Genomic DNA, 72,089 nt, shown 5'->3' with positions numbered 1-72,089 from the left:
AACAAAGCAAGCTGCCTAAGACTTGTATGCCTTTGTTTAGAAGTCTAACAATGCTTTGGTAAACCTCTGGAAGTGCTTAATTGTACCATTTCTGTAGTGCTAGGTTATTAACGTGCTAATGGTGGGGTGATCTATTGGAATATATGCAGAGTGCTCTGGAAGTTACACCGTTGCTGTTGGGAGGCTTCATTCATGTCTTGCACACTGTTGATTTTGTTTAAGAAGGATATTTAAGAGATGATAATTGGAGGTTAGGTTTGGCCAGGATTCTCCATTCTTATTGTAAGGAAAATTATTATTATGGGACCCCATTGCTCCCACTGCTGGTAAGAATTGATTCCAAGATTGATACAAAACTGCCTTTGAATGAACTTAGTACTTTTTGCGTAGAATACCGTGAGCTCTACTGTTTTTGGAGAGTTCACATTTTCTCATTTTATCTTTCAGATGTATCTCATATTTCAATAAAACCCAGAATCTTTATTACCAAAAACTGGATTTGTTGATGTTCCAACAGAAGCTGCTCAAAAGTATCGTGGAAATCACTAGATAGTGGAGAACAGAGAAAGCCATCTTGCATAGTTTTGGAAACATTTCTTGATAGCTTCTAATTTCTGTTGTTTGCAGTTATAGTACTGATTGTACTGTATCACAAAGACTGGGAGAACAGGCTGGTACATTTTAGTTCAGCAACATAATTCAAACTTGATAGTTCAAACTGTACACAAACTCTCTCCCTGATCCAAGTTCTGTAACCACTGAACACAAATGTTGTTGTTAAGGGAAAAAAAAAGGCTCCAATCATATAGTTCATAAATTTACCTAACATTGAAAGTTTGAACTCAAGGAAGGAACCTGTGAGAGAATTTGAGTATTTGGACTACAAGAATTAACCTGGTAGAAATCTAAGATCTACAGGGGAATACAGGTATTTGTCTTGGTCCCGCTAGGTGGGGAAGATTTTTCTTTAGATGTGTGTTGTATTTGTTTTAACTTTTGTAATGATTTTATAGTGTTCAATGTGGAGATTTTCAATTGTTTTTCCATTTGGTTGTAAACATTATTTAATTTGGTATTTCTAGAAGCAGCCTTGAGTCTCACTCTAGGAGAAAGGTGGCATATAAATGAAATAAATTTTAAAAAATAGGCTGGGATGTACAGAATAGCAGGCCTAAATTTAGAACCACTATGTGCTGCTGAAGCCAGCATGACTTACAGTAATTTCTGAGAAAAGGAATACTACAAGTCTGCTTCTGAAGTTTTCTTCAAATACTAATACAAATACAAATGTCTAAAGGAGACACAAGGTTGTACCTTATGGTGCAGTTCTCTGCACTCTTAGCTGGGAATACCTCTTTTAGTTTTTTAAAGCTGTTTTGTTTTATCTGTTACCTGCCCTGAGATCTCATGATAAAAACAGGAGGGGATAAAATATTTTGATGAATGCATAAGCCAGAAACAAGTGGATCTAATGCAGGGGTAGGCAACCTGTGGCCCACGGGCCGGATGTGGCCCGGCGAGGCCTTGGGACCGGCCCCAGCCCAGTCCTGCCGCCGATTGCCGCCGGGGCCTTTGGCCTCTCGCGATCTGGGGCAATTGTCTGTAGACGCCTCAGAAACATAAATTTATATTAACATTTTTTTAAAAATCAGCAATTTTTTTTGTGTGTCCTCCACTTTTTTAAAAAAGTGTCCACCATTTGAAAATTTTGTCCTACATTTGTCCCGGTTTATTTATTTATTTATTTATTTTAAAAAAATATTTATTTATTTATTTTTTGGCTTCGGCCCCCCCAGTTGTCTGAGGGACAGCAACCTGGCCCCCGGCTCAAAAAGGTTGCCTACCCCTGGTCTGAGGGGGAAAAAACATGCATGGAATTGTGCTGTTAGCAGTTGTGTTGTGTGACTGATATAATGAAGTCTTGATCATGTAAATCCTTAAACCATGAAAGAACAGAACAGTGGAATATTACTGCCTTTCAGTTCTCCCGTTATAGATTGAGCTAAATATTAAATTATCTTGCACTGTTTGGTTTTTACTATGGCTTACATTTCTTCTGCTGCTGCTGCCACTGCTAGGAAGAGAAACTCCTTATGGCTTTGAGTTTCTCTACCATATCTTTTGAAATCCATAAAACTCTCTCTGCACATAAAGGAATTTCTCTCTCCGTTTGCTTTTACTCTCTTGCTTAGGCAATGACTTTACTTAATAGATCAAAAGATGTAGGATTTGAGAGAGCCTTTGTATAAGCCTTGCTTTCAAGGTTGGCTTTAACCATAACTTCTGAAAACTCTCTTGCTTATGACTGGAATATGAACATAAATGTTTTACTGAGGCAAGAGCATCTGTGTCTGATGATCTAATCTCAGAATGTCTGAAGTCCATGGTGTGAAGTCAACCAGGTCTATAGTAGGTAGACTTGCACACTTGTGAAAACTAGTTCCAGGTAACGAGCAAACAATAAGCTATAGTACATGATCATTTGTTACCATCTACTGCAATATAGACCAGAGATTCTGAATCAAGGATGCAAATACTACACAGGCTTTTGTTTTGCTGTAGGTTTAACACTGCCTCCTTTTTATTGGGTTAGTGAAAGAAAAATCTCTGTATCATTAATTCATTAAATAATAATCAACATTCTACTTGGTGTGTGCTAGTTGAAAAACATAAAACATTTGTCATGCCTGTTTGCAATTAAAAGTCTAGTGTGGCTAGAACATTTTCTGCATGCATTCCCAACTGGCTTCATAAAACATTCACAGAGAATCCTGATTTCATGCTTTATCCAATAAACATTTAGAACTACAGAACCAGAAAGCATGGCCTGTTCCACAACAATGCTCACGTTTCATAAACTTGATGAGCTTGTTCTTGTTTCCTCTTTTATGTACTGATCTCGAACTTCATAAGATAAATGAGTAACAGGAGTCTTCTGTTGATCTGAAGAACCTTTTCCTTCAAGATTTTGCTTGCGTTTTTATGATACATAAAATAGGTCACTTTCTTTTTATTTTAAAACGTTTTCACTAAAAGTACAATCCAGTCATAACATATTTTTTCCTACTTATTTCAGAGCAAGATCTAAGCATGTTGTTAATTTTTCCATCAGTTTCATAGAGCTAAGAAGTCCTTAACTTTGGTTGGATTGTGTCCTGTGATGAGTTGTTTTTCACATCGTTTCACAAATACATTAAAACATGAAGCTGTGTCCATATTTGGCAAGATTTCCTTCTCGAGAAGTAATAATCTATTAACTTAATGGCTAATGCAGGCAGAAACACTGGAGAAAGCCATGGTCTAATTAAAGGAAGGAGGTGTGAATCACTGGGAATTTTTCTCATGGAATCATTCATGTAAAGACTGTTTTTGCCACAAGTTGCAAGAAAAAACAAGTACAGCCTATTTAGGACTAATTTTGGCTGCTTTTTCAGAAAGAAATCGTTCATTAAAATGATAGGGAACGAACACCAAATTTAAATTTATTGTTGCATTTTCTTTTATCATAGCATTTTCCTTTGTTCAAACCCCCCCCCCTTTTTTTTCTTTTTTTCTTTTTTTTGCTGTGTAGCCATTTCTTTGTATAAATTCTGGTTTGGTGAAGTATCCCTAAGTGACTGGAGAACGAAAGTTGTAAAGAATGAGGAAATGTATGGAAGGACAAAAGAGAGCAGTTTGTGTGGATAAAACAGATACTAAACATAGTTTTCAAGTCTGACGCCATAATATTCTGCTCGAGAAAGAATAAATGTTGTGTAGCTTTTTCCAGATAAACAAAGCAGTCCAGAGTTAAATTATACCTCTAATTAATTTGCAAAATATATTGCCATGGCCTATGATTCTGGAGACCAGGGTTTGATTCCCAGATTGACCATGGAAACCCACTGGGTGACCTTAGGCAAGTCACACTCTCTCAGCCTCAGAGGAAGGCAATGGCAAGCCTCCTTTGGACAAATCTTGCCAGGAAAACCCCATGATCTATCGACTGTGATCAAACTTTTTTAAAAAGCTGTAAATATAATAACTTTTATGCATGGGTTCCCTGAGACAAGGAAATTATTTAAAGGTTGACATCAGAGTAAAAAGTTTGAGAAAGGCTGCCCTAAATACTGCAGACAGATATCTGGGGAAGTTTGCTCTGCTCCCAGTCCATTCTTCCTACCCCTAATGCTTTACATACTTCCTCAAAATCCACCTTACCTGTGAATACTTAAGATAACCATACTGCAACTAAATCTGGGATTAAGTACATGTAACAGAGGATCCTTTCACATTACACAGTTAAATTTGTGTAGTAATTCGACTTTAACTGCCACAGCAACAATCAATGGAATCTTGAGATTTGCAGTTTAGAGAAGGCTATACAGAATTCTCCACCAGAGAATTCCTCATCAAACTGCAAATCCCAGCATTTCATAGGATGTAGCCATGGCACTTAAAGTGGGATCATAACTCTACAGTTGTGCATTGTGAAAGGGTCCTGAAACACTTTGTTATTTTCCCCACTTTAACCCCTGTATCTTTCTCTCCCTCCATTATATTCTTTTTATTGAATTTTAGACTGTAAACTCCTAGACTAGTAAACCCCAACAGTATAAAGTACAGTTAGCCCTCTTTATTGATGGATTTTTTTTATCCATGGAGTCCACCATCCACAGCTTGAAAATATTAAAAAAAAAATATAAATTCCAAAAAGCAAAGCTTGATTTTGCCATTTTATATAAGGGCACCATTTTACTACACCATTGTATTTAATGGGACTTGAGCATCCACAGATCCACAGTGTCCCAAGTCATATAAGGTAAAAAAGAATTTAATATCCAGTACTTTGAATTGTGCCCAGAAATAGAATATCACCTCATCACTTGCTCCCCATAACTGACCATGGTGAGTAATTAGATTGTAGCATTTTGGGACAGATGAAGTTTCCAAGCATTCTTCTAGTGAAATCTCACATTCAGATAGTGCTTCACCTAGTGTAGTACTGTTCTCCATACAAGGCACAACTAAAATATGTATTGCTATGGCCAAAACCAGTTTTCCAAGGAACAGATGTACTGGATGTGGTGTGCTAGCCTTAGTTGTGAAACAGTGCCACCACTGAAACTTGGGCACTCAAGGTCCAGGTTGAGTCCATACCAAATTTAAGGTCCACCTAAATTGCAGACTTGGGTCTTCAGAGGGAATGCAAGCTTAGCCAAGACAGGATGAACTCCATCAGACTTGTCAGTAGCACCTCTGTTTTGTTAGGTTTTAAGCTTCAGTTTGTTCACTTTCAGTAAGTCAGTTATTCCCTCCAGACACATTCAGAACTTGAATAGCTCCTTGGATTTGGATGAAGGGGATAGATACAGGAAATGCCAACACCGTCTCATATTTGTATTGTGTTGCTGAACCAGCAAACCTTGCATGATCTTCCTCAGCACTTTCATGTTTTATTTATTAGTTATATTTATAGCTTCCATCCATAGAACTAAGGCCAGTGCACATGCTCCGTTCTTCCTATGTTTTCTTCACAACAAGGTAGATTGGACAGAGAAAATGGCTGGCCCAAGGTCACTCAGAGAATTTTATGGCTTTCCCAAGTGCCATTCCAGCATTAACCATTATGCTACACTGGGTTTGTGCTGTTAAGAGCTTGGGTAAGAAGATGGAGTGCTGAGAATTATCATACACCAAGGCATCAAGCCAGTACCATTGTGAATGTCATGGTATGGCAGAACCAATAAGATATAGTGGTTTCAATCTTGGACTAAGAATCCAGGACACTAGGGTTCAAAATCCTGCTCAGTCATGGAAACCAACTGGGTATCCTTAGACAATCATTCTCTCTCAGAGTGAGAGGAAGGCAGTGGCAAACATCCTCTGAATACATCTTGCTAAGAAATCTTTAAATAGGAATCAGCTTGAAGGCACACAACAATAAGAAGAATATATTATCATGGGATGGCATTAATATAATACGGGGTGGTTTCATCTCTGTTCTCTCCCTGCTCCCCAAATCTGCATCCGTGGTCAGGAAACCAACTGATTTCACCTGGCAGGCTGCTGCTTTTAAGTGCTTATTTTATTTAAAAAATCCTCACAAAGTGCTTTATTCTTGACAAGTTAAACTCTATGTATTCCTGTATAATGCATAATTGGCCAGTATTTCACACAAGTTCGTTTATTTTGAATCCAGTTGACTGGAGAATGACATTTACAAGGACTATTTATCTAATGGGATGACTTGCAATAAAAAGGTTTTGAATAGCAAAAGCCTGAATTGCTATTTTAATAAACTCCTTTGCATTTCTGTGCCTGCACAGCAGGATGTAGTACATGGGAAACTATCTTCTGGTTATCTCTCACATTACATCAGAAAGTTTGTAGCAGGAGTGGAGGAAGGTGAGGCCTGTAGATTGTATGTCTTCCCATTTTTGTGCTCCCAAAATGACTCAGGACACCCCCAAAGCGCCCCCCCCATTTAAATAATAATTTTTTTTTTGGTTGCCTGAAACCAATTATGAAAACATTTAAAAGCATGATGTACCTTAAGAGGTCCCAAACTATGAAAAATGGCCTGTTTTCAACCAAAATTTAAACTGGGGGGTGATGTTGCATCCCCTTTCACTCAAAATATTTCAGTGTGGCTTGCTCAGGGGCATGAGGGAGAAAATTGGCCCTGCCCTAAGCATCATTGCCCATCTCTGGTTTGTAGGAGAGGGCTTTCTTTAATATACAGCTTAGGCCTAGCATACAGTGGTCATCTTGAACATGCAGATGTTGCTCTCCCTTTGGCAACCATCTGTTTCCAAAAAACTGGCTTCAGGAAAGTTTCCTCGCTCTCCAGGGTCAGTTTTAGGCTGCATTCACACTCATGTTTTTGTGCCAAGTAGATCCGGGGAGATTCGATGATGCAATACTGAATCAAAGTTCCCACTACGTTTACCCCGATTGAATCTGTGGCAATTTAACTCTGTTGACTTCTCATTACCATTTGTATCAATTTAAAATGGAGCTGCCTTTTCGATTGTTCTCAGGTTTTTTAATGTCAATCAAATGTTAAGGTGCATTAATGCAAGATTAACCCAGCTAGAAAGTAGACAAAATACAATTCTTTTTACTTCGGGAAAATCCCAAAAGTAAAAAGAATCACGTTTTATCAACCTTCTAGCCAGTTTAATGTTGTGTTAACCCTGAAAATCAATTGTGCTTTTGTGTGTCTTCTTAGGTTATTTCCCAGTTCTAAATACCGTTTATGCATGGGATACCTCCCATGTGATAAACTCCTAAAACAAAACTAGATTTCAGCTGCACTTGGATATTCTAATTTGCATTTAGCCAACCTATCTTAGCAGAAAATGGGTGATGCAGTATTACAAAACCATGCTGAAAATGGAGGGATAATCATTCAGCTATCAGGAATCAAAACCACAAGTTTGCTTTACAACCAAAAGAGCATGTAAGAACTCTTCATGGAAGTCATGTTGACCCTGAAAAAATATGAAATGCTGATGTTGCACCTAAACTGAGAGGAATTACAGCATTCGCTGACACTCACAGCAAGATAAATGTGAAGTCACAGACATTACATAAGAACCAGTCTACTTATATCTCTGTTGGTTAAAGAAAAATGAATCTTGACAGCTTCAGCCTCACCAAAACCGGGTGGGGAAAAACAAATGACAAGGGAGAAATGAGGGAAGGCATCAAAAGTAGGCCGATCCCTTTGTGAAAGTATGAATACAAATCTTAATTTATCAGTTCTGGAAAAGTTATCTTAAGTGCAGAGAAAAATTCCCTCCAGAAAGTTAACAAAATTATAGAATGAACTTTCCTTAGTCAAAGATTGGGCGAGAAAAGAAGAGAAGAAGTAAGGTAAAGAGGTGGAATATATTAAAGAAGGTTTAAGAAATTGATTAAGGGGATATAAAGTTATCAGAATATGAAGTATGTAAATGAAATGGTTGAAAAGGATGTTTTATTACTGCTTAATCTCTCTCTCTCTCTCTCTCTCTCTCTATATATATATATATATATATATATATATATATAATTGAATAGATCAGATTTGTGGGTATTAGATTAATTGTATGTCTGTATAAAACACTATGATTTTTTCAATACCATGATTTTGTCAATTACTTTTGGAATAAAGTGCTATTGGGATAAAGTTCTCAAGAGCAGTAAAATTTGTCTTGACTACAGCAGAGGCTTACTTGATGAAATGGTCCTCTACGCAAAATAATCCCCTTCACTTAGAAAATCAGTGTTTTCACCTTTGAGGAGAAGGTTACTCTTAGAATAATTCTGCCTGAGATTTAGTTTTCTGTATACAGAAATTTTTTAATATGGAAGTGAATTCAAGCAGGTAAGCCCTCTCCAACAATTTGGTCCAGTCTATACCTAGGTTTGAAGCGTGCAGTATTTATTTATTTATCCTAACCTTTTCCCCTGACACCGGACCCCAGGTGATTTACAACAATTTAAAACAAAGTCCAGCTAAAATCTTATTTTACAAAAGCTTTTTTAAAAAAAACCAACCAAACAATTCTATTTTTAAAAATAGTTAAAAATAGATAAAGCATATTTAAAACATAATGAAAAAAATTATGGGCACAGCAAACTACATTAAAAACACCCTTCTGTCATACGATTTCAAAACCAAAGGCCTGCATAAATAAAAAGGTCTTTGCTTCCTGGCAGAAAGAGAGAAGAAAGGGGCCTGGCTGGACCTCCTATAGAGGAGAGTTCCACAGCCTAGGAGAAGGCTTTTTCCTGTGCCTTCATCAAATGCGCCTGTGATGATTTTAGGACTGAAAGAAAGTCTTTCCCTGAAGATCTTAAAATTCAGGCAGGCTTATGTAGCTATTTACAGACTTTCAGATATAGTCTGGACCCAAGTGTGTAGGGCTTTTAAGGCTACAGTGTGAATTCTGTACCGTGAATTCTGTCCTGGAGTAGATTGCTGTCCAGTGAAGCTGTTTCAACTGGGGAGGCATATGTTCCCAGTAACAAGATTATGGGCCCATACAGATAGGCCAAAATTAAAGCTGCTTCAGGTCACTTTGGAGGTATGCTGTTTAAATGACGCATGCATCTTAAGAATCCAGAAGCTGTGCCAAAGCCGCATTGTAGAGAAGAGGAGAGTAGAGGTCGGGTTGAGCAGGCAAGAGAGGGGCTTGAGGACCCAGGAGGGGAAAAGGGGCCAGGAAGAAGTCAGCTGGAACCAGGGAAGCAATCAGGGGCGGGCCCGGTGGGGAGAGGAGGGGCCCCAGGGAGCCCGATAAGAAGGAAGGGAGAGGCGAAAGGGGGGAGGAGAAAGACTGGAAGATTGGGACGGGAGGAGGTTTTCGGGAGAGGGAGAGAGAAGGAGCGGCAGGAGTTTGGGGAAGGCCGCCGGACCCAAAGAGACCCCTCCCTGGGAAGAAGAGTCCGGGTCATTTTAACAGCATACCCCCAAAGTGACCTGAAGCAGCTTTATTTTGGCCTGTCTGTTTGGGCCCTATGTCCATAGCCTGGCCACAGCATTTTGAACCCTCTGAAGTATCCAGTTTCTAAAGGCAGTCCCTCAGAAGAAGCATTGCAGTAATTTAAACAGGATATAGTCAGGGCATGTGTCACCATAGCCAGATCTGACATCTGAAGGAATAGGCACAGTTTGCACACAGTTTGCATACTCTTAACCAGCACTGAAACTGGGCATCCAAGTTCAGATATGAGTTCACAGTACACTGAAGCTGCAGTTTCAGAGATTGTAACCCCCTACAGTGTAGGCTGAATCTCTGTTCCATGGTCTGCCTTATGGCTGACAAGCATTAAGCTTCAGTTTGTTAACATTCATCCAGTCCATTACTGAGAGCAGACAGTGGTTTCATGCTGCAACAGCTTCCTTCAAGTTAGATGGAAAAGACAGAGACAGAGTTGGATGTCATCACCATACTGGTACAGTTTGGTAAATATCAAATGACAATCATATAGCAGAAATGGTTTACTTCTACTTTGAAAAGTTTGCAAAAGGAAACGGAGGAGGAGGATATATGGACGGAGATATCCTATAACTGAATATGGTGAGAGACATAATGGGGAGAAATCTTATATGTTGTACTTTAAAGAGAAATGGGCATGGCGACAATGTTCTGTTACCTGCTGATTCACTTCTTATTTGCATTAGATTATTTTACAAATATAGATATAACATGGCAAATCTTCTCTCTTAACCTCCTGGAAAGCCATTTGAGTTGCCAGACTATGGATTGTGTGTCTGTAGACGGATGTTTTCTTCTGTCTCCCTGGAGCTCTGTCTGTCATCTTCTGGCTAGCTCTCTTTTCACATTGTCCAACATACCAGCTGAACTAAACTGACATTGTATTATGACAGAATGGTTTCACCAACTATCAGAAAATTTGGAACAAGGCAAAAGAAGCAACTTGGATAATAATCTTCATTTTTTGTGTAGTTTAGCCATTCCTTTGATGAAAGACATTTTGATGACAACTTCAGATTATCACTGATTTCAACCATAGTTGACAGTAGGCAGCATGACAGGCTTTCATTATATTTAGAACAATGGTGATCTCTGCTATATATGGTAGTCATTCAGGAGTCTAAATGGAAAAGTCACTTGAGACTTACCATGAAGATATGGGATGCTTCCAGACAGACAGCTCCTAGTGATACTAATCAGAAGACATTGTTCAACTATTCTGTGGTTTCCTTCCCTAAGAAGAAGTTGTATGAGACCTTGGGAGGGTTACAAATGAAAGCTGATATTGCCTGGCCTTCCTGTAAAATTTCATGAATGAGACAAGGCAGTTGCATAATAATAATAATAATAATAATAATAATAATAATAATTGTGTGGAAGCACTGATAATTTTGTACTGAGCTCAGATTTATGCTTCACAGAATGTTGTAGGTCAAACATCAGACTTAGATGTGGTGATGGCTATCATTTTAGAAAATCTGAAAAATACTGAATCTCTAGACATACAAATGCTTTGCTGGAAGTAGAACTGTAATGTGAAAACTCCTTGTAAGTTTCAGTGACAGCTCACATGGTCTAGTTGGTCCTTCAGATCTTTGGGCTTCAGATCTGTGAATTCTGTTGTTTGTGGATCATCACATAACATATTATTACTTGAATGCAGACATGTTGAAGTATGTGCGTTGCCACTATTTAATAATATGGAGTGTGATTATTCACATTTTTTCACATCTGTGGGGGAACTGAACCCCTGCAAATCAGGAGGGCTAACTGTGCTTGGATTCTTTACTGTATAAAACCAATTACTGGATAACTATCTTATTTTCAAGAAGTGCTTAAGAAAATCCATTTGCCTTCCCTGTCAGAACTGAAAAGGCCTAAATGGCCCTTAACCCGTAGAATGCACAGAAAAATTAGAAGAGAAGTACAGTCACCTCTCCAAGTCCACGGACTTGAGATCCATAGACTTTGAAATCCAGAGGGGTGACTGCCATTAACGTCAATGGGGCACATACCCCATTCAAGCCTATGGGTCTTGAATATGTGCACATTTGGAACTCACTGGGGGGACGACTCTTGAATGGACCCTCCGTAAGTTCCAAGGGCCAACTGTATGTTTATATTTATTCATATTTATAAGTATATCTGGGAAACCTAGTTGCATTGCTCTGATGTTTTGTGTTGTGTTATTTGTTGTTCCTTCCACCTCAGTATACAGGGAGCGGGAGGTTAGATATAAATGTTTTTGTTGTTGCTGTTGTTATTGTCATCAGTGGAAACAAAATTACTGTCATTGTTTGATGCTTTCTTTAAAAATGTACCACAGCATCAAAGAGGGGAGAACTGTCTATTTATTTTCTTCTTGTGTGTCTGTTCTGTCGCACATCTGACGTCTTGGCACAGTAACCTAACCACTGGCTTTTGTGCAAATGCAGCAGTGAACCATTAGCAAATTCTTCTTTCCTCTGCTTCCTGTCGCCTCTCCAATTGCTTGGAACTACGTTATGCATAATATTCTCCATTCTGGTTTAAGGAAGAACAACATCTTGCATTGCTTGGTACTGAATGGTATGAAACATTGGTGAGAAAGGTGAAGATAGTAGTTAGGAGGTGGGTAATTCTAGGTTAACAATCAGGATGTACCTGAGGATGTGGTTTATACTGGAATAAATGCAAAAGCATAAAGAATTAGAAAAAATTCTGATACAGTAGGGTGGGAATTACAGTGGACCCTTGTTATACGCTGGGGTTTGGTTCCAAGATCTGTGGATAACAAAATCCGTGGATGCTCAAGTCCCATTAAATATGACATAGCAAAATGGTATCCCTTATTAAAAAAAAGGAAAATCAAAGTTTGATATTTGAAATTTATACTTTTTTTGAACATTTTCAAACCATGGATGCTTGAATCCATATAAGAAATCCATGTATAAGAAGGGCCGACTGTATGTGGCCTTGCAGATGTTGCTGAACTGTAACTCCCAGTAGCCCCAGCCAGGATAAACAACAGTGGGGTATGCTACAAGTTGAAACTACCGGTAAACCTCTGGAGGAGCACACAGTTCTCATCCCTGCTGTATCATGAACAGAACTTATTTAGGTCTGCTTACTTCATGCAAACTTTGCAGGGAAAAGGATGGGGCATATATTAACTAATTTTGGTATTAGAAAGAGACAGGGGTGATTACCATCTTGTTTGCTCTTTCATCAAGATTCTAGCACACTATCATTATCAGAGGGGAAGGACATTCTTCACTCATGCAAACTGGGCCTAAATACCCTAACGGCATCACATCTGTCTGGGCTTGGAAGCTATGACAGCTCAGTCCTGGTTAGTACCTGGATGAGAGACTGCCAATGAACACCCTGTGCTGTAGGCTATATTTCATAGGAAGGAACTTGCAAAACCACCTATGAGTATTCCTTGCCTAAGAAAACCTTGTACGTAAAATTAATGGGGTCAACATATGTTGACAAGTGACTTGAAAGTGTGTGTGTGCATGTGCGTGCGCACACACATACTAACAGTGGTTTGAAATATAAGATACCTGATGGTTGGGTAAGGCACAAATAGTACAGCAGATGACGATGCTATGGCTTGTCTTTCCTATTCCAGTTTGTTTCTGTCCCCATTCTCAGCCTCTGGGGGAAAAATACAGGGTAGACATAAGCCATAGTTGTGGTTCTGGTGGCCACAACAAACTAGATTTATCAAGCACAATTCATAAACCACCAACAACCATGAATTCAGGCTGTGTTTTGTGGCTGGTTAACAAGTCAAGTTCCAGTAAATAGCCTGTTGTGACATTCAAATGTGGTCAAAATCATGTCTGCAAAGTGAAGATCTAGTGTAAATGAAGGAATGAGAATTGGCTGGGGTTATGGTATTACACATACCAGATCATACATTATCTTTATCCCAGCAATATATACCAGTTTTTATGTGTTGAGACTAGATATTTCAACATGTTTTATTGTTCTTGACTAGGTATTTCAGCATGTTTTATTGTTCTTGACTAGGTATTTCAGCATGTTTTATTGTTTTTGACTTGAGAATACAAGTCTTAATGGCTTGTAATTATCACTTTAAGTATAAAGTGAGCATTATGTCCTGAGGTTCTTCTCTGAGTCAGATTTTAATCAAAGCTAAACAAGAAGTCCACTCTTTCCCTCTATGCTTACTCTGTATTTTGTTATTCAGTGGTGTTGATGGGATGTCTCTGTATTCCAGCCACTGATTTATAGCCTTAAGAATATCCTTTAGCCACGGCCACACATTGCAGAACCACCTGATCCTGTGAGGCTTGGAATGAGACTGGTAGGCCTTAAAATGGCCTCTGCATGTTGCCAGCAGACATTTCTGCTGGGCCTGCCATACTTCCAGTGACTCTTCCAGTCAGTGGAAGAGGAGAAATAACCTTCACTCCTACTGCTTGGACAATTTGGAAGTTTAGGTTGAGAGGTGATACCAAGTTAATGTCAGTTTGGCTTGGCATTAACCAAGCTATTTTCCATATTGCAAGTAAAATAGGTTGCTTTTCTTTGCCTGATGATGTGCCTAACTTTCCAGCAGTTGTTGTTTGAGTTGTCTTCAATTCATGGAGACCTTGTGGACGAGACATTTTCAATCTCTCTGCTCAAATCCCGCAGGTTCAGGTTTGGGACCTCCCTGATTGCTTCTAGCCATCTGGTGTGCAGTTTTCCTCTCTTTCTTCTGCCTTCTACCTTTCCCAGCATTATTCTTTTCTAATGACTCACACCTTCTCACGATGTGGCTGAAGCAGGATAACCTCAATTTAGTCATCTTGTTTTCCAGGGAGAGCTCAGGTTTGATTTGTTCTAAGACCTAACTGTTTGTCTTCTTGGCCATCCACAGTATCCTTAGCACTCTTCTCCAGCAGCACAAAATGATTTCACACGACGTCACACAAAACCCGCCATTAAAGTGGTCACAAAGAATAATTAACCCACATCTTTTTACTTTTGGGATTTCAGCGACAATGCATTTCAGATACCACTTGATTTGCGCAACTGCGTGTGATAATCATTTGGGCAATTACTTACCATGTCCGCTTCGTTTGTAGGATGCTTTAAATGAGCTTTAATCTCTCTTTAATGCCAAAATCACCCCCAGCGTGAGAAACTCCTTTGTTTCTCCTTTTTTCCCCCTGGGGGAAAACACACACACAAACACACACACACACACTGCTCCTCTCTCTGTCTCTGTGGAAGGCTGTTCATAATCCCTCTACTCCCATGTGTATGTGTGGTGTATGTCTCTCTCTGTGTGTGTATTTATGTATGGAAGGCTACTCACGTCTCTCCCCCAATGTGTGTGTGTGTGTGTGTGTGGATAGTTGTCTCCCTGTGAGAAGCTGTTCATGCACGCACACACAACTCCTGTGTGTGTGTGTAAGGTGTTCACAACCCCTCCCTCCCTGTGTATGGATGTCTCCCTCTCTGTGTCTATATGTATGGAAGGCTGTTCACAACTTCTCTCCTCCAATATGTGTGTGTGGTGTTTGTATATCTCTCTCTGTGTGTGGAAGGCTGTTCTCATACACATACACACAACTCCTCTATGTGTGTGTAAGACAGTTCACAACCTCTCCCCCCTCCCGTGTGTGTGTGTGGTCTGGATGTCTCCCTCTTTGTGTGTGTATGTACGGAATGCTGTTCACAACCTCTCTCCCTCATGTGTGTGTGGGTGTGTGTCTCCCTCTGTGTGTGGGAGGTTGTTCGCACACAAACACACAACTCCTCTGTGTATGTGTGTAAGGCTGTTCACAATCCCTCTTCCCCCTGTGTGTGTGTGTGGTGTATGACTCCCTCTGCGTGTGTATGTATGGAAAGCTGTTCACAACCTCTCTCCCTCCATGTGTGTGTCTCCCTGTGTGTGGAAGGCTGTTCTCTCTCTCTCTCTCACACACACACACACGACTCCTCTTTGTGTGTGTAAGGCCGTTCCCCGTGTGTGTGCGTGTGTGTGCGTGCGTGTGGTATGTCTCCCTCTGTATGTGTATGGAAGGCTGTTCACAGCCTTCTCTCCCCATGTCTGTGTGGGGTGTGTGTATGTCTCCCTCTCTCTATGTGCGCACACACACACACCTTCTCCTCTCTCTCAATCTCTCTCTCTGGAAGGCTATTAACAAATCACAGCCCCTTTCCCCCCCCCGCGTGTGTGTGTGTGTGTGTGTGTGTCTTGGTCCTGGCGGGGCTGCCTGGGAGTGAGGGAGGGAGGGAGGCGCTGGGCCTCGTTGCCTCCTCCTGCTCCTCCTCCTCCTCCTCTGGGGCCTGGAAGTGAGCATGCTTCCCCGCCACGACCGGCTTATTCCAGCCTGCGCGCCTCAGCAGCAGCAGCAGCAGCCTGCTCCTCTTCTCCTTCTCCTTCTTCTCCCTGGCAGCCTTTGTTGGCTGGTGGGCCCAGTACTGGAGCAAGAGGAGGAGGAGGAGGAGGAGGAAGGACCCTCTCCTGGGCGCCCAGGCGGACAATGGTGGCCTCTCCCGGGGAGCAGAATGCGCTGGAGGAGGAGGACGGCGCCGGCTCTGAAGGAGGGACACCGGGGACCACGCTGCTCCTGGGGCTGCACCCATAGACCTTCTTAGACAGAGAGAGAGAGAGAGAGAGAGAGAGAGAGCATTCGGGGAGAGGGCCAGAGGACGCCTGGCATCAGCACCTCTTCTCCTCCTTCTCCTTCCCTCTCCAGGCAGTAAGTCTAGCCTTTGCAGAAGGGCTTTTTATGATCAATAATAATAATGATAATGATATAAATTACTATTATTATTTTATATTACTGTTATTATTATTTTATGTTATTATTTTATATTAATATCAATATATTATATTATTATTTTATATTATTTGTTTTATATCATTATTATCATCATCAATATTTATTTTAGATTATATATATTATTTATGTTATATTTTTAGATATTACCAATATATTAGATTATATATTATTTATATTTTAAATTATTATTTATTAGATTATTATTATTATCAATATTTTAAATTATTTATATTTGATTATATATTATTATTTTATATTATATTTTACATTATTATTTATTAGATTATTATTATCAATATTTTAAATTATTTATATTTGATTATATATTATTATTTTATATTATATTTTATATTATTTATATTTTAGATTATTATTATCAATATTTTATATTACTTATACAACATTATATTTTATATTATCATTATTTTACATTATATATTATTATTATCATCATCATCATCAATATTTCATATTATTTATATTACATTATATAATAATAATAATAATAATAATAATAATAGTCATCATCATTTGGAATTGCATGAGGGTTTCTTTCCAGGGCAAAGTTGTTTGGAGGGGAATTTAGGAGGAGGGTACCTTGCATCTCTTCCCTTCTTGTCAGGGTTTCAGTGATGCCATATTGGAAAGCCACCCTCCCCTGAGATAATAAACAAACAATGCAACCCAAGAGTATAAATGCTCAGTTCCAGAAACAACACTCTTGTTTACTGTTGGGTTTTTTATGTCAGGATGGTTTATTGGGTTGGGGGAGCCTTTGCATCAATGGTGAATATGCCTCCCCCTTTTCAGATGAAAAGCTCATAGCTATCAATTGCATCTGCTGCCACAGTGTAAAAGTCAAGGCCAGGGTTTTCCTGTGAATGTCCCTGCAGTGATCAATGCCACCATGACAGCCCTGTGTCCTCCTCTCCATTTGCTGCCTCTTTTGTCTTGCATTTTCCCAGGGTTTGGTGAGATGTTGTCAGTCACCGAAATGCAGGGGCCTGCCTGGGCAAAAACAACAACAACACCTGCTCTCAGGTTAAAACACAGAATTGAGGAAAGCAGCCATTGAACATGTTGCTGGCCAGATCTGTTTTCATGGTGCTTTGATAATAATCAGTGGCTTTTAATAATATGCTTTTGTCAGGAGAGTTGTTTTGGGAATGCTTGTGAGTAGTCACAACATAGGAAGGACTAGTAAATAAAGCCTCCTTGATTTCATTTCGGAACATCCAGCCTAAGATTGTGTTGTGTGTGAATATTTCATGCAGTCATTTCTGGAAAGAACGCTTAGTCAGCAAAATTATTGTGAGGGAGGAGGATTGGTTATATAATGCTATAAACTTAAAAAGGCCGAACCATAAATCTGTCTTTCTTACATAAAATTGCAAAGATACATACCTAGGCTTTTTTTACATAGAATGATGCTGCAATTTGGGTAACTTTCCTTATAACAACTTTTGTTCTTTTTAGTTTCTTTTTTTAGTCATTTTTCACGTGAGGTAGTTTATCCCTTTATTACTCCAGATTAGTTTCCTTTGCATACTGACTGCAGTGTGTAACAGTGAATAAACACAGAAAATATTGCATTTCTTCCAGCTCCAAATTCAGCAACTGCTCTCTCGCTGAAATCCTGAAAGTAAAAAGATGCACATTAATGCTGCTTTGTGACCACTTTAATGGCAGGTTTTGTGCAATGTGTGAAATCGTTTTTTCCAGGATATCCATGGGATAAACTCCGAATCTCCTTTGCGTAATAAACTCCTATGTTTCATTGCACCCCTTAACTATTCTGTCTTTAATATCTGTCTTGCATCTTCTTCTTTTTGCAGCTAGTTAAAATATAGTGATATTTTGCAGTTAGTTAAAATATATTAATCTTTCTATCACTTTATTACTGGGAAATGCCTTAAAATCAGTTACTGTTAAGGGCACAGGAACCCTGGCAGCAGAAAATTTGGCACCTATTTTTCAGTTAAATACTACTGTGCTTGAAAAATATATCTGTTAATGAATAGTTGTCCCATTGGAATTCTTGTTAATTCTGACTGGACCTGTGAGATGTGTAGCACTGCTGAAAATGAAGTTCGGTTGCTCTCTTTCTTCGTCACCACACCATCTCCCTTGAAATATCTGGAGTTGTGGAGGAAAGCTGATGCCTGACTGAACTCTGTAATTCAAGAATGTTTGTATTTTGGGAATTGGAGTTCTTGCAATGGTGTTGAATACTGTACTAGCTGAGTTTGCTGTGAGCTTTATTTAAAAAAAAACTTTCAGTGACTTCTCATCTGGTAGTGAAGAGAATATATACGCAATATGCATGTAAGTGAATTTCCTGATGCAGATACGCTATCCTTAGAAATACTGTAGAAGAACTGTAGGACTCTAGTTGTTATACCTAAGCTCTCCAGCTTTCCATCCCAAGTTTCAAGCTAGACACACAGGCAGCAGCTTTGTATATAGGAGATCAGCTAAAAAGGGGACCCATCCAGGCTGAAATCTGGTCCTTTCCTAAGGTGACTTTTCCTCCTTGTTTCAGCTGGGCTTTCTGTTTCCAAAGACTTCTACGTAGAACAACACCTGTGTTATGTGTGTTGCCAGCTGTGGGTTATAGAGAAGTCATGGGATGAACCATTACTCATAGTACACACCTATTAAGAGGCTGGGGAATTTTCATGAAGTCCAACATGCCAACAGTGCCTTCCCTTTCAAACACCCAGCCCCCAAATTGAATAATTTTTAGACTGTTTCTCAGGTCATGTTCTGCTAGGATCCTCAGTTAGCCCCAAGCAAACTGGGAGGGTTGCATGCTGAATATGATAGACTAGTTTTTTAAAAAACTGTAACTTGTGAATTGCTAGGCCTGCATGTCTAAGTTAGTATTTCCCATCCAGTAGCATTTTCTGTCATATTCAAAGCTACCTGAAAGAATTACAGTCTGAGAGGAACTGAGAGAAAGCTTCTCGGAGGCAAAGTAGCCCTACTGAAGTAGCCATCTGGCAAAACACCCTCTGAAAGGGGAAGCTTCCAGGACTTCCTTATCTAATTTGTTTTAGCTTCCTCATACAAAATTTCATCTAGCATTCAGGAACTGTTAAAACATGCAGTGTGTAAGTACTTCAGATATAATACATGCCTCTTGTGTTTGGCCCAGCTGCAGCATGTTATGATAGTAGATGAACACGGTTCCTTGGACTGAGCATCATTTGTAATTCTCTTTTGTTCATCAGGTCCACTGTTGTTGTGGCTAGCAGTGGGATTCATGATTAAGACATAGTTTTAACCCAGAACTTGATCAAAAAGGATTTTCCTCAGGCTCTGTCAGGACAGTGATCACCATATATAAAAGTCTTCCTGGTTAGGGAAGTGTCTTGCCACAACAAAAAGAGGTAAAACATTGCATAAACTACTCCACAGCTATGCTGTTTGTATGCCAAATCAACATAATGCAGGCATACAGACTCTCATTTTCACTATGTGTCCTCCAACCGCAGAACCTTTCTGGTCTGGTTCACTTGACATTAAAAAAAAATCCTGACTCTGAAATAGCCTTTGAATTAGGATAGTTTTATTGTCCAGAAGTGTGGATGTAGCTGCTCAGCTTTCTGGATATGTGCTGGTAACTTCCCCTGTGAAGAGGAAAGCCCATACCCCTAACCATAGATGGTCATAAATACTCATTTCCACACAGTATTTCAGCATTTATTTGTTAAACATTCTCCCCCTACCCACCCTGAGTATGTAAGTGGGAGTTCATAGGTTGCAGGAAGAAGTGTTACTACATGTAGCTGTTGAAAGTATTTTTCACATAGCTGTTGTTTTGTGCCTTCAAGTCATTTCCGACTTATGGTGACCTTAAAGCAAACCTGTCACTGGGTTTTTTGGCCATGCAGGGACTCGAACCCGGCTCTCCAGAGTTGTAGTCCAACATTCAAACCACTAAGCCATGCTGGATCAATGCCAGTATAGGCCTATGCCTAGGTTCTTATAGGGGTAGATTTGAATTTCATACTGTAAATTAAATGGAAGTCTTGTTTTAACTAGTGTTAGCTGTCCCAACCCTTTGGGGGAAAGGTCTGTTTAGAAATCCCCGCACCCCAAATAAATGGAACGGTTTGAGGATTCCAGATTAACTACCTCTGTCATTACACTCTTTATGACTTTGTCTAGCCTTTTAACAAGACCCTTTGGGGCTAAGGAGAGCTATGATAATCCTAAATGAAACCTATCTAAATTGCCAGGTTTAAGGCATTGGGTGTTCTCATCTCAGTAATCCGACATCTTGCAAGGTAGCTGGACAAAAAAGACAAACAATCCTTTCTCCTTTTTCCCCCCTTGAAGGTTAAGTAAAGGGGGAATGGATTTAAGATGCAGAAAAGTAGATCTTGGGAAAATAACTCCTGAGCCCCTTCCTAGACTAGGTGTTTTTATTTGATTCCCTCCAGACTTTCAGGATTTGAAAAATGCTGCCTTTTGTTCACAGAACCAACAGTGAACTACTGTTACAGTGGAACCTCTGGAGATCAATTACACACCATTTATTTAACTTTAGTTCTTCAGCGATTGTGTGTTTTGTATGATAAGAAATGCTTTGAGCTCATAGATAATGAGACAATATTCTTGAGAGCAACTAGTAATTTGTGACTTTTTGCTTTGTTTATATACATGAAGCATGGAGGTTGGCTGGAAGTTTTCCTGACAAAACAAATCATGTTAATAACTTGCACTTAAAATTGTTAAACAGTTTGTTTTTTGAGAACAGCTTCACAATAATTCATAATAAGCATTTTTGCTCCCTTTCCCCCTCGCACAAATGGCCACACAAAGGGTTAACATCCCGTTTAAATTACCAATCATTCTCAATATCATCATTGTAAATTTTTACCTCTTCATTCCCTGTTTTTCCTTCTGCTTCCTCAATCACAATTTCCCATGATTTTTGTATTGCTTTGTCCAATATATTTAAGCCTTCTTTCCCTAAGGAAATTAAACAATATATATTCTTTAATATACTTAAATAAGACTTATTCAAATCTGATTTCTGTTTCCATCCTAAAGCAATCACAGCATGGACAGCTTTTAAAGTTTGTTTCTTTGCATATCTTTGATTACTATTCAAGCCCATTTTGCTTAAACTGAGAGTTAAACCATTTTCTTTTCCTGATTGTATCTTTAACCCTTTTGTTATATTTATCTGCTCCTTCTGTCTAAAACCCTTGAACAAATGTATATAAGTCACTTTCACTCCACATCCATGCCAACACTTTGACTGGAATTTATCATTTATAAATGTTAATTGATGTGGCGTCCTATACCATATTCCAATCATTTTCATTTGTTGTTTTTTACATTCATATTTTTATTTTTAACAATTTATTGTAACCAAATTTTAATTTTTTCCTCTATTTATCAATAAATCTGTTTCCCAATTCATTGCCAATCCCTGTACCATGTTAAAATGGACTGATGCTTTAGGTCCAAAAGACACTGCAGAAATGATCCAGTTTGAGACCGCTTTACCTGACCTGGCTCAATGCTAGGGAATTCTAGGAACAGTCGTTTTGGGAGGCGTTTAGCCTTCTCTGTCAGAGAACTCTGGTGCCACAACAAACTACAATTCCCAGGATTCCCTAACACTGAGCCAGGGCAGTTAAAGTGGATTATTGCTGCAGTATCTTTTTGGACCTTAGTCTTATAAATTTCTTCTATTTATCCTTTGCCATCTTCTAATTTTTAAACTATTTATTCTAACATTTTTTTTCTGGTCAAAAATATTCAATTTTTACTTCATCTAATGGTTTAATTATCTCTTTTGTTGTTGTGTTGTTATTGTTAACTGCCCTAGACTCGAACTCAGCTCTTGCTGACCTTATGGATGAGACATCTCCAAGACCCCTTAGCCTCAACTGCCCTGCTCAGACCTGTGGCCTCCCTGATTGAGTCTAACCATCTGCCATGTGGTCTTCCTCTCTTTCTACTGCCTTCTACATTAGAAGTTCTACCATCCCTAGTATTATTGTCTTTTCTAATGAGTCATGCCTTCTCACAATGTGGCCAAAGTACGATAGTCTTAGTTCCATCATCTTGGCTTCCACAGAGAGTTGAGGCTTGATCTGTTCTAAAACCCGTTTGTTTGTCTTCTTGGTTGTCCATTGTATCCTCAGCACTCTTCTCCAGCACCACATCTCAAATGAATTGATTTACGTTCTATTGGCTTTCTTTGCTGTTCAGCTGTCATGTCTGTACATAGTGATGGGGAATACAATGGTTTGGACGCTTCTCACTTTAGTGTTGAGTGTTATATCCTTACACTTTAGGATCCTGTCCAGTTCCTTCATAGCTGCCCTTCCCAATTCCAGTCTTCTGATTTTTTGACTGTATGGGAACTCTTTGACTATTTCAATTTTCTCGCTAGCTAAGAAGGCGAATTCTTATAGATCTTCTGTGGTCATTATTTTTGTTTTCTTAATCTTCAGCATTAAGCCTACTTTGGCACTTTATTCATTGACGTCTTCTGTAATGGCTCCAGATCTTTATTGGTTTCTACTAGTAGTATTGTGTCGTCTGCATATATGTTGTTAATGTTTCTTCCTCCGATCTTTACTCCTCCTCCGGTTACTCTGTTTTTCTACTTTAGCCCACTTTGTATTTTGATCATATCCCACCTCTATGATTCTTAATAATAGAATCACTTCAAAATATAATTCAGGTGATGGAATTCCTCATCTTCCATCTTTTTGATGCTAATATAAGAATGCCTTAGATAATCTTACTTTTTATTTCCTGATATCAACCTTAATATTGATCAACTCCACTTCTTCATAACTTTATTATGGATTATTTAAAGGAATTTGAAATAAGTATAAACTTTTTGGTAATAATATCATTTTAAACATTCTATTTTTGTTAGCATTTTCCAGTTTTTACCAGCCTATTTAGAGATTTGATTAATTTCCCCCCACAATTGATTGTAATTTCCTTGTATAATATTCTCTAGTTCAACTGATAGATTAAGGCATTTATATGTTTCTTGTTGAACAAACATATCCTCTATACACAAACACATAGTCACAACTCAGTGTAGAAGTAGAATGCATTGCACATTTGTCTGGCTGGATTTCATCAGACATACCTGATGTCTCTCTGATTAAAGTTAGTGTTTAAAATAAATTGTGGTTTCTGAATTGGGATTCTTGACAGGTGGAAGATGCATGGGACTTCTAGTGAGAAGAAATGAGTTGTAATATAAATAAAAGCAGTTTCATGCCCATTTTGGTGTGCAACTAGAAGTAATATACTGTAGGTGCAACTTCTTAAAAGATGAGCAGCAGTCCTCTAAAGCTAATCCTTGCAGTGAAGGCAGACATAATACTTGATTTGTAAGCAATTATAAGAGAGCTGAGAAAGGTGAGAGGGATGGGTATTTTTAAATTTCTTATGATAGGAATTGTATAGACGGATGTTAGTGAGTCTTTTTTATGAAGCCTTTAAAGATTAGTAATACATTAAAGCAAGATACTATTTGCATTTTAGGAAGTCCTTTTGTGTGTGTGTTAAGATGCATGAAACGGGAGACTTTCTCTGCACTGAGTATGTGTTGTAAAGGGGGTATGGACACATATGGACACAGAGAAAAAAAGAGGGAAGTTTGAACTATTGGTATTAAGAAAGCCTGCTACATTTCTCTGTTCATGAGTTAACAGCTTTTAGATTAATATTTCTTGTGTGCATGGACGTATGCTTGTACAGTGGACCCTTGTTATACACTGGGGTTTGGTTCCAAGATCCCCCATGTATAACAAAATGCATGGATGCTCAAGTCCCATTAAATATAATGACATAGCAAAATGGGGTCCCTTATAAAAAAATAGAAAATCAAGGTTTGATATTTGAAATGTATACTTTTGTGGAACATTTTCAAACTGTGGATGCTTGAATTCGTGTATTAAAAATCCGTATATAAGAAGGGCCAACTGTACAAAAGTGGAAAAGAAAGAGATCATAGACTGAAGTTTCAATCAAACCAGAAATGTCTCATTTGTGCTGTTTCAAAAATATTTAGATGTGTGTTGTTCTCTGAGTGCTACAATGTTAGCATTTCAGCCTACCTCAGCTCTGTAGTTCCTTGCAGCTTTTTGATTTATGCCTGATTTTAGAATGCTAATTATCCGAAACCCCCTTATTTTTCCTTGTGAACCCTGCATCAGTTTGAGCAGCTTTCTCTCTCTGTATGTATATGTTTGTCTATGTGTGTGTGAGTGTATGTATACCACAGACACAAAATGGGTGTAGATGACCACTGAGTACAAATGGTAGAATATGCTCACTGTATATTTGAAATGCAGTTTTCAAATCCCAAATCCAATATGTGGGTTTCTCCCCCCTTGTCCAGATGATTTTCAAAAGAAGTAACTGGAAGCACAAAATAAATAGCAAGTTGCTTTTTTCATTGTACAATTTTCATTTCCCCCCCATGTGTCATATGAAAAAAATTTCATAACATATGAAGCAAACCAAAGAGAAAAACACATCCTGAGGTCAGTTATGCAAGTTTTAATCAATGTTAACAGAGGCATCTTAACTCTTCTAATGCCAGTCTCGCTGTCCTTTGTGTGCCATTGTTTATGTAACAATCTGTCCTAGTTTTCCGAATTGATTTTGAATTTTATGTCAGGCACCTAAGCCATATATGATGGTGATGGCAGGCAATGCCAAATAATGTAGCTTGCAGAAGTTATTGCCGTAGTCCTTTGTGTGTCTTAAAAAAACAAGTACAAAGGAGTAATGGTGAGAATGAGTTCAACTCCAAGGTCTGTCTTTGAGTATGGGCAGTAAATCTCAGAAGCCTTGTTCATGGCTACATTTTCTGCTGACCTGAACTCAAGAAACAACCTTGGCTGCACTCTTTGTTTTGACAAATGGCAACTGGGACAGGCTTCCATTTGTTTTAGCTGCAATATAGTAAAAGACTTCTGATTGTGCAAGGAAAATACCTACTGCACAAGTTTAGAAAATTTAGTCAAAAATGCACCCCCAAAACCTGCGTCAACTTATCCATGGGTCAAAATAAGTACTACTTTAACTCTATCAAAAAAAGTAACCATCCCCTTCTCTGAGTAGAGTAACAAAAGGTAAGAGCTTAGCCCATCCTGGGAAAACCTGAAAGAAGCACCATTCCCCCCGATTTCTCTGCTGTGGCACCACTTCTGGACTTTCTGAATGCCTGGGTGGGAAAAAGTTCACAGTGGCAGCTCTTTGGTGTTCCTTTCAAAGGAATACTAAGAGGAATCAGGCTTGGAAGGATTTGAATAAGACATTTGTGTCATCTTTTCTGGATTAAACTCAGGCAGAGCTATCATGTTAAAATTAAGGCCTGTAATCACTGCTAATGTAATCGCCATTTTCTTTGCTTTTTTATCTTTTTTGATATGTTTGCATTTTCTTAGCCCTGCTTGCACCTGGTTACGTCCTCCACACATCACACGGGCACCATTTACCCTAGTTCTCTCCTCATCTATCCAGCCTTGAGGGTGAGCGCATTTATGTCTGCTGGAATTTTGTAAGTTTTTTGGCATTGTTTTCCTTTGCTTATGCTTTATCTCCTTTGTTACATACCTCTACGTTTTACTTTTGACTTATCCACGGGTCATATCAAAATCCATAATTTTGGCCCTTAAACCTGTCCAATCGAAAGACAGCTGTACTAGGAAATGGCTGGCATGCTAGGCCTGTAGTGACCTGCTCTTCCTCTCCTTCACACTGCATTTTTCTTCTTTGTCAGCCTCTTCCTCTGATGATGGCCAGACTCTTGCTTTCTTGCTCATTGGCTCTCATGCTGGCAAGCAAAGAAAGCAGCAGGAGCTAGGGACAATGGCATCAAGATAGTTGACTCACTAAAGGAGGAGTCTTAATTGGGATGTCCTGGTCAAGACCTCCTTGGCCTGTATCTGGAAGGAAAGGGTGAAGAAAGTACCTTTCATATGGCACTCCTTCAGCCTGTTTGACTTGTTGGGAATCTGAAATATCCAACCTTGAAATCAAATTCTTTCCAAGGACTCTCATGATAGTCCTGCCTCTTTTTTTCTTTTTAACTTCTTAGTTTATTAAGAAAGGTAGATAGCATTTTTATTTTTACAAAAAACAAAATGCAGTAAAGTAAGTAAGCACCATAATATTTTAAAAGTTCAAATGAAATATCTCATTCACAATACTGAGAAGTAGCTAACCATCAGGAATACACCTGGCCATTTGACACATGTATATTGTTAGTTTTGGCTAAAAAATGTGAACTTTTTTTTTTAGTGGTGAAGGAACCTGTCCTATTCTTTCCATGTTATTTCCAGCTCTGGTAAAGACAATAGCAACTTCATTTATATTCCGCTTCATACCGCTCTAAGCAGTCTCTAAGTGCTTTACAACTGTAAGCTAATTTCCCCCATCAAGCTGGGTACTCATTTTAGAGACCTTGGAAGGATGCAAGCCTAAGTTGAGCTTGAGCCCTGGCTGGTTTTGAACTTGCAATCTTGTGGTTTGTAATACCTAATAATAATAATAATAATAATAATAATAATAATAATAATAATACATAATACCTAGGAACACATCTACTTTGTTATCTGAGGGATACCTGTCTTTTAGTGGGCATACTCCAAATTAGGGGCCTGCCCAATATAATTGGGAAGATCATTCCACATATCAAGGGTCACATTGAGAAGATCCTACTCTGCATGACATCGGGTACACATCAGTAGGCCATGGTATTGGCTTCATGCTACTGCAGGAATAGCTTCTCCCATAGAACATAAAACTTTGATTGTGGAATATCTTTAGGTGTGCTCCATTGTTAACATCAACTGTGGGTAGCTTCATACTAGTTTGTAAACTAACTTGTAACATTACAAACTTTGGTTTGAAAGCTAGCCATGGTTAATGCTCTTATAAGACTGCTCCATGGTGAATTTGGAAAAGTGATGGGGACATTGAATTTCCATACAAGGGGGAACCTAGAAAAGCTAGTGCATGCTTCCTAGCCTTGAGAGTAAGCAGACTAGGAATGTTACATTTTGTACTTCTGATAGAAATATTCCTTCATGTACAGATTTCCATAATCTTTGATCAGATGTAACCAAACCTAGAGAAAGAATAATGAAAGAATAGGCTGAGATCCTGGGTGAAGAGATGTGTCACACATGCAAAACTATAGTCCAAAATACACTACAGAAATAATCCAGTTTGAAACAGCTTTTTAATTGACCTGGCTCCGTACTAGGGAATCCTGGGAGTTGTAGTTTGTTATAACACCAGAACTCTGACAGAGAAGGCTAAATATCTCACAGATCTATAGCTCCCACAATTCCCTCGCATTAAGCCAAGGTAGTTAAAACTGTTTCAAACTGAATTATTTCTGCAGTGTGTTTTGTTCCTATGATGTCTCCCACCTAACTCTTCTTCCAAGCAACCCCCTTCTCTGCTTTAGCTCCCCCAACACAGCCATTTCCTGGCTGATGACAAATCATAGGAGTGATGGAGAAGTGTCCAGCTGTTTTCCTATAGCTGGTTGATGCACAGCAGTGACATCATCCTCAGGGATTTTAGAAAGATGGATGGAAGGCTTGGAGAATGCCTATCTCTGTACATCCTTCTATATGAAAATAACTGGACACTTCTCACTCACTCCTCCAGGTCTGTAGCAGCCAGGAAATGGCCATACTAAGAGGGCTACAGCAAAAAAGATGGGTTTTTGAGGGGGATTTTCATAATTGCATGACGTACAGAATTCTGACCTTGCCAACCAGAAATGTGATCTACAATGGCTTATGTTAGGCTTACACATCATAAGTCACTAATGGAGTGCCATCCAGTGTATCACAAGGCCTAAATGAACTGACTGCAGACAGTGAACTCTGTAGAACACTAAAATGTATTCAGATTTATTAAATGTGGGTGGGAAATCCCATATTTATAATCTGGTTTGCTATTCTTGGACATTTCCATCTTGTATTTTAAAAGTAATTTCAAAACTAGGAGTACCAGACGTTTCTTTAAAAGAAAGGCTGATATTTTCAGATGTAATAGAAGCCCCTAAGCCTAAAATTATCTTCTTCCCTTGCCCTCACTTTGGAGAGGAATATGATAGGAAGTTGACTGCAGCTGCGTAAGTAAACCTCATCTCAAAATTGATTCAAGAGGTACACAGTGAGAGATGCCAACAGAGTATGAACAAAGTAATTGAATCTAATTAATACTGGTATGACCATATGCTGTTCCAAGTATCTTAAAATATCGATTATCCCTGATCTGAATTGTTTAGAACAGTATTGTCTTCATTTTGATCCTTTGTGTTATTTGATCCATTTTGATCTGCATAAGAGCCGATCAGCTATCAAACAAAAGGCAGGCTTTGCCACATTAATAATGTATTAAAGCTACCTTACTTGTTTCTTGGCTTTTATGTAGATAAGCTCCAGACAGCAGTGAGCAGGGAAAAAGGAAGGATGACTATCGCTCACTACTCATCTGTTTGTTTAGCCATAATGAGACTCTGGAGATGATAAATTTAAGAAAGTGCTTTTGTTTTGCCTCTGAGAGTCTTCCACCCTCCCCAAATCTGAGAAACCCTTTCTTTAAGGCCTGATTCAAAAGATTGCCTCTGGAGGAACAACCTCTATCATCTACTTGTTATGCTCCATATGGCACATGGAGTTCCTTGTATTGACATTTTGCAAAATCTCTATGCATAGATTTGCATATTGCCCATTACCTTTCATGCGTCTCTTCTCAAAACGATGTCTAGCATCTTTTATTTTCTGTTGCTAACTGATGGTTAAGAAGGGAAGCTTTTCTATTTAATGGTCACTTACCACCCTGGGCAGTTAGGATGATAAATCCACTTTAGACACATCTAATGTATCCAAGCAATCTAAATAACAGAGTCACAGTCTTCCCTGTTAATTAAAAATTCTTTGAGTCTGTGCCAGTGGTAACATTAAGCATGTTCCTATGAGGTGTGTGATTGCTGCCATTTAGATACTCCATTACAAGACAAACCTGAGTGGAATATTTTTCCACTTCCAAAGTTTCATCTATGAAGCTGAGAAGCTTTTCTTGATGGCTGCTCTCAGATTATAGAACACATTTTCAGGGGAGGGTCTTCATTGTTGTCTTTCTGGTGGCGCGCCTTTCTATTCAGGCAGGCATTCAGCATCTGTCTGCTTAATATGGACAAAGATATTAAATGGATGAGATTTACTTTTTATCTTCCTACTTATTATTAATACTGAGGATTTTTGAAATGTTTTAACTTAATTTATGTTTTAACAGCATTTGAATATTTAATTTACATTTGAATTTAGATTTCAGTTAGTATGATTTGTTGTGGTTTTGCTGGTATTTGTGGTTTTTTTTAATGCTATGAAGACCCCCAGAGATGGGATTAGTCAAGATATAAATCATATAATTATATACGTGCATACATAGGTTACTGCTGAAGTATTTTTGAATAGCTAAATAGGCCTAAAAAATGTATGGCAAAAATAACAATGGCCCGGTAAAGACCGCCCAAAAAGGACGGTTTGTCGGTGCCTAGTTTTGCTCTGCGGGGAATGTGCAGCCTTCAGACTGCAGGACTTCCCCGCGGAGCAAAAAGAATCCACAAAAAGTGGGTTCTTCTTGCGGCGCGATTATGATGCCACAGTGCGCCAATGGCACACTCGCGACATCATAATGGCATCGCGATATGCGGACGCTAGGCATCCTGCACGTAACAATGGCGGCGCCCATCTGTACAGGGTACCGTCATTGTTACGCGCTCGTCACGTGCTAGGGTTGAGGCACATGTGGGTGAAGCGCTCTCGGCCAACCCCTAGCACGTGACAAGGGTGCCCAATAGTCCCGTCTGTACTGAGCCAATAAAAATTATTTTGTCCCATTTTCTATGACTCTGTTCACTTACTGTGTAAACAGTGGGAAAGAAAGCTAATGAAATTAATTATAGAATACAGGTATAACTCAGTGAAATAGATGTGTTTCTGGGCATTTCTTCTTTAACAGAAACTTTGGCCCCATACAGACTGACCTAAATAAAGCTGTTTCGGGTCACTTTGGAGGTATGCTGTTTAAATGAAGCATACATCCTAAGAGTCCAGAAGCTTTATTTTGGCCTGTCTGTACGGGCCCTTTGTTACCAGAAGCAGAAATAATATAGAAAGAATTGGGATAGGGTCTTACTCTACAAAAATGAAGAGCAGTTCAATAAGTTAAACCAAACTTTTTAACCAAAACTAACAATGTGCACATGTGAAGTCAAGTAAGCCTTGTATAAGTAAACAAAAAGATTTTTAGCCTTCTAGAAATCACTTGAAAGCATCTTCCAAAATGCATCCTGGGATCATTTTTTCCCCTTTCACCACTGTTTTCCCTTCTTACAATTTCCATTTTGGTGGCCAAATATACAGATCCATGCCCTTTAAAAAAACAACAGTGAAAACAAGATTCTGTTGCCAGAAATTCATCATGTTCACAGAGCCTCAAGTCTTGGTCTTGGTAGCCATTTATTGTTTCCAGTAAGTAGTGAGCTTTGACTTTCTCATTTCCTGCTCTACCCAAGAAAGGAGGTGTTGTCTCTTTGTACCCACTGATGATGGTTTGAAGGTGATAAATAGATCATGGAAAAGTTAGTTTTTGAAGCTCTATCTCTCTAAAACCACAAGGAATTTTCACAGGCTCTAGTGAGCTTGGTAACTGAGGTTCCTGTTTGTGTGCATTTGAATTTGTAGCTATTTTTCACCCCACTATTAGACATAGCCTGGCACTACTTTGAAAAAGGCACACTTTGTCAGCAGCTTTTCTTTTCTTTCTTTTTTTAATTTTAAAGGTGTTAATTCTGTGATGGGGCAAGCTTTCCTTCATACCAAAATTAAATTTCTGATTATCTATCATGGCCCTGTTTATGGTTTCCTCAACTCACTGAGATGAAGGCCCCAGTGAAGTTCAGCTATCTGGAAGGTGCCTAGGATCCCATTTAACATCTTGCCTTGTGAGTGCTAGTAAACTGGCCTAAGACCACTGTGAAAGTTTAATGCCTGAATAGAATTTGGTTTCCTCCATAAAAACTCAGCATTCTGGCCACTACATCACAATCCCTTGCAAAGGTGGAGAAGTGATAATATCAGACACTTTCAGTGGAAGCAACAATAGATTAATTTTTCCTAGTGGTTAAACAATAGTGCCAGGTGGCTCCCATACAAATGTGGTGCTGACACTGCTCTAGATCTTCATCTGAAAAGTTAAGGATATATCCAGTTTGCTGGACCTGATTCTCAAAATAGAGTTATCACTCTGGATAGCTGTTTTAGAGTTCAGAGTAATTCATCACACCACTGACATGGAAGCCATCAGTTATAGGTACTATGGGATGAGCTATAGATGTTCAACATGGTTTCAAATCTGGACACTTAATTTGATAAATCTGTCGATACGTATAAGGGCAGTTGCTAGTACTAGGTGTCATTGTTTAGGCTAGATTGATTACTAGGCTATTGCTGTGCTGAGTGTTTTGAAATTTGAATGAGTAAGCCACCGTGGAATAGTGTGAACCCAATTTTAAGATTGTTTGCTTGGATGAGGGCAATATAACATCTCTTATGATATTCTCTTTGGAGAGGAACACTTCTTAGGAGTTTGGCCACAGCTAATGTGCTGTGAGGTATAATGCAAAGGAAGCAACTTCAATCAAAATGTGTAAGTCCTGGCATAAAAATATGATACTCAGTCCTCCTCAATTGAGCAGATTTGTGATCTCCTTTGGAGAGACCTTCAGTTGATTATTTTAAACTCTTTGCACCCAATTAGGCCAGAAATTATTGATTTTGGATTACAGTGGTCCCTCCACATTTGCGGCTTTGACACTTGCAGTTTGGATTATTCGCAAAGTTAAGCTGCTACATGTAAGTGCACTCCTCCTCCCTCCTGGGTTTTTCCCTTGGGAGAAAAAAGCCCAGGAAGGAGCAGCCAGGAAGGGTGCATGCTCCAATCCCGGCCCTTTCCCAGCCAGATGGTTGCCTTCCCCAGGCACCAATCTGGATGGAAAATGGATCTGCCTCCAAGCCTCTTTCCCAGGTGAATGGTTGCCTTCCTTCCCCAGGCATTCATCCACCTGGAAAAGGGGCTGGGAGGAGGTGGATCCCTACACACCTCCAAGCCACTTTCCCGGGCATATGGGTGCCTGGGAAGGTAGACACCCATCTGCCCAGGAAAGAGGTGGGGAGCCAGTTAAAGAGATGGGGGTGGGGAAAGAAGAGTAGCGGGTTTGCATACTCCTGCTCCTCTCTCCCATTCCTTTTACTGGCTTCCTTGTGGCGGGGGGGTTATTTGTGGTTTTTCCACATTTACAGGGGTTTTGTGCCCCTAACCCCTGCAGATGTGGAGGGTTGACTGTACAGTGTTTGAACACTGTTGTAAGCTGTGTGGATATGAGAATGCAGTTTCTCCATATCATATCATTAGTGTCTATTTTGATATTCATTTATTTTATGTGGAATACTAAAAGCTTTGGAATAGGATCTTGGCTCTAGTAAAACATGAGGATTGTACATATTGTATTCCTAATGGTTTGCAGCAACTGACTTGCCATTTTATTTTGTAGGCAGCATCTACCTTCCCATGTACCTGTGGGTATGGTAGAATACAAAGGGAGGAAAAGTTGTCCCATCTCATGTTCAAAGGACATCCAGTCCTTGTGGTCCTTATGGATGAAAATTGCTGCCAATGCAGCATTTGTTGTTGTGTGCCTTCAAGTTCTTTCCAACTGATGGTGACTGTAAAACAAACCTATCACCAGGGGCAGAAAGTGCATGATTTGCCAAAAGTCACTCAGTGGGTTTCCATACCTAAGTGGGGAATTGAACCCTGATCTCCAGAGTCGTAGTCCAATGCTTAATCCACTACACCACGCTGGATCTCTTAATGTAGCATTATCAACTCTTAACTGGCAATACCTCTTCATGGTTTCAAGCACTATTATTTTCAAGGTATCTACAGATTCCTGGTATTTGCTGGTGATTTCCTGTCCAAGTATTAACCAGAACCACCCCACTTAACTACCCTCAAGTCAAATGAGTTTTGGTGTAGGATGGAGCCATGGTAGTTCAAATGGTATCAAAGTGCTATATACCTGTGCAGGATAGATATACCGCATGCTTCAGGCTTATGTATCCCTTTGTCTACCTCCACTTCAGGAATAATACAAGGATGTGCCAAGAGATCTTACCCCAGGTTACCTTTTACCTTCTACTTAAAATGAGATGAGTACAAGGAGGAAACTTCTAAAACTGAAACTTTTCAAGCCTCAGTATTGATTGATTTTTTTGGAGGTCAAGTCAACAGATCCAGATTTCCATGAAGTTAGGTTATTATAGATTTAAGTGGTTTCTTTAAAGATACATATATATGTGCATGGAGAGGGAGAGAGAGATACACATATACATTAGGTCTGCCAGAATGAAAATTAGAGAGCGCTCCTGTACCTTTAGTGGTTGTGTGGAAGAAGAAATTTCAGCAGGTTGCTTGTCACACAACCAGGTAGCAAGCAACACCTGCTGAAATTCCCTCTTCTACACATCTGTTAAAGGCACTTTAGTTTTCACTCTGGCAAGCCTAATATAGAACCTGTACAGACAGGCTAAAATAAAGCTGCTTCAGGTCACTTTGGAGGTATGCTGTTTAAATGATGTATGCATCCTAGAAGGCCAGAAGCTGCGCCAAAGCCTCACTCCAGCCCTAAGGACTGGAGCGCAGCTTTGGTGCAGCTTCTGGCCTCTTAAGATGTGTATGTCATTTAAACAGCATACCTTCAAAATAACCTGAAGCAGTTTTATTTTGGCCTGTTTGTACACATCCACATCAGCTCTCAAATCAGAAGGGTTCTCCATGTGAATAAAAGCACAACTGTTCCTTTCCTCAGACTTAAGTCTAAAAAGACACAACACAAAAAGGGGAGGGAAGGATGGGGAAAGGAAAACAAGACAGCTGAGTCACCAATTCTTATTGTTACAGAGGTCTTATAAGGACCAGCTGAGACAGAAATGTGATGCTTGTGAATCAAAAACATGCCTCATTGAGCCTGCAGGAAGAAGTTACATGCCCTTCCCTGAACCTGTGACACAGCTGGAAGTTATTAGTCTTACAGGGTGAGGTCTAACTGGAATCCTCCAGTTTCTTGTCACTAGCACTGCAGTGGATAAAGCTCACAGGGCCAAATTATATAATTTGGGCCCTCTGAGCTTTGTCCATTGTCTACTCTGGGGGTGGTGGATACAATCTAGTTTACTGTTCCAGTAGGCTCTGTGATAGGGAAGAGGGAGAGCAACCCAGCTGGTTAAAACAGCAGTGAGTGGAGATGGCAAAAATGACATTTCACTTCACTGTTTGCTGCTTGAAATCAGGAACTTACATTGGCTGTGAAAATTTAGTTCCTTTCCAGTGAAAATACTGTGTGTAGATGCACTTGATGAAGTGTAGTCTTCCACTTGAAAAAATAATTTTAGTGGAATTCAGAAAAACACTTTTAATAGACAAGGATTGTCTAGTGGGGATTTAAATAGAATTAATTCACCCGTAGTGGCTTGCATTCCTAAAGTTAGTTAACCCTCATGGTTGGGCAAGTTTTATGGCTAAATTCCAACAGGATCAAGAGGTCATTTGTGATAACTTGTTCCACTTTTAAATACATGAACCACAGCAGGTTCTTTTTGCTTGTTTTTAAATGCCTTTTTAAAAATCTTATTCTGGATTTTAAGGTGTAGATAGATTTAAAGAAAATCCTGACATCTGCCTTAAATAAACCTTGTGAAGTATCTTATATCTGGTAACTGTTTTCTTTTTAAAATGTTGAAGCACTCAACAGACCTTAAAATATTCTTTTAAAAATGTGTTTAGACATCATATGAGTTTTGATAGTTCTCAAATTAATTCTATAACATATGAAGAACCTTTAGCCCTCCAAATGAGATGAACTACAGCTCCCACAATCTCTTCCTGTTGGGCATGCTGCCTGGTCCTTTGAGGAGCCAAAGTTCTTCACCAGTGTTTAAAATGATGAAAGTGCTCTAATAATAGTTCTTGCATGTAACCTCTTTCATTTACAGCTTTTATTTTCAAAATGTGTATTCCCATTTTCCTAGTTTTCATACCAATTATAATAAATTGCAGGGTGACCGTATTGTCTGTATAATGCTCATAGCATTACAGTTGAACATGTCAACAATAAAATACAATTAATTGTCCAAAGGATTGGGGAGAACACCCAGCAGCTCTTAAAACACAGGGGAACTGGCCACAGTTGCCACAAGGAAAATGGCCAGTAGCCCTACCTTATCACTAGTGGTGCTGAAAGGTCCTTCATTTTACTGTCCCAATTGTTATTATTATAATTGTTGTTACATCTCAAGTTAAGTACATGTTTAAAATTAAAAAATGGGAGCAATTTTATATCTAGGGATATTTTCCAATAGAACACAGTACTATTACATCTGTAATGGGAGTAGTATGAGGAGCAAACATTAATGGTACAGCCATCCAATCTAGCTGTTATCCTGATGTTTTGCTTGTTTGTGCCTTTCTTAAAGTTCACTTGTGAACTTAAAGTTGGCTGCTGTCCATGTATGGCCTACTTCAGTCCTCCGGACTCCCTGGTTACCTCCATTTTGTAATTGCTGCTCAAGAGTATTGGCCTGTAGTAGTATAGGGCCCAAACAGACAGGCCAAAATAAAGCTTCTTTGGGTCACTTTGGAGGTATGCTGTTTAAATGATGTGTGCATCCCAAGAGGTCAGAAGCCACACCAAAGCCATGCTCCAGTCTTTATCAAGAAAAATTCACACAAAAGCCAGTAGTGACTTTAACAATTAAGAATTAACAATTGTAGGTTTCTGTGGCTATTGAAAGTCATCCTAACATATTGTTCTTCTATTGATGCTAGAGTTTTTTTTAATTAGTGGGAGCTGTCACGTTGTCCCATTACCTCAGAAATGTCATTTCCCCTAGAAATCTCATAAATTAAAATAAGCATGGCATTAACAAGGGAATTAATGGCATGTTACTGACAATTTGAATGACATCACATATGCTTCAAGTCACAGAATTATGGAAAAGCTGGTACTTTTGTGTGCTCACCTTACATTTCTTCCTGAAACTATAGGCCTGTTACAGACAGGCCAAAATAAAGCTGCTTCGAGTCACTTTGGAGACATGGTATTTCAATGATGCATGCGTCCTAAGAGTCCAAAAGCCACACCAAAGCCACGCGCCAGTTCTAAGGACTAGAGTGCAGATTTGGTGCGGCTTTTGGACTCTTAGGACGCATGCATCATTGAAATACCATATCTCCAAAGTGACTCAAAGCAGCTTTATTTTGGCCTGTCTGTAACAGGCCATAGTTTCATTAGCACATAGGAGTGATATTGGAAGATTTTGATAGACATTTAGGCTGTCAGAAGTCTTGTCTTACCTTTTTTAAATAGGAGAAATACTTCATATTTGCAACATAAGAATATATTCCTTGTAGGCTTGCCTTCAGGCTTTGGAATAAAGGGTGATGAAGCTCTTTGATAGTAACTGAAGTTGTATTTGGCTTCACCAGCAAGTTTTTATGTATCTTTTCAAAGGTTGCATCAGATAGAGGGTAAAGACATGAAAGAGATTGGCCTATCAACTGACCTGCAGCTCATGTATTTCAGTTTTCACAGTCCAGATTATAACAAGGTCATACTATATTCTAGGCAATGTTTTATTCTTAAACACTGAAGGTATGTTTTTCCAGGTGTTGAAATAAAAACTGATGTCACATATTTTTGGTACAGCTATGTAATCGTTCTAAATTTGGCTGTAAATGCTTCCATACACAAAATGCAGGGTTGAGTTATTAACTTGCTCCTCGTAGTAAGATGCTGATACTTCCTTGTTATAAATTTGAATTTTAAAAAATCAGATGGAAATTTGAACATGTTGGCAGTCTTCAGCATGTGCATATTGAACATCTTCTGGGCCCATGACATTATTTTCATGGGTTCTAGCGAAAAGCTAGGTTTTGTCCAAACATAGTACCTCTGTTGGTTTAGAACTGTGAGCTTTTTGGCAGACTGTTTTTGTCCTTGAAATCTTTAAAGCATGCTTTTTGCCCACAGGGTCCTGCTTCCTCTTTCTCTGATACCATTACCTTTGGCTAGAGAGAAAAGTGCTGTGTTAAACTGTAGAGTTTCTGTTGTTAGTTTTCTGTGCTGGGAAGTTCCAAACACTTCCCCCTTCTGTTGAAATAAACCCATGATAGCATAATTTAGTGAGACACAGGTGCACAAAAGACCAAAGGGTCTTTAAAGTGAATTTGCTCTTTTGACATTTCTGATTTCATACTGATTTCATACATACACTTTTTTTAGGGTTTGGTTTAAATCACAGATAAAAAAAATGCTGTTTGGATGTGGGAAGCATAGCCTTGTGTGATTGTGTGTGTTCTGCCCATCATCCTGTCAGCTACAAAGGCCTCCTTTTTAATTCAGCTGAACTTTGCCTTTCCTGAAGGCCAGCCATGTATAAGGCTCCCTAACTTTGCAACTAGATGATAAAAAGTGCTGTTTGAGCCAGGCTTTCACCATGAACTCTTAAGTTTACTCAGTTCATAATTCTTTAGATGGAACTGCAACATAGTGCGAAGCCCTGGACAGGATCTTTTTCTTTTGGTCCTGCTGAGGTTTTACTGTCATTCAAGAGGATTGAAAAGCAAAACAAAAACAGAAAGTCACCGCATCCCATGACTTCTCCTGTGAACGTCTGGTGCTTCAGACACCCAAAGTGCATGTGCTATAAAGCGAAAACAGGAACATCAGCAGGTTGTTATGTAATAAAGTCAACAGATAATGCAGTATTATGATTTATGTTTAGGCCAAATAGAAGATGTTTTGGAGTGTCCCATACGTGGATCCTTTTCATGTTTGCAAGCTATGCTGCTCCTTCTGCTGATTGTTCTTAGGCCATATGATGATCTGAAGGGTGGTAGTTAACGGCACATATATCACAGTCCAGTGCAGAGTAGTGGTTTAAGGATTGGACTAGTGACCAGGGCTTGATTCCCAACTGAACCATGAAACCTACTAGGTCACTTTGGGCAAGTCACATGCTCCCAGCCTCATGGGAGGGCAATGGCAAGCCTCCTCAGAACTAATCTTGCTAAGAAAATTCCATGATAGGTTCACCTAAGGGTTCCCATAAGTCAAAATTAATTTGAAGGCACACAACAGTAGCTATAACACAAAACTCCTGTGGTAGGCAATGAGTTCACTGGTAAAGTCATGGCAGAATAAAACTTTTGCAGTTCATGTCATGCTTAGGTTTGTTTGGGCCAAGCACCACATACATAAAGTGGCTTTGATTGTAATCAAAAAATGTTGGTTTTCTTTTTAACCCTTTTTTAAAAAAAAATGCTGTCCAAGGTACTGAGAGACTTAAAATCACATGTATGCTTGCTAGAGAGAAAAGTATGTGCCTCCATAGCAAATGTGGATACAATCTTTTTGCAGTCTAGGTTGCTGAGAAAGTTATTTTTCAGGCAATGGGTCTTTCTGTCCAGCTCTCAAGGTAAAAAAAGTTGGTTGAGTGACTAGATTCTTCCATAAAGGAAGGACATATTTGTTACTATCTGAAGCTGATGGTAGCATGATTGAACAAAGAAATGCCACTGTAATGGAGGCTGACACATTTTTTATTTCAACATGCATAGGTTGTTTCTGTGCCCAAAGGCTCACAGACTAGTTAACAATTAAAATACAAGGGAGCCAGTGTAATGTGGTTTCAGTGTTGGATTACAACTCTGGAGACCAGGGTTCAATTCACAGGAGTTTATCAGACAAGGGAAAGTGGAAGTATAATCCAGTGGCAATCTGAACGCAATCATGGGGTTTCACGTTATTGCATGAGAGGTGATCACACGCAATTTTGGGCCACGGCAAGCTATTTTCGGGCAATGGGAAGTCAGTTCAAACGCAATTCGAATTCATGTAAATTCGCTGAACTAATGAATTCACGTGAATGCGTTCTGGTCCCACTTTCTTTTCATTCAAAATTAAGAGAAATTCCTCCCATGTGATAAACTCCCCAGTTCAGCCATGGGGAAAGCAATGGCAAACCTCCTCCAAACAAATCTTCCCAAGAAAACCCAGTGACAGAGTTGCCTTGGGTCACCATAAGTCGGAAATGACTTCAAGGTATACAATACACATACACACAATTAAAATTAGCCATAACAACAGGAGAAGAAGCAGTCACCAATTTTTTTTTTAAAAAAAACTTTTGTTGTTATGTTTCTTCCAGAAAGCTCCAACTTAGGGCAAGATTACCGTAGAGCTTTTACGGCAAAATTAATTCAGGGGAGGTTTGTCATTTTTTTCCTCTGAGAGAGGACTTCCATGGCTGATTAGGGATCCAAGCCCTGCTCTTCTGCAGTATAAAAACCACTACACAATGCTGGCTCTAGTTTCCTAAATAACAGCAATAATGTTATTTAATAAATAATAACAACAATAATGTTGGCACAAAATTCTGGTGAAATCATAAATAAGATAATCAGGGTTGAGAGTTGCATAATCAGCTCTTGATCTTTAGTAGCCTGCCCTCCATGCGGTCCTGACTGCAACTTGCTGTACATTGGTAAGAACTGAGAGTATCTGTCCAAAGGAGCAGATGAGGAAAAATTGAAGGAGTTGGGTATGCTTGTCATAGAAAAGAAGTGAGTAAGAGGCAACATGTTAACCATGTTCAAATAGATGAAGTCTAGATAATGAAGTAAATTTGTTCTCCATTGTGATGGGATGTAGGGCTAAAGCATTCAGAAGCATATTCCAGTGAGGAAAGACTTTTGCAAAGTACAAGCTTTTCAACAGCAAAGCAGTCTTCTTTTGAGATTTTTTTTAAAAACAGTATATTTAAAAAGGATGCTATAATAATAGATTTCTTGCATTGGCAGGACTGGTTGGATTAGATCTTAGGGATTCTTCTATGATGATCTTATATAAAAAGCTGACACAAAAATAAAACAAAACCCAGTTTCTTATTTACAGTAGTATCAACTGATGCCTTGTTGATTACTAGCATTGTGTCAATTACAATTACAAGAGTTTCCTGCCACTACTAGTGAAAGATGCAGCTAAGAGAATGGGCTTGCACAGGCAGGTAAAGAGCACAAGACACCACCATACAAAGTGAGGCATCAACCAATTCAGAATGCTGAAAACTAACACAGGACAACAGACTTTATAGTAATAGGTCAAATAATGAATGGACCAGATGGACCAGATTTTAAAATATTTGAAACAGGAACTCTTCCAGGGACAGATTTTAATCAGGAAGAAGGAAAAATTAGTAAGCAAACAAGTCATTCTGCTATTTTTCCAAACTTGAGATAAGATCACAATGTGATTTCCCCACAGAATTCACTGAAGAATACTGCATGATTGCTCTTTGAGTAATGTACTTGCGACAAAATATCTTTGCACTCAACATTTCTAAAAGACCTTTGCATTACTTCCTCTATTTTTGAAGCACTTTTCAGGCTAATTGATCACAGTGCGGAGGGGAAAAGGTCATCAGAACCTTCTGATGGTCATCCGTTCCTTTGAAGAAAACTTTTTGTATTTGATTGTGCCTATAAAGTGTACAAATACAGCAAGTCCTCCATATTTGCTGGGGTTAGGGGTGCAGGATCCCCATGAAACTGGGAAAACCACAAGTTAAAAAACCCATTAAGGTTTTTTTTTACCTGAGAGAATACCTCTCTAGGAATCTCTAGGTCCTCTAATGCAACTCTATGGTCAACATCTGCTGGAAGCTAACCATAGTATTGTGCTGGAGGACCTACAAATGTATAGGGAAGTGTTCTCTGTAGGAATTTTTATGTCCTCCAATGTAACTTCAGGTGGAAGTTGACCATCGTGTCGAGATTCCTAGAGAGAACATATGAATAAAATCCATGAATAATAAAATCCACTAAAGACAAAACCACAGATGTGGAAGACTGACTGTGTGTGTGTATCTGCAGACACATCCTTTATAGATTTGTTTGTTTGTTTTCAATATATTACTCTTTCATCTTTCATTAAAAGTCAGGATTACTTGTGTCTGTGGGGTAGCTTTCAGAAAACTTTGCAAGCTTGAAACAGCAACATCCAGTGCGTCATCGGTGGTGATTCTAAGTCTACAGCTGTTCTTTACAGCAGGAGTGGGGGTGTAGCCAGATGTCTTTTTCCACAACTGTCTTCTTGCAATGCACTCTTTATCCAAAATGATGTTCTTGCTCTTGTTGACAGGATCGCTTATCCAGAGATGAAACAGAAATGAGTCATGACTCCAGCAGCCCTTGGTCCTGCTGCACCCTCCGATTAACCTCTTGACTTGTTTATATGATCAGGGTTTAACATTATTTCAGGTCTTTCTCTTTGAATAAATAACACTTGGAAGCATCTGCAGTGTGTGTGATCTACTCTTTGCTTTACATGAGCCCCCCACTCAACTGTCATGGAGTGGGAAGAAGGGAAATCCATGTATGGATCAGCACTGGAGGAAAAAGCTGGGATGCAGCAAGAGATGGATTAGCCCCCTGTATTATTGACAACCTCATACAGTTCAGCAAAAGTCTGGTCCCAAAACTTTAATTTTAGCATCTTAGAAATGATGCAATTAATTCTGCAATTAAAACCACCCCAAACCTGGAACAGTATTTTCCCTACACTCTCCCTTTCACCTTGTTTCTTGCACTGCTATATTGCGGCCTGTAAGTAACCCTGAAGTCTTTGTGGTCCACAGCCATCTGTCCCTTTTCTAAATGCTGCTAAGAATGGCTACTCTGCTTAAATAATATAAGATACATGCTGCATCATGGACGGATGTGGTCTTTTGGTTTTGATATAACCCCATGTGATCTTAGTGGAAGAATTTTTTGACTCATTGTTATCTCATTCTGCCCCTTTTGACAGTTTGAGGAAGGAGTAGATGTTACTCTTATTGTCTTGTTGCTATTTCAGGCTCTTTCATTTTATCACATCCTGTTGTTTTTGAATATGAAGCCATTTGTTTATTGTCCTGCTCATTTTCTTATGCATTGGATTTATCTTTCCCTGATCTTATATGTATCTCTGTCTTTTTACAGCTAATTCTTTCCACTGAACTTTTCTTTCTTCTACAGTACTACCTGTTCCAGATTTCAGCACAGTTTTTTCCCCCTGTGATAAATCTCCTATTCATTCATGTATTTTGCTGTCCTATCATCTTCTGGCTCCTATGTATCTTTTTCCTGAATGGTCTCCACTGCTGTCTTTAGTTTTATTTATTTCTGTGATCTTCCTGTTCTTTGGTCTTCTTGTACAAGACTATTTGTACTATGGGTCATATTTTACTTCTTCCTCTTTTAAAACCAAAATCAAAAATGCCACCAGCAGTGGTCACAGCTGTCTCATCTTCACATTCTTACATTTTAAACCTTTTTAAAATTTCAGTTGCTTTGATTTTGAGTTTGAATTGTAGAATCCTAGAGAAGGGACCTCAAAGGCCATCTAATTCAACCTCCTGCCATGCAGAAATTCAGACCTAAAGTGCTTCCAAGAGGTGGCCATTCAACTTCTGTTAAAAGGACTCCAAAGGAGTAGAGTCCACTACCTTCCAGATCAGTCCATTCTACTGTTGAATAGTTCTTAGAGTCAGGACATTCTTCGTAATGTTAAAGTTTAATCTCTCTCTCTCTCACGCACGCACGCACACACACCATTTGAATCCACTAATTTTTGTCTTAGGCTCTCTTAAAACTATTTTTTGATTCTTTTTTGCTGACTATTCCCTGCTTTCTGTTCTTTAATGTGTAATGTTTTAAAATGTGTGGCTTGCTTTAGTGGCTTTTCTTCTAAACGAACAAAATGGCTAACAACATTAAACTGGTCAATAAAATAATCATTGAATTTAAAAACTAAAACCAGATCTATTGCTACTGACTCACATTCATATGTTGTAGAGCGGGGGGGGGGGGGGGGCAAGGTTTGGTCTGCAGGCCAAATGTGGCCCTTGGGACTCCAAGTGTGGCCCCTAATGTTCCCTAACATCTCCACACTAATTTTTTTACAGGCCAATCTTTGCGTGATTCTTTGCCCACAAACCACTCCAAATATTCCCATACCATAATGTTTTGCTTACCACCTCAAATGTGCTCGAACTGGTTTGCTTTTCCTAACCCCCAGAGCTCTCCAAAACACAAAATAAATGTTAAAAATCAGCCAAAAAGTTAGCCAAAATGATGGTTGGAAATGATGTTGTATCACTTCAGTCACACCAAGATGTGCCAGTATGGCTAAAGAAGGAAATGTGGTTGTCCTTCCCAGCACAACTCCTGTTATAGAGCATGTCCTCATGTATGAGTGAATTCCTGAGATTAGTGATGAATGAATATTCATGGACATTGAACTTTGCACAAAAACAGTTGTGTGAATTCTCACACTTAGAGCCTTTTATACCTTAAAAAATGATAATTTCCTAAAGTTTTAATTCACCTGTTTCCAAATAGTCAAATGCAAAGATGTAGTTATGATATTATTTATTGGGCCTTCCAGAATCATGATGTTCTGTGGAGAAAATCTGGTTATGGAAAATTTTTGTTTCTAACAGTTACTGTTCTACTGTATAAATAACATGAAAATAGGCATTAGTGTGGATAGTGTTAGGCAACTGAAATAATAGATATCACTCTTCTTTTTATCTGTAGCTGAATGGATAAACAGGTTATTCAGCATAGCTTCTTTTATCTCTAATGCAGACAGCAATGGAGCCAGGGATTGAATCTGACCCTGCAAAGCACCTGAGGGATGTGAAAAAGATTATGTGATAGGAAATCACTGTACACTCTAGAGCATGCTTCAGTTTTATATTAAGGATGTTTGAACTGCTCTAGAGAAACTGGAGGCACAATGTTTACACAGCACAACTCTATCTGAAGATGGTGTTGATGAAAATGGAAGAAAACACTTAAAACTGATTACTAATATATTACTCACTGAAATCTGAAAACCAGGTTCCATTTTTAACCTTACATTATTCACCCAATCAAATGGTTAGAGTTCAAGTAATCCTGAGAATTCTTTTACATTTCTCAAAAATATTTTAAAATATATGTCATTGGGTGGCCTAGGGGCTACGTAAACTGTTTTCAGGCTATCCCAAGCTGTTAAGATTGTCAATTTTAATATTTTCCCCATTACCTCAGAATGATGGTACTGTCACTGTGCTGGTACATTTCTTTACATTTCTCACCTAGTCTCTCTGTGCAGTCCCCTTTTCAGTGTGCTTTGAAGATTGGTTGGGGTTAGCTTATACTGCACAGTTCCCATGAGGAAATATATAGGGGAGCACACTGAATGTATGGATTCACTGAAACTGAACACAAAGGCAGACTCTTCCTTTGAGTTCTGACAATCTTGGAATCAAATTACACAAAGAATTGTGCTCCTCATGTACACTTCTGGTGCACTTTGTCACATTCCAGTGATTGTCAAAGACTTTGCAGACTTCTGCAGTTGCATTACTTGGTAGCAGAATATAAGATATCATTTATTTATTTACAGTCATTTACTACAGTGGGAAATTATGTTCATGGAACTTCTCAGAGTTAGTGGGAGGTTTTAACCTTTTCAGCTCATAGGAGCCTTAGGAAGTGAGTGAAACATGCATTCTACTTCAAACGTGGAGAGGGTCATTAGTTAATTCAAAGACATGTTTTTTATGCATACAGGTTGAGTCTCCCTTACCCAGAAGTCTAAAATATTCCAAAAACCTAAATAAATAAATAAATAAATAAATAAATAAATAAATAAATTAAAAAAAAGCCATTGGTGGCTGAAGTAGTGACACCTTTGCTTTCTGATGGTTCAGTGTACACAAATGTTGTTTCATATACAAAATTATTGAAATCATTATGTATAAAAATATCTTCAGACTATGGGGCTATACAGACTATGGGGCATGCAGCCGCCATTTTTCGCCCTGGATTGGTGCCGCAGCAGCACTGATCTGATCCCTGGAAGGAGCAAAAAGAAGCCACAAAAAGCTCCCTGGAAGGGCCGTCATAGGTGCACCAGCACGCCATGATGATACCCCCTTGGCGCTGCTGCTCTGGGCACTGGCTTCATGGCATGCTGCACTATCTAGAAGGACGCATGCTAAAATTGTGCCCGGGTTTTATCATTAGGGCTTGGAGCTTGTGGATGTTCAGCCCTCACCCCACCCACAGGCCGTCACAAAGTGCCAGTCTGTATAGCCCCTATGTGTATAAGGTATACAATATGAAGCATAAATGACTTTTGTGTTTAGACTTGGGTCCCATCTCCAAGATACCTCATATACGCAAATGCAGGTATTCCAAAATCCAAAAAAAATATCCAAAATCTAAACCTCTGGTCCCAAGCATTTCAGATAAGGGAGACTCAACCTGTATGGCCAACTTATTTGGGTAGAGAGAATGTTGAGAGAAAGACCACTTCCTTGTATTAATGCAAGGATTATTTGGATAATGGAGTATACACTGTTTCAGTTAAATAGCTGAGTTTATGGGCTTGATGTTTGTCAGTAAAGAATTCCAAAATTTCAAATGATGTTATGTCCCTTTGGAGCTGCATGTATCAAAATATGTTTAGAGTCTGGCTAGGATTACATGCAAAGAATCATTCACCCACCCACACGGATACTATTGCTGACACCACCACATCTCTGATGATAGTTCTGCCTCCTACATAATTTCTATGGAGCCAGAGAACAGAATGAAGCAATTACTTCTTCTTTGCACCTGCAGCTTAGCTCATGTCCAGATTTAATGAAAAAGTGTGAGTTTGTGTTTTTCTTTAAAAAGAAAAACAACTAAACTTTGTTGTTGTTAACTGCCTTCAAGTTGCCTTCGACCTGTGGCGCCCCTATGAATGAGAGACCTCCAAGTTACTTTATCCTACTCAATGTCCCTGCTCACGTCTTGCAGACACATGGCTGTGGCTTCCGTGATTCATCTATCCATCTGATATGTGGTCTTCCACTTTAAATATTGCCCTCCCTTTTACCGAGCATTATCACCCTTTCTAGTGAGTCTTTTAATTTTTAGGGGGTCCTGTGGGTGTGAGATCCACATTTTACACGTGGGCCATATTTATCACCAAGACTTTTACACTTTCACCAACGTCCATTTTTCATAACGTTTATTTAACTTGCTATGACCTTACAAGGAGAACACTTTTGCATAATGCTGTATTATATGCAAGGTTTTGTATATTTAAAAAAAATCATTTGGTTTGTCTGCATGTCAAGAAAAGGAAGATATTTGTTTTCATCTTCTTCACAGAAGAGACTAAATCTCCTTTAAAGCGTATACTCACACACAGAATTAGTTAAGCAACAGCTGTTGCTCTGTTAGCTTTCATAGTGTGTTCAAGACTTGCTTGCAGAAACACGTTTCAGTAAAAAATACGTACTAAGGGAAAATGTTGCCAGGAGAAACAAACATGCTATCTGTGAGCCGATTATCTGGTTGATTATGTACCTGAGCCTTGGCCATAGGATTTGGTCACTGCCTTTGTCCTCCTGTGTACTGATGAGATATAATAACAGGGGTGATAAAAATCTAAAGGCTGTATAGTGGAGTCAGTTGAAGGTTTCTAAAGACATTTGTTTTAATCCCCGAAGACAAGTAAGTAGGGTATAAAACTGGATTTACTGCAGAGTTGAATGAAGCTGAAAGTAGAGTAAGATGAGATCAGACTCTTCTTGCACTGCTGTGTCTGTATTTTTTTAAAAAAGAAAATACTTAAAATTGTTAAAAGTGGAATTCAGAGTTGTTTTTCTTGTCTAAAATAGTATGGCTTATTTTTGAATGAAAAACATAAATTTTACCTTGCAGTGAGTGGTGATTTTAAAGGCAATGTAATGACACTTGACAACTTTCAGTATAACACCAAAGACGTTCCACAGATTAAGTTTATATTACCACCAGTTAAGTTTATTCTTCCTCATAATATGATACTAGATTACAATTTAAAGTATCCTATTGTTGTTGTTGTGTGCCTTCAAGTCATTTCCCACTTAAGACAACCCTAAAATGACCCTATTGGGGGTTTTCTTGGCAAGATTTGTTCAGAGGGGGTGTGCTTTTGCCATCCTCTGTGGCTGAGAGAATGTGACTTGCCCAAGGCCTCCCAGTGGCTTTCCATGGCTGAGTGGGGATTCGAACCCTAATCTCCAGAGTCATAGTCCAATGCTCAAACCACTTCATCTTTTAAAATGAAGAGTGTGTTTTCTTTCTGATCATCTCCTGTTTGTTGGAAAAAAGATTCTGTTCTTTTCCTGTGTGTTCCTGTAAATCACAGCCTCTAAAAGGGTTTGTTTGTTTGTTCCAGAATCTGTTTAAATATTGAGGGCATTATCACTTGGGATATAGCTTCACTTAAGTCCAAAAAGACTATTCAATTGTTTTTTAACTTGTTTGTAGAAATCTCAAGCATTGCTACAGTTTGAGTATTCCTTATCTGGAATTTGAAAATCCAAAAATATTCCAAAATCCAAAAGTGTCCATGTGGGTGGCTGAGATGTAACACCTTTGTTTTCTGATGGTTTCAGTGTACACAAATGTTCCATGCACAAAATTATTAAAAATATATAAAATTATCTTCAGGGTGTGTGTATAAAGTGTATATAAAATATAAATGAATTTCATGTTTAGACTTCAGTCTCATCTCCAAGATAACTCATGTATATTCAAATATTCCCAAATGTGGGGGGGGGGGATCTGAACTCCAAAACATGTATGGTCCCAAGGGAGACTCAGATAAGGGAGACTCAACCTGTAACTGGTAACTGAGTCTGTTTTGAACTTCTCTCTGCACCCATTCAATGGTTTCAGTGTCTTTGTGTTTAAGAGCAGCCTCGTGGAAGCTTATGGTTCTCTGCTATTGTTTGTATCAGCTTTGGACACTGCAGAAGTGATTGAACGCAAAATGTGGGAGAGATTGTACTGTCTCAGATTTGTTTTGGCTGACTGAGCTAATAAATCTTTAATGTGTAACTATCTGCATTGGCTTCCTAGCACACACTTGCTGACCATTAGCTATGGCTGAACTAGAACACTTCATTATTCATTTAAAACTTTAGGGCTAAGCATTTCTGGTCAAGAAATGAAAATGGAGGGTGACTGCACTCAGTTTCACAGTTTCAGCTGTGGTTTTATTGCAGATGGGTCACATTCATTTAAGAAACAGAGAGAGGAAGGGCTGGAAAAGTAGCAGGAGTCACTAAGACTTGTCATCTGAATTAGCAAAGATTTCATAACAAGGTTTTTGATTAGAACATTCCAAAAAAAGGTATCCAAGTACTTTCAGACATTATTGGGACTTGTCTTCTTTTAAAGAAACCTGCTCAATAGGTGCTACATCTAACCTTTTGGCCACCCATTGTTAGATTTTCAAGGGAAATTCAGCCATGTATATGAAGGGAAAATTAGGTAGAATAAGGCCAGTTAACTGAGGAAAGGACATTTCCTCCTCTGCATTACTATTTGCACTACTTTCTCATGGGGGGGGGGGGTTTCAGCATGTTTCTTTTTAGCCTTTACTTCAGTATTGTTTTAACATTTTCAAGGAAATGGGCCACAGAAGAGCAGCTCTTGAGAATATGCGTGCCATGCGTGCCAACAGCACAATTTGGAGATAAAAGCACAAGCCCTTAAATGCATAGAATAAATTGGTTGCAATTTATTATTTATAGCAAAGTACTATTACTGAGAATAAAGTCCACTTTTGAGGGGGTCAATTATATCACTCATTCTCCTGTATTTAGGTGCAAGGTGTAATCCTATCTCAAACCTTCACACAGGAACATGACCTCCAGCTAGTGTGAGTAGCAGCTTTGTGCTCAAGCTGTTTCTGGAGACAGGCTCATCCTGTTTTAAACAAATGCAGTCCAGAAAATGACACAGATTGTGTATGAACAGAAACAGATGGAGTGTGAACTGGAATGAAGCTGTATTCCTTCATGCTCATTTACCTGAGAACAAGTTCCAGAATAAATTAAATTGATGCTTGATTGAAAAAGGCTGGCATTTTGAAACACAAGCAGCCTTTTTAATGAAACCTATCAATCTGTGTTCAGATACAATGCTGAAACGAACATCTCACAGGTAAGACCCAATGTTCCTTTCAGGAGTACAAACATTGACAGCCAAGCCTCTGCTTGTTTAGTAGCTTACAGGTCTAAATTCAGTTGTTACTCTCACTTAGAGAGCACCAGTTTGATTTGGGGTGTCCTCTAGCTGGCTCTAATATTTGGTTTCATTCCATTACTTTTATATGCAGCTTTTTCTGCTTTGAACTCAAGGAGGCACACATAGTTCTCTCTTCTGTTTTTTATCCTGGGAACAGCCCTGTAGTTATTTTAGACTGTAAGATGGTGAGTAGCCTAAGGTCACCCAGTGAGCTGCATGGCCAAGCCAACTTTCCTCAAGTGTTAATTTGATACTGAGCCCAATCTAAGGTAAGTGTACTTTGGTCCTTCAGATGTTTTGTCCTGCAACTCCCATAATGCCTTACTATTGGCCATGTTGGCTGTGGTTCCTAGAAGTAGACAAAACATCTGGAAGACAAAGGTTACCCACTCTTGGCTCTAACTGCTACACAAATGAAGTTAATTGTGGAGGATGGTTTATGGTAGATTGTTCCCTCATACAGCTTTGACAAAATAGAGTTTTTTCATGTACCTTCTCCCCTTCCTACACTGCGTGGGGATCATTAGCTCAGATCCTGTCAAGCATCTTGTAACCCTTCATTCTATGTTGCAGTATTTGGGAGAGCTCTCTCACCTGTCTGGCAGTCTTTGTGGTTTTGTGTTTAGGAAACAAAGTAGAAGTGGTGTGAATGTGTGTGTGTTGTGGGGCTTAATTGGGAGGGGGGAATCTCAACAGACTGTTGTAGTCCCTGAAATGTCACTGTTTAAGTTTCACAACTTTCCATATGTATTTGAAGCCATGCCTGTGTCCAAATGCAGAATTGCTTTAAGCAGCCTTTCCTAACGTGGCTTCTTCCAGATGTGTTGCATACAGCCCCCATCATCCTCAGCCAATGCAGGCTGGTGTAGGGAGTTTGATTCTCATACATCTGGATGATGCCAGACTAAGGGAAAATACTTTAGAGGCATGTATTCTTCTATATTGTTGCTTTAGATGTACCTGACTTCTTATCTTAAGTTGGCCTCCTGCTGAATCACCAGGCTAAGATAAACATGAACGCTGTGTTCTTATAAGTATTTCATCTGTGTTTTGGCTCTTAAGTGAAACTAGAGTCTTATCTCTGAGTGGTAATGAAGCACAAAGGTGTGTCTTTAAGTGTGTTTGACCTACTGTGGCCACATGAGCTAATTTGGAAAGTTTTCTAATTTTGGGAGGTATGGCAAGGGGCAGGATAGAAGGCAAATGGCATTTGGCGGATGTGGGGGGGGGGCAAAATAATTACATACTTCCATCACATTAGATGGCTTTAGAAGCCTGACTTCTAATCATTTGTTTAGGTCTGAATGCTCCACCTTAAGTCAACTTCCACTAATTGCCAAACACGTGGATACTCCATTGCATTGAACAATAGCTGATGTTCCCTATTTTCCATGTAGTGGTGGCATTCAAAAATTAGGCTGTGAATTTGTCAGTCTTGCTGATTCTTGTAAAGATATACTCCAGTTGCATTCCACCTTTCCCAAAAGAGGGACGTGAATTTTTTAAATAGTTTTTTGTGGGTTTTTCGGGGGACTTAAAATTATAATGTAGTGAGTTTTTCTAGCTTTACACAACAGTTCAGTTGCTGTTAACTGCCATGAAGTCTATTCCAGCATGGCAACACTATGAATGAGAGACCTCTAAGCCACCCTATCATCAACAGCCCTGCTCAGGTCTTGCAGACTCAGAGCTGTGGCTTCCTTGACTGAGTCTGTCTTTCTCCTTTCCTCCTGTCTTCTAGCTTACCAAACATTATTGTCTTTTCTACTGAGTCATATTTTTTTCATGATATAGCCAAAGTACAACATCTCAGTTTAGTCATCTTGGTTTCTAGGGAGAGTTCAAGCTTGATTTACTCTAGGACCCATTTATTGGTGTTTCTAGCAATCCATGGTACCTGTAGCCCTCTTCTCAAGTACCACATTTCAAATGTGTTTACTTTTTTCCTGTCAGCTTTCTTCACTGTCCAGCTTTCACAACCATACATAGAAACTGGAAATAAAATCGCATGGACCATCTTAACTTTAGCATTCAATGATATATCTTTAGACTTCAGGGTGTTGTCTAGTTCCTTCATAGCTGCCCTTCCAGGTCCTTCTGATTTCTTGACTGCAGTTGCCATTTTGATTATTGTTTAATCTGATGTCTAAATATGGAAAATCTTGAACTATTTCAGTGACTTCATTGTCTAGGGACACGGTGGTTCAAGTGGTTAAGAAGCTGACTCTGCTGGTTGCAAGATTGGCAGGTTGGCAGTTCGAAGCCCGGGTGCTGCATGATGGGTGAGCTCCCATCACTAGTCCCAGCATCTGCCTAGCAGTTCGGAAGCATGCAAATGCAAATAGATAAATGGGTACCACTCCAGTGGGAAGGTAAACAGAATTCTGTGCAATCATGCTGGCCACATGAGAGTGGTCTCTGATAACGCTGGCTCTTTGGCTTAGTAACAGAGATGAGCACAGCCCCCTATGGTCAGGCATGACTTGAAAACCTTGTCGACAGGGAATACCTTTACCTTTAATGTTCAACTGTAAACCTGTCATTGCAATTTCTTTCTTGACTTACTTCTATAATCGTTCCAAGTCTTCGCTGTTTTCTGGTAGTAGTAGTAGTAGTATGTTATTTATATATCTTAAACTGTTGATGTCCCTTCCCCCAATTTCATGCCTCTTTCCTCTGAGTCTAATCCTGCTTTACATATGATATGTTCAGCATACAAGTCAAAGAGATGAGGTGATAAAATGCAGTCCTGCCTGACCCCCTTTCCAATTGGAAACCATTCTGTTTCTCCATATTCTGTCCCGACAGTAGCCAGTAGAGTCACTAGGGGAGTGCGGGGATTCAGCCCACACCAGGTGACACTTCAGAAAAGGGGTGATACCTGGTTGGTTCTTCCTCCTGCTGTGGGCTGGGAAGGGGTGAATATACCCCTCCTGGCTTTGCGATGGTGGCAGTTTTCTTCTCAGAGGAGGCTGCTGCCACCACACCAAAGCCAGGTGACACCAGGGGTGGGGATACCACTGACAGTAGGCTCTTGTCCTGAGTATAGATTACACATCAGGACAATAAAATGTTGTAGCATATTCATTTCTTTAGGAACCACTTGTTTAGATTATGTTAAAATCAGACTGTGATTTGGTGAAGGCCACTGTGAGCTTGGTGAGTAATAAAGAATTTAAACATGGATTTCATCCATCCAGCCTCACCATTCTTCCAGACAACAATTTGACTGTGCAGTTGTCCTGTCTCAATTTTGGAGAGTGTGTGTGTCCTGATGACATCTCCCACTGTAAATTTCATGTGTTTCCCCACATGAAAATTTACTCCTCTGTCTTCTTTCATTTTAAAAAATGAGGAAAAGATGAACTAACCAGTGCCCTTTGAATTGGTAGTGCTAGGAGACATCTGTCTGGAAGCAACCTCAGACTTTAGTCATTATACCATGCAACACTTACCTGTGGTCTCCCTGCTTGTTGTTATGATGTACTTAGAACTAGACCCTTTTAAGAGCCCCATTCTCCTGCAGCTGTTCAAATAAAAGTCTCTCCTTTCCTAAGTGACATTAAAACTTGGGGTTACTGAGTTGAGCTTAACATTTATGCTACCTCCTGGCCTTCCAACCCACCCACTAGGAAAGTTAATAAACTGCACTTTGGAGCCTGTGTGAGTTTGAAATCTGAGAGTAATTAATGATCAGCTATAGAAGCTGGTGCCTTTTGAACTTGGCACTCATGCATTGCCTTCCACATAAGTCTCGAAAAATTTCATTGCTCTCAGTGTCTGAGAACAGCTGGGCAGATTCTGCATTCTCCTTTTCTCTTCTTCAATATCTCAAAGCTGAAAAATGAACTAGCTGCACTGATATGCCTTTAATTTGCCCTGTACTCTCATCGTAATGGCATTAGGTCCCAAGCTCTCAGAAAGAAATCTTTTCCAACTTTGATTCCGGTTTGTTTTTGAAAAGAAAAGCAAAACAAGAAATTCCAAGGAATAACTGGAACATTGCACATGAAGAGTCTGTGGGCTCCCTTTTGGAATGATTTCTGTGGAGCCTTGTGCATTAAAGACAACCTCACCGAATTGGTAAGCCACTGTTTGACTGTTCAGGGAAGCCATATGAACATGGTAAATTATTTTTAGTCATGGATCTGTATATAGTTTGTTTCATGTGAGAGTTGGCTATGCCAACAGGGGGAAACATGGAATTTGTTTTTAGTTGAATCAGTCATTTTCAGAAGTACTTCGGTTACAGAGCTTGGGAAAGCTACTTTTTTGGACAAGAAGAAGCCATGTTTACTGGGTTATTGTGGAAGTTACAATCCGAAAAGTATCTTTATAAGCTTTGTTTGGTTGGTAGCATTGTATATCCAGTTCTCTGAGTTGTTCTGTTCTTCTCTTTAAGCTTCTGAGAAGCAACAGTGGGTAATATTTGGTTGATTTTAGTTTTTAAAATCCTTTCTTGTGACTGCAGAAAATTCTAAATATTAATAAAAGGAAGGAGACTGGTTTTTTTTAAATGTTTTATTAAAAATCAGAATTGTTAATCTGGAAATAATGAATTTCATTTAAATAATCTCCTTTAGGGATCTTAGTCATTGGTTATATTTTCAGCCGAGATTTATTTCAGTCCTCAAGGGTTTCTTTGACTCCCTGGCTGCACTCTTAACACCTGTTCAAACAAATATGTAAATCTTTGCTTTTTAAAAAACAACAACAACAAAAGAAGTTCTGAACTGAAGGAGAAAAGATGATAGGCTTTCTTGGGAGAGGAGTTTGATCATCTTCTTGTAATATTTACAAAGACACCTAAACTAAGTGGTGCTTATAGAATACCTGAAGGAAATCTTTTGACAAGCAATTAACTAATAAGGGCAGTCATCTCAAGTGATTTCATTCCAGGTGTGTATAACTTGTTTATTATGTGAGCTTTGGCACTGTGTTGAATAAATGGTACATATCTGTTCTAAAACATAGATGCCTTGAATTGCATGTCGCTTACTACTGGGTGATGGACCAGCACTTAAATGTCCTAAAGTGTCCTGGTTGCAAATTCTGTTCTTAGGCATGCCAGTTTTTACACTCAGTTGCTTATCTCTAGGTCAGTGGTTCTCAAATGGTTGGGCAGGACCCACATGTGATGCGTGAGAGTTGCTGAAGGAGACTTGGATGCCCTGATTCCTCCTCTTCCCAAACTTTTTAATATGGAAAATTTGCACATGCATTGAGTTAAATATTGAATTTATTTAAGATAAAACTGTTCTAATTTGAACAAGGTTATTTCTTTGTAAAATGATAAAATATAAATAAACATGAATGTGCAAATGAAAATATGCGCACTATATATACAAAATATTTTTATTCATATACTATCTCAAGTGGGCGATGCACAAAATCCATATGTACATGTAAAAGGGGGATCCCATGGCTAGCTGACTGTATTCCTGAGGACAGATTTAGCTCAAGAACCATTAATTGCTGATCACTACCTTGGAATGATTCATTAAAAGAAGCCCTTTGCCTTTATTTTTAAAAATAGCATAGCCTGCTCCAAATAAACCTTGCTGTTTTGGAAATGATCTTTGTTTCACTAATGGGGTCTGTTGTCTCAACAGCTAAACAAAAATCATATTATGACTCACATGCATGATAGTCCGTCCAAGTTCAGCAATATAAAGAGTACTTTCATATTGCCTTATGCCACTTGCAAGACAACATTAATGTGTGAGTTATTTAATCCATTACATGAACCTTTCCTCCAAGGATCTGAATATGGTGTTGATAGTCCTCTTCCCATTTTTTTATCCTCATAACAAACCTGTGAGTTATCTTAGGCAGAGAGGTAGAAAGTAGGCCAAGCCACACAATCAATCTTGTGAAAATTATGGACCTCGAAGCAGATGCCCCCAGTCCTAGTCCAGCCACTTTATTCACTATCCCATGCTGGCTCAGTAGATGTGGCTGGCACACTGAGATGTGAGTCATGCCATGACAAGAGGCTGAGTAACGTTCATCTGAAGGAGAGTATGCAAAAGACATTGAGAGGTCAAACTGACACATCAAATTTAATTTCTTTCTTTCTTTTTCTTCTTTTTTAAATTAAAAAGGTATGCCTATTGATATGATCACTGGGAGTAAAGAGAGGAAGGATAGAAGAAACAAGGGGAACCAAGCCTGAGCACCTTCTGATAGTGCATGTGTTAGTTATGTATTTGTCCAGATGTATCCCTTTTTGTTACCATAGCAGCAATATACTGGAAAGAAAATACATATTCACACAGCTACCTGCAAATAATGATGCCTGGGGAAACAGTGTCAAAGAGTTATACAGGTAGTAAGTCATGATGGAAGAATTGAATCCATACTTCCAATTGATTATTGACCAAGATATATGCCACCATACTCTCTCAGTCTCAGAGAATGGCAGTGGCAAACCCCCTCTGAAGAAGCTTGCCAAGAAAACCCTATGATAGGTTCGCCTTTAGGTCACCATAAGTCAAAAACAACTTGGAGGCATACAACAACATAATGAAAGTAGAGCAAGGAAATAAATAACTCCTGAAGGCTGTGAAGTGGAAGACTTTCATGGCTGGCATCTATAGTTTTTTGTGGGTTTTTGGGGGCTATATGGCCATGTCCTAGAAGAGTTTATTCCTGATGTTTTGCCTGCATCTGTGGCTGGCATCTCTTCTCTGAAGATGCCAGCCACAGATGGAGGCAAAACGTCAGGAATAAACTCTTGAAGGCTACTTGTTTGCTTCATAAAAGCACACACAACTACATATTTCTCTCCCTTTGTGTAATGCACCTGTAGTTCTGTGGCCAGCTTGTATCAGATGGAAGTTAGATGGTGTTGCATTTTGGGTCTGTGTATTTGTGAGAGCAAAAAAAGCACAGAATATATCTTCTTGGGAAAGTGAAAGAGGGTTGTTGGTTTTGGAACTGCTTTCAGAAAATGAGAATTGCAGTCCTGGAGCCTAGTCTTAAAGCAGATGAATACATTTTTAAAAGCGGGCTAAAATACCCATGAAATGATAGTAATATCGATGCTGATGGAAGCACTAGCTTTATTCATGTTTGTTAGGTTCTGAGAGGGCATTTTATAATTAAGACAGTTCTGTCCTCTAGTGATGGTGCAGAGGAGTACTCAGCCTCTCATATAACATACATGCAGATATATATACATACGCCTGTGTGTTAGAGAGTTTTAATAGCATGGATACAAGAAGCGAAGAGTTCTGTAGCTCATCAGTTTTGATGGCATAACCACAAACCCAAATAGGCTGGACAGAGTCATGGAGCCATGATCCATGCACCCTCTTGACTGGTGTTAATGGTACTTGTAAACATTAACATAAATTGCTATTGCTGTTTATTACAGGGGAAATTAAACTTCCCTGTAACAGATGGTTCAGTTTGGGAAAAGTTCACCCACAGATTCTACAAAACAAACAATATATCTTTTGTGCAATAAAATTATCAACAGTTGCTCTTGAGTGAAATTTTACAAAGAAGTGGCTGTGTATGTATGTTTATCTTGCAGCATGAAAAAGAGGAAGAGAGAAAGAGAAAAGAAAAAAGAAACGTGGCAACACCTTTAAGACTAACTGGTTTTTATTTTTGCATCAGCTTTTGTAGAGATAAGCCCATTTCTTCGGATGCAGTACAGTATTCAGATGAGTGGAAGCTTGATTTACCTGCAAAATGATCTCTTCTCTATCTCAATACGAAACCCAAGAATTTGTCCACATGGAGTAATTTTAATAATTGTCAACTTAGGCTTTGTCCCGGAAAGTCTTGATCCCTTGGGGCTGTACTAACAGGGGTTTCCCTAACATCTAATTAGAAGAAATTTAATTGGGGAGGCAACAGTGTTTATATACAAATAGTTATACTTATTAGTTTAATCTAGGCCTGCAATTTAGTTTCTTAGTATTATCTTACTGCCTGTGGATGTGTTAATTGCCACTGGTTCCTGTTCTGACCTGATTGTTTTATCTGCACGTAATTCTGTTTGATTTTTCAAAGCTTCATTTACGAGATAAGTGTATGTTCTTTTTTTTTCTTCCTTCCTTTCTCTCCCTCCTTTCCCCCTCCTCTCATCGAAAGTGCAGGTGCCTTTATAGTGTCTTTGAATGCCTCTTGGCACTGTTCCTAAAGCTTTTTAAATAGCCTCATTATCAATCTACATAGCAAATGACTCACTGGTTTGCTCCAAATACACTTCCAGATTACTGTTAGGGCTACTGCTGTAGGATTTGTGTGTGACCAGAGAAGTGGTTTGATTTTTCAAGGGGTAGGGCAGGTATAAATCAGTCTAAATACATTTTCCTTTCTTTATTTGAATAGTTCTTGAAAATGCCCTTAGTTTTAAGATAAATAGGCTATGCTGGGTAAGTAGGAGTTTCAAAAAAATAGGGGGCCTCTCCTCCATATTATTGTTCATAGTGAGCAGTGATGTCAGAGGGGGGTGCAGTCCGTACCGAGTGACACCTCAGAATGGGGTGACACCCACTCCTCCCGCTGCGGAGTGAGAAGGGGTGAGTGTGCCCTTCTTACGGGGAGGAGGAGGCGGCTGGTGCAGTGGTGAAGGAGAAGGGTGAGCGTGTTCTTTTGTCTGCTGGCACCCTTACAGCCCCACCCGGACCGGATGACACCAGGGTTGGGGATGCCACTGATACCGAACAATGTGTAACAATAATTTTAAAAAGCATTTTCCCATGTGAATCTGAGCACACTTATAACAAACTCGTATGGCATCACACACTTAGTGTGTATATTTCTAGGAACACAAATTTTCATTTGCTGCTTCTCCTACTCCTACTACAATTATTTTACCAGTGCCTACTATGGTATTGCTTATGGGCCTACTGTACTATTATATATGGGTGTGCTTTGGAATAAAGCAGAGGGCCTTGTTGGTGGTTGCTCCCAGACCTTGGAACTTCCTCCCTAAAGAGGCCAGGATGGTCCCATCCCTTCCTTCCTTTCATTGGTAGATAAAAACATTTTTGTGCCATCAGATTTTTTCATACTGAGGAGGTTTGGGCTGTTAAATGCAGAGTAATTCAGATGTTAAGGTTTAGCTGTAGTTTTAAAATACATTATACTATTTTAATATTTTTAACTTTATAAATTGTTTAATTGCTTTTTAAATATTATATTTCTATTTTATAGATGTTTTTGTATTGCTTTAATTTGTATTGTTTTGCATTTGCTGTTAGCTGCCTTGAATCTCTAAGTCGAGAGAAAGGCGAGTTATTAAATAAATAATATAAAATAAATATGGGGCTTGACTATAGGTGAGTCTCCATTTTCACAGAACGGATCCCCCGTGAAAATGGAGGGCCAACTATATTTTGTTCATTTAGTGTGTATTTTCATTTTGCACATTCAAGGCAATGATGGGATAGGTGGGAGAAGAAAAAGTGGCAGCTCAGAATGGATACCTCTAGTGGCCATGATTCATCGAGCGTGCCTGCTCTCCTCCTCCTCTCTCAAATCAAGGTGGCTGCTTCAAGCACCCTCCTTGCATTTCTCTTACCTTCCAGGACAGAAAAGTTTTGGGAAGTAGAGGAGGAGGAGTGAACAGGGACTGCAAATTTTGTGTCCCCTTTGATCAAGTCTCACATTCCCTGAAGGTCCTGCCGTACAGTTTGAGAACCACTGCAGTAAGGCCTTCAATATGTCTGCTCTAAAATATCCATGCAGCAAACAGTGTATCTAGAAAGGTTTGGTCTAAATGTTTTATTCAGTAGTCCAGGGCTATTGGTGGAGGTCAGAGCGCTTTCATACAAGATCTTTTATTTGTCCTCTTAGTCTATTCATTTTTACCTATGTTGAAAGATAAGAAGTGCACTTCAGAAGATTCTTAAGAAGTTCTTAAAAATAAGAACAGGTGAATGTCCCTTATCTGAAATGCTTGGAACCAGTAGTGTTCCATTGTATTATATTTTTTTCAGATTTTGGCATATCTGTACACTTGTCCATCCCTTTTTGCAGACTTGGAGTCCGCAGTCTCGCTCTTCGCATGAGGGACAAGCAGGGAGGGATAAAATGGCGGCATCCACCTGCACACAGCCTCACGTGCGTGCCATTATTTTCAATGGGACTCGAATATTTGTGAGTTGCCATTTTTGCAGGGCACCTCCAAAAATGGATCCCTCATGAATTGGGAGGGGCTACTGTATTTGCATATACATAATAAGACGTAATGAAGGAGGAGAAAGACTGAGAATCTGTGAAATAGCAGGAATCCATGCGCAGTGCTTGGCATGAATCTGTCTCCCACCATTTCACAGATCCTCATTTCTCTAGCCTCACAAATAAGAGTAGGTCAAAAAGTTTTGGATTACTTTGGATTTTGGAATTCTTGGTAGGGGATATACTTATTGTGTAGTGTATATACCCTTTTAGAGAGAATGTGAACTAAGTTCAGAACCAGTATGGTGTTGGACTAGAGGCAGAATCATAGGTTCAGATTCCTGCTTCAACATGAAGTTCACTGGAATTTAGCTTGGGCACTAACCTGCTTTACAAGATTGTCATTTGTTTAAAAAGCAGAGGGAACTCATTCATGCTACCCTGATGTTCTTGGAAGAATAGGTGCAGCATTTTAAGAACTCCTACAGATTTTACTTTGGTGAGGTACTGAACATTCTGCTACTTCTTGCATGTTCCCTACTCCCTTCCCAGAACTGCCGTTTCCACGGTTCTCAAGGAAGAATATGGTTATTATTCTTCCTACTTAACTCTGCAGTGTGGACATACCCTAAGAGGGGTTGGAAAGGTGAGCAGAAAGCACAAGAACAGCTTGAAAGTTCCTTGTGCGAAACAAAGTACAATAAAGCTTAAAGAAGTAAAATGCCAGTAATTTTTGCTGAAAGGGCATGTCCCCTAGATCTTAAAAAGGAACAGCGGAGAGTTTTTGGAGCTATGTGTTTTGATGAAAACATAAAAATTACACTGACCCAAGCTTTAATTCAGTATTGGCTTTTGCCCATAATACTTTTTATTTCCCTTTCACTGGCAGGAGGATGGTAACTTTAAGTCTTATGTACAGCCCCTGCCAAGAATCACAGAAGTAGTTACAAAATAATAATAATAATAATAATAATAATAATAATAATAAGCTTTCCAGCTTGCACAGGTTATTAACAGAATATGCAGAATTTAATATACCAGCTTAAACTGGTTTGGTAATCGCTTAACGTTGCCAGTCATAAAACAGTGTGTTTTATCTTGCAAAGGTATCCTAACTACTCTTTAAATCTAACACTTTCTAAATCTGTAGTATTCAAAATGTACCAATCTGGTTGTTGGTTCAATTAAATCAAGGGAAAGAAAGGCCTGTGGAGGACAGAGCTTCTTGGAAAACTAATTTACATCTTGTCAAAATGTGACTTGTAACATATGCTTTCCATTTAAAGTCAGATAAATTCTCATACATCAGCTGAGACTTTAAAAAGGAGATTTGTTTTTTCATCATCACAGTTTCTACCCTTATGGTCTGGACAGCATCTGTTCACATGCTAAATTGTTTACATAATATTGTCACAGAATTTTCTGCATTTCTGTGAACACTAATTGTGAAATTGGGACTTTCTCCAGAAGGGAAATATGTCAAAACAAAGGTCAAAACCATTGTTAAAAGACATGTGTGAGGTTTATACAAGGCCCTGTTTTGCAGACTGAAAAAGCATGGAAATTTAGAAAGATGGCAAACATGTAAAAACACCATGGCAACCTTTTATCAAGAAATGAAGAAGATGTTGATTTCTAAGAGAAGCAAACTATAAACTCTGGCAAGTAAAATGTAGCTCTACAATAAGAGAAGCCATGAAATAATTTTAAGAGCAAGTAAATTAGAGAATGGTTTTCCTAACAGTTGGGTAGTTCATCATATAGAAAAACAAGCTTTGCTAAGGAATCAGTACTGCTGCTTCAGAGAGAGATTTCCTTCTCTAACTCATGAATAGCAACAAACATATTCCACAGATGAGGAGGGTGCATTGTATGCTATGTGTTTGGATTTTTCAAGAAGCTCTTGATAAATTTCTTCACTCCAACTGGCTGTTGAAAAGACAAGAGGCAGATGACAGGGAAAATGGGGCAATGTTTCACAATGGAAGGAAGCAGTTACTGGAATCTTTGAAGGATGCGTATTGGAACAAGTGCTGTTTAACTTAACACAAACTATGTGAAATGAGGGCCAATAGTGAGAGGTAGGAAACAAGACTGAATTAGTTAGCGTGCTGAAATCTTAAGCATTCAGCGACATAGCCATATTAGTCTGGAATATCATTTTGCAAAGAATGTGGGCAGGCTGAGAACCATAAAGGAGATACGATAAATTAGCTTGGGTGTTAACATCATTCCTCTTGCCTTTGTCCCTCAATGACTGTAGTTAAAACTGAACTTATCACATTATCACTATAACCACAAGTTTTGCATTTCTATGGCTATTCATATAGATTATAAAGATCCTTTATGAACAACAGTTCACTCCATGCATCTGAGGAAGCAGACCAAGTCCACAAAAGCTTATGCTACCATGTCTTTCACACAGTTAATCTCAAAGGTGCTATAAGAAATCTTAAACAGAGTATTCAGACTGGACAAAAATCATAGTAGATCAGATTTGATTTGATTAAGACCATTGGTTAATAAGTTCATTGGTTAAATTGGATTATGGAATCTGAATCTGCTGTAATGATCTATAAAAAAAAATCTGAGTAGGTTATAAAAGAAAATTCAAAGTTGTTAGGGGAGTATCATGAGTGGTGGTGGTGGGGAGAGAGTAGGTTTCCAACACATGCAATTGGTGATGACTCGGTATTGATTCTCTGTCGGTTTCTGCTTCTTCTAAACACACACACACTTTGTACATTATACATGTGAAGAAGGGCCACTTAATTAGAAGGACAGGAGAGCAACTCTGTATCTTTCCCTAGCTTAGGCATGGTTATCTGCAAGAGGAAAGCCTATACACATAGGCCAGGCTTCAGGTGCTGTTCCCAACTACAATGGACCTATTGAATAATATACTTGAGGATTGACTTACCAGTCAGCTGCTGATTCATTGTTTCTATTCTAATTGCAACTGACAATTGGATCTTCAAATCTTTTCCCCCTGTGAGCATCCTTGCCTAATGCAGGGCAAAAGGAAGCTGCAGGTTGCCAGGGACTGAGCAGCAGTACAGCGGTGCTTCCCTATTACTAGAGAGCATCTGTGCAAACAATAGGAAGTGTATTTCTCCATATCATTTACTCTCTCAATAATGGGTGGCAGTTAGGCAAAGTGGTGAAAGGTAAGTTTATATCAATGGTTGCTCTCTATTAGAGATAAATACTGAGCTTCTGTTCAGTATTTTCTTGATTACCAGAAGTTTGGCACAAAGCAGAGGTGTCTGTCTCCATGGGATCTGGCTTGAGAGTTGCTGGGAGCATCTAGGCAAATACCATGGGGGGAGGAGTGTTAGGCAGTACTGAGCATTGGTCTTTCATGTTTGTAATTAAAGCTCTTCTTATATTGCTCTTGGTGGAACCTGGGGTAAGAGGATTAAAGGGAGCTGTTAAGTCCACTGAGCCTTTGTCCTACATTCAGAGTACTTTCCAAAGAGCTCCAGAAATTGTATTACATGTGATGTCATTCATTCATCTCATTTGTATAAGAAACTAGATGTAGCAGAGAGGAGAGGAGGGAGAAGAGACCATCTTGTCCTGTAAATTGTTGTAATATGAATGTGAGTGCATATTTCATTGACTGCATAAATAAATAGCCCAAAGACCACCTTTCAGAACTGTGAACCCTAAAGTAATAAAGTTAAAACCATGTTTCTCCCAGCCATCTATAGGATTGTTATGTGAATCAGATCTCCTGAGGATCTCACCTTTTATTATCACTATTTTTAAAAAGTTTCTAATTCTTGAGGCTAAAAGGCTATAGAGAAAAACCTGTAAGAGTGACAGAGTGTGTTGACAGAAACTCAGTGCCTGGAAATGTTCTGTGTAGGATTTACAGTGGCTTTATTCTTCTTGAAAGACAAAATTTTGGTAGCTGGGTGGAACTACTAGGAGGAAGGTAAAACCTTCAGAAAGTCCAATCTGCCTTTCAGGCATAGAGGAGTTCTTTGAAGGGAAGGTGGGTGGATTTGATGTCAGTAGAGATGTAAATACATTCCAGTTTAGTCTGAACCTCAAAGATGTTGTCTAAAATAATTTTGCGGAAGGATTCAGCACTTTGAATCAATTATTTAAAGTTCAAAGAAAAACCCTGAGCAGTTTCCCTGCCCCACTGATACTGGAGTCACTGCTTCACCTGGTTCATTGCAGAATTAAAAGTTAAGTACCACCAAATGGCGCCATCTAGCTATGGTATTATTTAGACTATCACAGAGGTCTCTAAACCTGGCCTAAGGGTAAAATCTGTGGATATATTTAGCACCCCCCCCCCAATAGATGTCCCCACAAACAGATGAAAGACTTCTGTTTATCACTGCATGTGATTTTTCCCCACTCACATATATCTTTCATTTAATGTGCTTTCTCTTGTGATTGGTCACTGGAATGGGACAGAAAACAATTTAATTATAGGGAATACTCATTTTACTTAACACCTAGTTTGGCCCTAAAATGCACACTTGATAGAAAGTGCAGCAAAGGCATTAAAATGATGTGTAAAGCTGACCATTTGAGCTGGTGAGCCAGCTTCAGGCTATGCCTCATCACATCCATTTCCTCTCTCTTTCGCACGCATGCATGTGCATCATATTACTAAGGCATTTAGAAGATAGTCCAGAAAATATGCATTTTACCAAAGGACCTGAGGACTAGACAATATGTTAAATATGAGAATGCATTTAACATGTCTTCTTTGTTTGAAGTTTTATTTGAAGAGACTGCCTATGTTGGTGCTGTGACTCCCCACCCCCCACCCCCAAAATTGCTTTGACCTCAGAGGATACCTGCAAAGAAAAGCTGTGATTTTAGTGTGTGTGTGTGTGGGGGGGGGGATATCAAGAACATAGCAGGGAGACAGAGCCTCCGCAGCTTTTTGTCCCCAAGAAATGCAAACCCAGTCATATATTGGCATGGCCCTAAGAGCCTCTAGTCTCAGGATACAGAAACTAAGCCCCTTTAGTTGTTTCGAGACTATAACTAGATTTAGGAAACCCCTCCTTAGAGAGACCAGGGTGGTCCCATCCTTGTTCTTCTTCTGACAGCAAGTCTGAGCCAACAGTCTTTTCCCAATTATCTACGGTTGGGCTTTTAATGTTGTGCAGTTCTGTTTTTAAGGTTAGTATACAGTTTTGGAGACCAGGGTTCAATTACCAGCTCAGCCATGGAAGCAAATCTTCTCAAGAAAATCCCAAGATAGGTTTGCCTTAGGGTTGCCATAAGTTGGAAATGAATAGAAGCCAGCACACAACCAGCACCACCACTACCAATACAGTTTTTAAAATGTATTTTAATTAGACAATACTGGCTCCTGGTTATTACTGTTCGGAAAGCCAGGAGCTAGATCCACTTGTAAGAATGGGGCTGGGAAGTGGAGATTGGTTTTAGATGCATCATCCCAGTTTAGTTGAATTTGCAGGATAAATATGTATCAGTTAAGATACATATGTATGTAAGTTAGGTTATTGTAAACAACAGGATCAGATCTCTGCAGTGCCAAATTATACAGTAGCTCTGGCAGGCAGCCTTGCTTAGCAGAGGCTGGATGGCACATTAAACAACAAGGACTTGATCAATTTGGCACACAGCAGTTGCCATTAAGCACTGAGAAGGAAAACATGCTGATGAGTGTGCTTGCTTATACCGTAAATGTACTGGCTGTATTCTTAGCTGTCTCTAGCAGAACAAGAGACGTGAAGTCAGCAAATAAGATCCCTGCAATAAGTTCTATTTTTGTGGTGGAAAAAACAAATACCAAATTTTGACTGATGTCTAATTAGAAAGATATTAAAACAGCATTTTAATAAGAGTGACATCCATGGTGTTCTCTTACCGTATACCATATCACAGTGCTTCTCAGGATATCAGGTGTTTGGGACTGGCAATTATTTTTTTTCCATTGTGCCTGGGACCAGCATCATATTTATATGCCCATTGGCTATAGTTGTTTCTATCCTGAAAACTTGATAGGGACCAGCAGCCAATTGCTCAGGGATTGGTACAGGTCCATGGACCACCATTTTAAGTAGCACTGCCATATGATTTACATTTACCATATGCACATATTTTCTCAACAGTTTTCAAAGAGATAGCTGTGTTAGTTTGTCACAGCATAAAAAGTTTTGCGGCAATCTACCAACACCTCTTTTTTAGATTAATTTTTCCTCCACTGTTCTTTCTCCTTTCCTCCTTTTTGCCTGTCTGATGTTCTACAGAACATTTATTGTTATTGCAGTTTAATTTATTATTATTGGATAGAGACATGGCTACACCATTCATGTGTCACACTGTCCTGAGATCCTTTTGGTCCCTATGGTCAATCAGTCAATCAGTGACATTTTATTATGTTGCAATATTGTTTTCAAATTTAAGCCTTCACTGTAGTTGAGGCAAGACATGTATGTGGCTTTCAAGACATTCCATCTGTAGCTTCTGTCAGCCCTATCCAGTAGTGAGAGATGATGGGAGTTTGTAGTTCAGTGATATCTGGAAGACCATGTGTTGCTTATCCCCTGATGTTACTGTGATACAGAAATGTTATGACAAATAGTCTTGGTTTCTTTAACAAATGAACTTGAGCAGAATCATCATTTATGTTTCTTTTGGTGTGTTTGTAAAGCAAACAATAGTCACAACTGTTGTGCTAATGACATGGAGTTGCTCCTCACTCTGGGAAGTAGAAAGGTTAAACCCATATTCACTAGCTTTCAGAAAGAAAGAAAAAGGGGGGAATCTTCACAAGTAGTTAAAAGTTTATATTTAAATTCTGTCTGTCAACAACAAATGACATTTACTTTTGTTTCATTACAGGAATGTTTACCCTTGCAGAAGTTGCATCTCTTAATGACATTCAGCCGACATACCGTATCCTGAAACCATGGTGGGATGTGTTTATGGATTATCTGGCAGTGGTTATGTTAATGGTTGCCATTTTTGCTGGAACCATGCAGCTGACCAAAGATCAAGTGGTCTGTTTGCCTGTGTTGCAGTCAGCTGTCAATGTAAAAGTACAACCCACCTCCTTGGGAAGTGCCAAAGTGATAAATATCCCAGAATCTGAAACCGCAGTTCTTCAAGACAAAGAAACACAAGCAGCAAATACTGTTTCCTTCGAGACAGCATCGGTTGTTACACCTGACATACCTCTGAGTCAAACTACTTTTCCACCATTGCATTCCACTGTCTCAAATCAGGAAGTGAAGAAAGAGCAGAAAGATCCTCTGGGTCGAAAAACCAATTTGGATTACCAGCAATATGTTTTCATTAACCAGATGTGTTACCACTTGGCTCTTCCTTGGTATTCAAAGTACTTTCCCTACTTAGCTCTTATACATACTATTATTTTAATGGTCAGCAGCAATTTTTGGTTTAAATACCCCAAAACATGTTCAAAGATAGAGCATTTTGTCTCTATCTTAGGGAAGTGCTTTGAGTCCCCTTGGACTACAAAAGCATTGTCTGAAACTGCATGTGAAGATTCTGAGGAGAATAAGCAGAGACTGACAGGGGCCCAGTCTCTGCCAAAGCACGTGTCAACCAGTAGTGATGAAGGAAGTCCAAATGCCAGTACCCCCATGATAAGCAAAACTGGTTTCAAGTTTTCAGCTGAAAAGCCAGTCATTGAGGTCCCTAGCATGACTATTTTGGACAAAAAAGACGGAGAGCAAGCCAAAGCCCTCTTTGAGAAAGTACGAAAATTTCGGGCCCATGTGGAGGACAGTGATTTAATTTATAAGCTTTATGTTGTTCAGACTGTCATCAAAACTGTGAAATTCATATTTATTCTCTGCTACACAGCAAACTTTGTCAATGAAATAAGTTTCGAGCACAGTTGCATGCCCAAAGTGGAGCATCTAACTGGCTATCAGGAGTTTGAATGCACACACAATATGGCTTACATGCTGAAAAAGTTGCTCATTAGTTATATCTCTCTCATTTGTGTCTATGGTTTTGTCTGTCTGTACACACTTTTCTGGTTATTTCGATTACCCCTGAAGGAGTACTCCTTTGAAAAAGTAAGAGAAGAGAGTAGCTTCAGTGATATTCCAGATGTTAAAAATGATTTTGCATTTCTCTTGCACATGGTTGACCAGTACGATCAGCTGTACTCCAAGCGGTTTGGTGTCTTTTTGTCAGAGGTGAGTGAAAATAAACTGAGGGAAATCAGCTTGAATCATGAATGGACTTTCGAAAAATTAAGGCAGCATGTTTCCCGGAATGCCCAAGATAAGCAGGAACTGCATCTGTTCATGCTATCAGGGGTTCCAGATGCAGTGTTTGATCTGACAGACTTGGATGTCCTGAAACTTGAGCTGATTCCTGAAGCAAAAATCCCGGCTAAAATCTCCCAGATGACCAATCTTCAAGAGCTCCATCTCTACCATTGCCCTGCAAAGGTGGAACAAACAGCCTTTAGCTTTCTTCGTGACCACCTGAGGTGCCTGCACGTGAAATTTACTGACGTGGCAGAAATCCCAGCTTGGGTGTATTTGCTTAAGAATCTCCGTGAGTTGTACCTGATAGGCAACTTGAACTCTGAAAATAATAAAATGATAGGACTTGAATCACTCAGAGAATTAAGGCATCTTAAAATTCTCTATGTGAAAAGCAATTTGACCAAAATCCCCTCGAACATCACAGATGTGGCACCACATCTAACCAAGCTTGTAATTCATAATGATGGCACCAAGCTCTTTGTACTGAATAGCCTTAAGAAAATGATGAATGTAGCAGAGCTAGAATTGCAGAACTGTGAACTAGAGAGGATTCCCCATGCTATTTTCAGTCTCACTAACTTGCAGGAACTAGATTTAAAGTCAAATATCATACGCACAATTGAAGAAGTCATAAGTTTTCAGCACTTAAAAAGACTGACTTGTCTGAAACTGTGGCACAACAAAATAGTCAACATTCCTCCTTCCATTACCCATGTGAAAAACCTGGAGTCCCTTTACCTCTCCAACAATAAACTCGAATCTTTACCAGCTGCAGTGTTCAGTTTACAGAAACTCAGATGCTTAGATGTAAGCTACAACTCCATTGCAGTGATTCCTGTGGAAATAGGCTTGCTCCAGAATCTGCAGCATTTGCATATCACAGGAAATAAAGTCGATATTTTGCCAAAACAGCTGTTTAAATGTACCAAGTTGAGAACTTTAAGTTTGGGACAAAACTGTATCACCTCGATTCCAGAAAAAATTGGCCAGTTGTTGCAGCTGACTCACCTGGAGCTAAAGGGGAACTGTTTAGACCGTCTCCCACCTACGCTAGGGCTGTGTCGGCTTCTCAGGAAAAGTGGACTCATTGTGGAAGATCACCTCTTTGACACATTGCCTTCAGAAGTCAAAGAGGCATTGAATCAAGATACAAACATTCCCTTTGCTAATGGGATTTAAGACAAAGTTGAACTCAAAGTGACTTAATATAGACCAAGCTAAAGTACACATTATAAAATCCTGTGTTAACAATCTGGAACTCGCTCTCTTTTTGTGAGAAAACACTTAGGGGTGGTAGAAGCTTGTTTGGCGTTTGTAGTCTTTTAAAACATCATTTCCAAAATTTTGGAGGGGAAAGAGAAAGGGGGGAGGGAAATCCTTCAACAGTCTTGATTCTTCTTTTCTTTTAAGATGTTTGTAACTTGGATGCTGCCGCTTTTGAATGTTTACAAATTGCTCGCCTGCTTAATGTATATGATTAAACTGGTGACCTTTTTCTTACTATAAATAACTTTTAATGACTCCAGTCATTTAAAGAGTTTTTTGACAGACAATCTGTTTTTTTAATTGAAAACAAATAATTGACTTTGGGGGGAAACAGATGGCCCTGAAGGGGGCAGCTTGAAGCCACCCCTTCCAAGAAGGATTGGCGCCATGGCAAAGATCTCCTTTTTCAGCCGGCAAAAAAACAGCTTTTACCGCCCTGCCATAGGTAGAAGCCAGGTGCAAAGTGCTCTTGTGGCATGCAGCATATAAAAGCTACGCCGCTAGAGTGTCTTGAAGTTGCCCATGTCTGGGCGGCTGCTCGGCTTCTGGGTGGCTTCAGGGTATTATCAGAGCATGCAGTGTGTAGACGCTGCACTCTGATGACACCCTGAAGGCGTCTTTTATAGGCTGTCTGTTCTGGCCCTTCATTTGGTGGTACTCATCCAGCAAGGGGAATTTACATGCACCTCTGATAGTGAATTGTCCAATATAATTCTCATATCCCTTGCACCAAATGAATTAGAATGTGTCTTTCTACTTACCTTGTAATATGAATGGAAATATTCCTCCTATCTTCTATTCTAACTGTGCGATCGTGTGCCCACTTGCCTGTGAATACGTTCTGCTGAATTCAGTGGGGCCTAATTTTGATCATGTATAAGACTGTACTTTGAGCCACTAGACGCATATATAATTATGCAAAGTGTGCTGTCTTCTAGATGGCAAATTGCACTATGCTAGCTAAGGAATGTTTTCTTTGCTGGCTCTTAATTTAGAGTTCACTTGCTAATAATCCAAAAAAAAAGTCTTAATCTTTTGATGCTGCTCTCCATAATTCATTAAAATAGATATATGCTGCTATTGAGGATGGCACGTTTTAGACGTACTGTGAAGATTGCATTTATTTACTTCTATTTTGACTGATGTTTCTTCCTAAATAAATCCATAAATAAATAAATAAGGCTTAGAAACTCCCCCCTCCATTGAAGTACATGGATTTTTTTAAAAAAAGGTTATCTGCCATCAAGTCAGCTTCAACTCAAATTTACGGCTACCCAATGAATGAGAGACCTCCAAGTCATCCGGGTCAGATCTTGCAGACTTGGGGCCATGGCTTACTTGATTGAGTCTATTTGTCTGTAATGCAGTCTTCCTCTTTTCCTACTGCTTTCTACCTTCCCAAGCATTATTGTTTTCATGACATGGCCAAAGTACAACATCCTCAGTTTAGTCATCTTAGCTTTCACGGAGAGTTCAGGCTTGATTTGCTCTAGGACCCATTTATTTGCCTTTTTATTAGTCCACAGTAACCGTAAAACTTTTTTCCAGCACCCTAAACACCCCAAAATAATACAATTATATCCTAGTATAAAAAGCCAAAATATTATTTCATAAGGAGCAGGCAAAAAATATGGGATAGGTTATGCCAGTAGTAATACTAGTGCTGCGTGCTATCTTCTGTATCTTCAGTAGCCAGGTTAGGAAGAAAATGAGGATTCAGCAGGCCAAACGGAACATAGCTACATATCAACAGCTATCCATTTGGGTGCAGTGCTGACTCCTGCTAGTCAGGAAAAGAAACATCAGTAAAGTGTCCCTGGCTCCCTGCAGTAGATAGGTTCAGAAAAACCCAGATCCATCCAGATCTGGCTTTCATTGTGCACTCCGTCCACCTCATTCAGAGAATTTTAGAAATAGGGTCCAGACTTCACTGCTGTTATTTGTGACCATACTGTATTTCCCCACCACTTTCCCCGTTAAGGAAGAGGAACCTGAATAACTGCACAGTGCCCTTTGATTAGTAGGGCTAGGAATCCTCTTATCTGAAACCACCATGGGATGCAAGTCTCATTATTCTGCCATGCACCTCCATGGACAAGCTAGCATTCCACAGAATAAGGCTATAACAACACTCTCAGATATACATGTTTCTGTGGTAGAGGCAGGAAGAGTATAGGAACGGAGAAGCTTCAAGCATCCCTGCACTCATTAGTTTCAAATCCCTTGTCCCCAAAGACTTGGAGATACTTGCTATAAATAACTACAGTGTAGACCAGTCAACACACCAAAGAAACCACAGATGATACAGTAGAAGACACGCACACCCTGCTTGGGAGAAACCTATATACTGTATAACAAAGGATGCAGACTTCACTGAGGCATCCAAATGAAGCAGCAATGTTGACATCCAAATGAAGCAGCAATGCCCATTTCAGGAAAAAGAGTTTAAAGAAAATGAGAGGAACTATGATAACCAACAATAAATGATGGCACAACAGCATTCTTACAAGATCACACACATGTAGTTCACTGTACAAAGCACTGGGGTAGGAAAGAGGTGCTCGGTCTTGAAGCAAAGCCTGGGTACACAGGATTAAAAGTGCCAGGCTTGTAGATCAACTGTTTATTTGCCATCCTCCCTCTTCCCTCCTTTTAGCTGCTGTTCTCAAAGTAGCTAGGAGAGTATAGCTGCAACATATTGTGAGCTGTCATTAGTGTAAGGCAACGTATTTGTGGGAGACCTAATCTTGAATAAGAAATTAAGATTATGTATACAAAATAGCCCCTAATGGAGATGGAAGCTGCTAAAATTAATTTTTTGATCTGGATCAGCACAGCCACTTACATTTTTG

General features: G+C 39.2%; 1 protein-coding gene across 3 annotated transcripts; it reads left to right on the top strand.

Annotated features, from left to right (window-relative positions):
• The first annotated feature begins 15,922 nt into the window (after positions 1-15,922).
• LRRC8D (leucine rich repeat containing 8 VRAC subunit D) lies at positions 15,923-69,472 on the top strand. Of its 3 annotated transcripts, none has more exons than XM_089497559.1 (2): positions 15,923-16,180; positions 66,566-69,472. In XM_089497559.1, the coding sequence occupies exon 2, from the start codon at positions 66,568-66,570 to the stop codon at positions 69,148-69,150; it is 2,583 nt and encodes an 860-aa protein (XP_089353685.1). In that variant the 5' UTR covers positions 15,923-16,180; positions 66,566-66,567; the 3' UTR covers positions 69,151-69,472. The 3 variants fall into 3 exon arrangements, with proteins under 3 accessions (XP_089353685.1, XP_089353686.1, XP_089353687.1); XM_089497560.1 differs by lacking the exon at positions 15,923-16,180 and adding an exon at positions 25,726-25,797; XM_089497561.1 differs by lacking the exon at positions 15,923-16,180 and adding an exon at positions 53,633-53,662.
• Positions 69,473-72,089: the final 2,617 nt, after the last annotated feature.

The sequence above is a fragment of the Sceloporus occidentalis genome, unplaced genomic scaffold, assembly GCF_023333645.1.
Source record: "Sceloporus occidentalis isolate IW3139 unplaced genomic scaffold, rSceOcc1.0.p SCAF_104, whole genome shotgun sequence".
NCBI classification, from domain to species: domain Eukaryota; kingdom Metazoa; phylum Chordata; class Lepidosauria; order Squamata; family Phrynosomatidae; genus Sceloporus; species Sceloporus occidentalis.
This window is presented reverse-complemented; position numbering and strand designations above follow the sequence as displayed.

Bases quoted from the DNA above. Each gene is read 5' to 3' on its own strand.
- LRRC8D (XM_089497559.1), top strand. From the start codon at position 66,568: ATGTTTACCCTTGCAGAAGTTGCATCTCTTAATGACATTCAGCCGACA.